Below are 70,403 nucleotides of genomic sequence, written 5' to 3'. Positions count from 1 at the left end.
GCTTTTTTGGAGCGCCAAATACTCAAGAAGAACCGGCGGCGGTGCTCTCTGGTCAGGTGCGGACGGTCCGCGGCCTGACGCTTTTTTGGAGCGCCAAATACTCAAGAAGAACCGGCGGCGGTGCTCTCTGGTCAGGTGCGGACGGTCCGCGGCCTGGGGCCGGACGGTCCGCGACCTGGCGCAGGGGCTAGGGTTTCCTGCCTAACGGCCGGACGGTCCGCGCCCTGGGGCCGGACGGTCCGCGCGTGTGCAGGGGCGGCGGAAGATCGCCGGCGGCGCCTGGATCTCGCTCCCGAGAGGGACCCCGTCGGGGAGGAGAGATCCTAGGGGTTGTCTAGGCTCGGGCCGGCCGACCTAGACTCCTCTAATCGGCGTAGAGTCGAAGAGAGACGAAGAATTTGGGGATCGGGAGGCTAAACTAGAACTAGACTAGAACTACTCCTAACTGTACTGGAAATAAATGCGAATAGAAGTTGTATTGATTCGATTGTTGATTATAAATCGACCGTATACCTCTCTATTTATAGAGGAGGGGGGCTGGACCCTTTACAAACTAATTTCCGAGCTTATCCCATGATTTTAGCTAACAACCGTAGCACAAAACTCGGAACCCTAATCTGTTCTGCGCACGTGCGGACCGTCCGGCCCACAGGCGCGGACCGTCCGGACCGCGGACCGTCCGGCCTCAGGGCCGAACCGTCCGCGCGCTCAAATTGGTGCTCAACATATGCCCCCCTGCCTTTTGGTGGAGCTGAGCGAACCAAAAGCAACTAACTCGATGTTATCACATCGGTTTTCTTAGGCATCTTGCCACTTACTAGGATGGTACGCAATGGTCTTGGTCTCGGACGTGACCCCTTTAGCTTTGATCGAACTGTCGGTCCCAACACCGTCGAGCGTCATACTGATCCTGACCAATCTGTCACCTAGCTTTTCCTAATCTTCCAAGTGTTCTGGCGTAGCTTCGTAGTCGACCAGGTCTTCTCCTTGCAGGTCATCTTCCTCCATGGGTGTCGGCACGTCGTTGCAGGTGTCATGGTTTATTGCGGATGAGTCGGCCTCAGGGGTCAGACGGTCCGCGCCCTGTACGGTTGGTCCGGTCTTTATAGCCAGACTGTCTGCTATACCTGCAAAGAGCTGCACAGTTGTTGTTTTATTTTCTGTCTTTATGGCTGTTTGATTTTCCTCAACGGCCTTTGGTCTCCATCTCTTTTGTGGTGGCGGATACTGCGGATGTGTGTCATTGAATATTTTTTCCGCCTCCTTCTCCTGATTCTCCTTTGCTCTAAGGCGTTGTAATTTTCGCTTTTGCGATCGTGTCAATCCCGATGGGCACCATCGGGGCATGGAGTATTTTGGATCAGCTATTTTATTGACAGTCGTACTTTCTTTTTTGTTTGTGTTGGCCGATTCACCAAAAATCTCGGCCCTTCGTTATTTTGTTGTACGACGAAATCTGTCGTTCCTATTTTAATGACGTCTCCCTTTTCCGTACTGTTAGAGGTTGTAGCTGTATGCCCCCCTGCCGGATTAGTCAGCCTTTGGGGCCGAATTGTTCGGCAATCTTGCTGGGCCTGTGCTCGTGGACCAGATTGAGGGGCTCTCAATCGGTCTTGTACTGGAGGTGTCAACCTATTGAATACAGATGTTTGGGGTGCCCCCCAAGCGGGGTACTGTGGCATCCCAAATGGGTATGGTGGCAATGCCCCACATTTGATTTGGGACGTATGGTGGAGGTATGTATGTGTATGAATATGGCATAGGTTGATATGGTGGTGGAGGTGTCCATGCAGGTACGTTAGGTCTTAATTGAACATTATGACCTCCCGTCCTTTCCGATTGGTGTGGTGGTCCAATCGGCCTAACCTGCCGTCGCACCTGGGTGGGTAAGCGAGGTCCCTTTGGTGGCCGGTCGCTGGGGCCAGCCTTCTTTTTCACATATTTAGACAATAATTGATCAAAGGTCGGGCTAGATTTTACCAACCGACCAGTTGCCTTGAACGTGTTAGTTTTCCACGTACCTATTTCTGGTCGTCGTGGTTTGAAGGTACGTGGTCGCCGCGGCTCTTCGGTGTTGCCGGACCGTCCGCTGGAACGCTCCGGACTGTCCGGTGATGTTACGGACCGTCCGCGCCTGGACACCGGACCGTCCGCGATGCGTAGTATGGGTTCTCGCGCATATCCCCTGGTCTGCGCTTGCCCCCCAGTGCCGGAGTTTGTGATGGTTACTTTCAGTGTCTCTCCTCCATCAGGAGTCTTCTCGGCCACCACTTTCCTGCAGGAAATTTTGTTGTCTCCATCGGCCTCCCGTGAGTTGCCGATGATGACTTCTTTGTCTTTGCCCTTATCGGCTGTGCTGGGCCGAATTAGGACCCTTTTGCCCTTGAAGTCGATCATATTCATTGAAAAGGGCTCCGTGTCCTCCTGAAATTTCAATCGTCCTTCGTTAATGGCCGATTGGATTTGTCGTCGGAACACATTACAATCATTAGTGGCATGGGAAAATGAGTTGTGCCACTTGCAGTATGCGCGACGCTTTAGTTCGTCGGCAGGTGGAACGATATAATCAATTTTAATGTTACCATTTTTTAGTAATTCATCGAATATCTTATCACATTTGCCGACATTAAATGTAAACTTAACCTCCTCCTGCCGTTCATTCCGAACTGACTGCAAGGAGGAGCAAGCCGAAGATTTGGCCTGCTCGGGCCAAACTATTTCGGCAGTGTAAACTTTCTTTGGTTCATCGTCCGAACTACTTTGATTGTGTTCTACTATATGGACATTATGATGAACCGTTTTGACTAGTTCTTTGCTTCGGCTTTCACAAGCCGAAGCTCTCTGATGTAATTGTGCTAGAGTAAAGAACTGGATGCCTTCTAATCTCTCTTTTAAATAATAGCGCAATCCATCAAAGGCTATTTCCGCCAGTTGTTTATCTGTTAAATGAATTTGAAAGCATCGGTTTCTCGTATCCCGGAATCTCCAGATATAATTACTAACCGATTCATCCTTTTCTTGTCGTAGAGCCACTAAGTCTACTAAATCTAGCTCATAATCGCTAGAGAAGAAATGTTCATGAATTTTTTGTTCTAAATCTCCCCATGACAAAATGGAATTAAGATGGAGCGCGGCATACCATGTGAATGCGGTCCCTGTTAAAGATAATGAAAATAAACGCACACGGAATGCTTCGGTGTCGGCCAATTCTCCTAACTGTGCTAAGAACTGGTCTATGTGCTCACGCGTGCTCTTTTCTTGGTCACCCGAAAACTTTACGAATTCGGGTATTTTGGTCCCCTGTGGGTATGGGAGTCGGTCAAACTTGCTATCATAAGGTCTCCGATATGACTGCCCCCCGGGGACTATACTAACTCCGAGCTTATCTCGGAACGCCCCACCTATTTCCTTCCTTACTATATCGATGGCAGCCGGTGGGAGACCACCGGCTCTTTGATCCAATATGGGTGAGTTTGTTTGGATGTTGGTATTTTGTTTTCCTCCCCATTGGTTTGGGTTTTGCGGCGCGTTAATGCATGCCCTATGAGGCTCATAGGACTGGCCATTCCTTTCTGGCCTTCTAGGGGCCGGAAAGTTCTCACTCTCACGGGTTTGATAGATTATATTATGATGCTGTTGTGTCGTATGGTGAGATGGGGAGTCTAGCTGGGACGGATACGGAGTTAGATATCCATCCTCCTTAAAAAACTCTGTGCCGGACCGTCCGGTTAAATACGCGGACCGTCCGACTCCGTGCGCGGACTGTCCGGCCATGTGGCCGGACCATCCGACATTATATTCGGGCTGTCTGGCGTCATACGCAGACGGTCCGAATGGGTTATCTAGGGTTTGTACGGCATGTGGCGGCTTGGGTGCAGGTCTCGGTAATTCGCTTCTAAAAATAGGATCAGCCGCCGCTGGCCCGGACGGTCCGCGCCCATGTGCAGACGGTTTGGACATCCGCAGATCGGCAAATTTATCGCCGATGTGCGTGGGAGGCTGTCGTTGCCTAGGGTACATGTCCATCGGCATCCCATAAAGGGGTTGTGACTGGTCGTGCCAACCTGTAGCCGATGAATTATGTGTGTATTCCCTCCATTCAACCTCGTGCGAAGAAAGATTTGTCGTAGTAGACTTATCAAGCGCACGCACTAGACGTTTATGATCATTTTGTATATCCCCTACGATACGTTGCAACTGTTCTCGCTGTTCGTCTATGTAAGCTTTAAGAGATTGGAGTTCGTTGGTGCTACTTACATTGGGGATATCTGGTGTGGGTCGGAACGAAGCCGGATCCGTCGCCCGATGTCGGACGACCTTGTTGTTCCTGTCCACTTTGAAGTTGGTCAAGAACTTTGCTTTTGCTTCTTGGATCAGCTGCTCCTGGCGCTCCTCGAACAGGAGCTGTTCTTCAGCCGACAAGGTCTCCCATGTCGGTGTGATGATATTGCTGGTGGAAACCTCAGAGCTATCTTTTGAACCGGCCATTGAGGGCCGATTTGATAGGTCTATATGTGTTTTCCCCAGCGGAGTCGCCAAAAAGTATGTTGACGCTTTTTTGGAGCGCCAAATACTCAAGAAGAACCGACGGCGGTGCTCTCTGGTCAGGTGCGGACGGTCCGCGGCCTGGGGCCGGACGGTCCGCGACCTGGCGCAGGGGCTAGGGTTTGCTGCCTAACGGTCGGACGGTCCGCGCCCTGGGGGTGGACGGTCCGCGCGTGTGCAGGGGCGGCGGAAGATCGCCGGCGGCGCCTGGATCTCGCTCCCGGGAGGGACCCCGTCGGGGAGGAGAGATCCTAGGGGTTGTCTAGGCTTGGGCCGGCCGACCTAGACTCCTCTAATCGGCGTAGAGTCGAAGAGAGGCGAAGAATTTGGGGATCGGGAGGCTAAACTAGAACTAGACTAGAACTACTCCTAATTGTAATGGAAATAAATGCGAATAGAAGTTGTATTGATTCGATTGTTGATTATAAATCGGCCGTATACCTCTCTATTTATAGAGGAGGGGGGCTGGACCCTTTACAAACTAATTTCCGAGCTTATCCCATGATTTTAGCTAACAACCGTAGCACAAAACTCGGAACCCTAATCTGTTCTGCGCACGTGCGGACCGTCCGGCCCACAGGCGCGGACCGTCCGCGCGCTCAAATTGGTGCTCAACAGCATGTTAGGGAATAAGTGATCACTACTTACTTGCAAAGAGGAACCAGACAACTGCTTCATTTCTGATACCATTTAAGCATGTTAAAATAGATTCCACAGGTATTTTCTTGGTTGAAGCGAAAGGACCTCTAGCCGAGTTGATTAGGTGGTCTGATTAGCACTCCTTAGGTCCTAAATTTGAATTACAATGGGAGCGAATTTCAAGCTGAGGTTAAAAAATGTCACTCGCTGGTTCCCTTGGTCGTGTTGCACGGGGGACCGGCTTTCGTGAACTTTCTCGGTCGAGGCTCCGATTGAGCTTCTTCTTAATATAATACTGTGGGACGGTCATTCCCCTACTGGACAAGTTTTCTTATTTCCTTGGTTGAACATCACAAATCATACAAACTTCTTACATCAGACATAATCAGAATAACATAAGACACAAAACGTATAAAGCCATGCTCAAATTTCCCTCAAGGTGTGCTGGTGCCTATACTTGCCACTTTTCCTTAAACCTCCGTCTCAATCACCTCAGAATATTATCATAAACAATTATGGAAAATCTATATGAACTGGAGTTACTATGGACACTATTCAAACATAATCAGTTAGTTTACAGAATAAGATAAGACATAAAAAGTACCAATCCATGCAGGCCTGCTCAAATTTCCCTCTTGTTTGCTGCAACTTTCTGCTATTTTAATCTGGCTGCGACTGCGGCTACTACAATATTTTGTCTCTATGGATTGCAGTTGCAGCAGTCTGAACAGGCTTATTTTTTTCTTAAACCTACATATCAATCCCCTTCAGTTGACCAGTTATTATCATAAATAATTATGAAAAATCTATATGAGCTTGAGTTACTTCACATATTGTTCTAATCCCATTTTCATTTAATATAATACAAACAAATGCACATAGTATCATTAGGAAAAGAAAAGAAGTACAAATCAAATTGCTCCGATGCATCAAGTCACACTATAATCAAGTTACTGTAACTATATGAGCCGAAAATGCGGGGACAGTGAATAAAGAGCACTGAGCACATTAATTGAAACAGGAGCATCCAACGGGACATTACCTCAAACACATGTTGTGCATCCAGAACAGAGCTCCACTCCTAGAGGAGAGACCCCACAAGCAAATCTTCTGTTCATAACCCCTCCTTCGTCGGGCTCCATGACAAGCCATAACCCTCCGCCTCGTGTCCCCTGAGCACAACAGCGGCGTCGCTCTTTCCGTTGTCGTAGCCATCGCCGAGATGGTACACGTGCACCTCGTCGACGCACATTTTGGTCGGCACCGTATAGGGACGCTGCGGCCTGCGGCATGCAGCGCGCGCGGTTGACCTCGCACGGTGTGGCGCCACGCTGGAGACGGACATGGACGGGAACAGGACGGCGCCGCCCGAGGCAGCGGCGGCTGCAGCGAGGCGAGGTGGGAGCGGAAGCACCGCGTCCAAGACCATTGGCCTCGTCGGAGGTGTGAGTGCCCACGACGAGCCGAGGACTTCGATGGGAGCGAGTGAGCCACTTCACGGTGAGCGACGGCCACTCGAGCGGGTGGGAGATGACGAGGTCGTAAAGCACAGCCGCATTCCTCTTCCAGTTCCGGTACTCCATCTCCGCCGCCGTAGGTGGGGTGCCCGCCGGTGTGGACGATCCGCCGTCCATGGTTACTTTGATTTGATGATTTGCACGAGAACCGGAGGCGGCATGCTGCTTGTCTCCCGCCAACAGGGATTTGGACGAAGCGGCGGGTGGGTAGGTAAGGAGAGAGCTTTTAACGCGGACTAGTTGGGTCTCAAGACATAAAAGGCCCAAACACATGCTAGTAACTACTAGAGCAAGCCCGCCCATTTTCGGCTCATGAGCCCACGAAGTAGAGGCTTGGCTTGAGCTTATCAAGCACTCTCTCGAACTCGCGTCCGTTTGCAGCACCCTCCGCCGTCGAGCCGCCGCGATGATGCAGTCGCACCTGCCCTCCCCGGCGAGGCTGGGGCTCACAACCTCGTCGCCGTCGCTCCCGCCCAATCCGGTCCCCTTGAATCCCACATCCTCGCCTTCACATGGTAGCCTGCCCTCGAGTGCAGCCGCCGGCACCAGCGCTGCCCCAACCCTAATCACCTCGCCGTCGCTGCTACCGCTCCTGCCGCCGCTTCCGCGCGCGCAATCGCTGCTCCAGCTTATATCGTCGCTCGCCACCAACCTCTTCGAGCTCTCGCCCAACCGCGCCGCGTGGATCTTATCGTACCGGGGGTCGCTCCCCACCTTCCTCCCATCGGCGTCCTCCTCCGCGCCGCCGCTCCCAACATCGATCTCCTCTACCAAGGACGCGCTCTCTCTTCTCACCACCCTGCAGACGCAGCTCTTCGAGGCCGTCGCCGAGCTGCAAGAGACCCTCGACCTGCAGGATGCGCGCGCTCGCCTTGTCCGTGAGGCGCGTGCCAAGGATGCTTCGCTGGTAACCTTTGCGAAGAAGCTGCACGAGGCTCACCAGGTACTTGACCGCCTCGTCGACGATTACGCTGACTACCGCCGCGATCCCAAACGCCCACGTGGCGCCGCTGCGGCTGACGATCCCGAGCCGGCGTCGGAAGGCGACTTCGGCACGTCCCTCCACTCCAGCCTTAAGCTGGATGACATCCTGACCTACGCGCACCGCATAAGTTACACAACCTTTGCTCCGCCGGAGCATGGGGCTGGGCTGCCTCTCCGTGTCAGCCTGCCACCTGTACCACAGGAAAATCAGATGAGGGCGTCGCAGCTGTATCTTTTTGCTGATTTGGATGTAGGTGTGCCCAAGAAGCCATTGGATGCGAAGGAGGGAATCGCACCAGAAGTGGAGGCTGCGCCGCTGTATGAGCCACCTCAGGAGGGGCCATCGAGGCTACCAAACACCTTGCCACCCATGTTCCCTAAGGAGCTAAAGCCGCCACCGGGATGGAAGCCTGGTGACCCGATCACGATACCACTTGATGAGATACTACCTGGTATCAAGGGTGCAGAGCCACAGCCCCCTGTGCCGCAGGCACCTGTTTCAGTGAGACCAGTGGCGCCAATGGGCCCAGAGCCAATACAGGTCAAGCCTGTGCAGCTTGATTTTGAGAGCAGTAGTAGTGATGAGTACAGTAGTGATGTTGGGAGCTCAGAAGAAGATGATGAGGATTAGTGCTCGGTAAGCTGCTCCTTCGCCTTCTATCATATGCTTGGGCTTTTCCAGTAGAATCCTCTATGCTAGTTATTTTACCTGCTCATGTCTTCCTGACTACTTATGAACTTTAAGGCTGATCTCAGATCATTGTAATGGTGCTGTATCCTTAACTTCTTAATCCAATGTATTATACCGATGATTTTACTTATTATATGCTTAGTATCAATTGTTTATCTTAGTACCTTGGGCAGACCCATTGCGGAAGGCTCCCACATGAGTGGGTCTAGAAAAAGGATAAACCATGGCAAGCCTTTCCCTAGCACCTGCGGAGAGGCTGCTTTGAACCGTGACCTGGTGACTCAGTGAGACAACCCTCATCACTGCACCAGGCTTGCCATTCTGTTTACCTTAACACCTTACTTCGTTAAATTGTTAACACCTTACTTCGTTAAATTGTTATATTCCTGCATTACAGTAGATTGTTACTACTTTCAAATTGTTTCATTGTTTGTGTTCTTACCAAATAATAATGATAGCTGAGAATGGTCTTTGCGCAAGTGATATGACAATTAAGTTACGAAGTGTTATGATTGTGAACTCCTAACTTTGCACTTGGGAACCATGTTTAAGTCGTTTATTTTAAATTCTTAGTGAGCCTTTGCTTTACAGGGGTTATGCCAGATCTTCTCAATCACTGGAAGCTTATCATTCACATTGTGAAGTAAGGATGAACTCGAGTACAATTGAATAACTTGGTGAATCATTTTTAATAGATATTCCAACTACCTTGTTATTGCATATACTTTGTTGATGAATAGTCTAGGCTAGTTGGATGATCCACGTGCGATTCACTATTCAGTAAATGATTTGTTGGCTCCGTTTGCATGTCTAACCTTGGGGATGTAGCTGTTTAAATGCAACCTGGAACTTTATTTAAGCTTTTGGTGTGATGTGCAAGGTATCATACGCAATTGCAACGATACTGCACGTCCACATTCCAGCATTTGCTTATTTTGACCCTTGAGTATATTGGGACAAGGGATAAATTGTCTTCAATTGGTATAATCTACCTTAGCTTCTTGACGATGTTAAGTGTGTGCATACTGTATACTTTGTCAATAACAACAAAGCATTCTAGTGCCAATCAAGTTGGGCTAGGCTAGAGGTGGAGGCGTGAAGCCCAGCACGAGCTACCAATAAAAAGGGAACAATGTTAAATATATGTTGGCTGGAGAAGGCACTAATGATGTCAGTATTGCTAGGAGATTTACATGTCTTACATTTAAATGTGTTTTTTAGAAATGGTCCTCCATGTTTTTCTTACATTTAAGCATTGCAAATCACAAAATTCACATCGGGTGTGTTTGGAACTTTGGATGGGCAGTTAAGGGGCTAGACAGGCTCTAGGAATGCAGCCTCGCTGTGTTTTGATGCCTAACGGAGGCCCTAAACCAGGCCATGGGATTGCAAATTTGCAATGGAGGGATCCTAGTCAGGCTTGGTGGGAATGCTCACGGCGAGCGTTTTCATGGAGCCAGTCTCGGGTGCTCATGCCCGTAGGGGTCATGACTCCGTTCACCTTCCTCTCACCATTTGCTATCCGTGTGATTGGTTGCCGCATGTTAGTAGCCTGGTTTGGCTTGGCCAGCATGTGAGGAGCCATGTTCATATGGCCAGGCTAGCTTCATACAGTAGACTATTGTTTGGTTGTTTGCAGGTTAGATATAACTCTTGTTTGGTTGGCCGCATCATAACAAAGATCTGATAAAATAAATAAATATTTAAAATTTATATGATAAGTGTACTCTAGTTTTGTTCGTAAAAATATCAAGAACATAGATCTGAAGTCAGTTTAGTTATTGAACATTTCAACTAAGATATATGATAAAAAAAACAAAATAAAATATATTTTAGGAACACGTATTTAGGCTCTCATATGCATGCATGCAGCCTGCATCCGCAGCGACGCTCGCGTACGATGCGAGCCTGGCTAGGAAGCAAATCTTGCATGTGTGGATCCTGGTTGATGCATACAAGGAACCAATCAAGTTATGCTTTGAGAATCCGCGGCTACAGGTGATCGATATATGCAAGGAACCAAACATACGGTATATCTCTCAATTCCCTTCCACTACACTCCTCACTAAGTATAGGGTCGGATATAACACTAAAAACGATATATGGACCTTTAGACACAAAAAACTAGCTCTTTCTACAACAGTCACAGCTAACCATACTAGTCGGTATATGGACCTTTAGAGGCTTATTCGGCACAAGAGCCCTACTGGCTAGAAGGAAGGTGTATGTAGTAGGTTTGGATGGCCGTGAACTGACTATTGTGCTGTTCAAGTGTTTCGGAGATTTGGGTCACTGGATGTCCTTGGTTGCTAAGAGGCTGGTTGCTTATCCAGATTTGGGTCATTGTGCTGTTCCAGTCTTACGAGATGTCGTGTTTGAAGAGAAGGTGGCCTAGGACCAGGAAAGTCCAGGCACATGGTAAGTCAGTGGAGTGCACGACGACACCTTCACACTGGCATAGATGGTGTGGTGAACAATCTGCCTCATCATCCTTCCAAAGAACCCAGTCCTCCATGACTGCAGCAAGCACATCAACATCTGAGAATCACTTCATCCGTGATTGTGTCGATGGCAGATAGATCGTCCTCGAGTTCGTCGACACAGTCAGCAGCCTGCGGACGTCCTCAAAACCTCTCAGGACCTGTTCGTTTCGCATGGTTCGTTGTTTCGCATGTTGTTTCGCATGGAATGAATGGGTGGAATAAATCTGGTTTGGATTCCTTCAATAATTACTATAAGTTTTGGAGAATTGAAATTAATCCTGGTCTGTTCCAGCAGAAACGAACGGGCCCTCAAGTGTCTTCGATTCTTGGGAACGATTGTAAGATAATTCAACATCTACCCTTCACTCATTGCATGATGATTATTCAACATCGGTCTCAGGAATTTCAGATGAATCATAAATCATATAGAAAATTGACAGGAATCAGTTCATTTTCACAGAAAAAAATACAGCAAACGGAATAATCCCCGGATTCCAAAGGGGACCACCTATATATATTGTGACGGTTACCTGAAACAACACGACATGGAAGGAAAGAGGGGGGAACACACATATTTTTCAGATCAGCATCTACCCTTCACTCATTTCATGTTAGTTCCCGATCAAGCACGTTCCAACCACATTTCAATTGCAATGGCAGACCAATGGGTCATAAGCATCAGTGCCAAACCGAAGGGACGAACAAACAAACGAGCTGAAACGTCAATTAGCAGCATCCGTCTTGTTCTCAGGCACCCTTCTTGCCGCCTCCGCATCTCACCTGCACCCCTAGCGTGGCAGTCGTTGATTGGCAGTTGATGTCCGCGCCGTACACTGTGTGATCCACCGGCAGCATGCAGGATGGCTTGCCGAGGCATTCCTGTCCATTTCCACATGTCAGTATCAACCAAGAGGCGAAAATGTGATTTGGGACTGTGAGTGTGATACGGTAGCTCAACTAACATCACAGATGGTAACATGCATCGTCAGGAAGAAGCGTGTACCTTCTCAACGATCTGCTTTGCATTGGGAGTGTGGCAAGTGCCTACAGTGAAGTTGCCGCACATGCCGTCCGGGTTGCCGAAGCTGGCAAAGACAACTTCCTGGATTGTCTTCTCAGGGGGGCACGTCAAGGTGCCCCGCCTGCTGTGATCCTCTGCAATGAGCTTGATCTTGTCACCATCCGTGTCCCACGTCTTTATCTGTCCCGGGTTGTGCTCCGAGATAAACAGGCATATGTCGTCTCTCGTCACGGTCTGCACGAGGATGCCGTCCGGCTTGCCCATCTCCTCCTCGAAGATAACCAAAAGGTTGTCCTTGGATTTCAAGAAAGGACGCGGGATATGGTACCTGAAGGGAGAGTGGGAGGGGCAAATGAAAAGACCTTTTGTTGTCAAGCTTGTTGGCCAAGAACAGTATACGACCTGCCTCAATAAGGTTAACTCCACAGACTTACACTGCTTGAGAAGGAGTTCCAGCAAGAGTTCGGTATGAGACCCAGTATCTACCCACTCCTTCGCCATTCACAAAAATCATTCCCTTGCTCATTGAGCTCATGTCAAGTACAACGGGATCATCTCCATCTGGCTCATCAAAGTATCTCTGGCATGGCAGTGAACATAGTGACACCGAGGGTGAGGGTTGCAACCAAAACTGAATAAAATCTATAGTGCTCGTATTCGTGGTTCAACTTACCTTATACCAAGTGGCTGCCCGGTCGTTCTCGGCCGGTTTCCACTGAACTTTGCCCAAACCTTTTTCTGAGTAGATCTCCTTGTACTCACCTTCTAGTGCAGCCTATTTGTAAAGAAGCGTAGAGGTGATCAGGTCCCACACGATGACATCCGTGCTTGCGAGGAAATGGCTTTATTTTTGGAGTTAAAGATAACAGCCTTACTTTATGGCCCCAGCCATTGACTTGTAAATCCAACGTCCCAGTGTTGAGACCTTGGATTAGGCACTCCTGAATGCCGCCCTTTACTTCAGCAAGTTCACCACCACTATCCTGCAGAAGATAGTGAAACATGCAAATTTAGAGCTGATGGGCAGGATTATTGCATTATCTGAGCGCATGGGCCACCCTTCTATTTATGATATAAACTATATATGTCTGCCTTTCAAAAATGAAGTGTTTGTATATTGCATTAATACGACCACAATTTTTTCACCTGGCTATCGGACAGGACAGTATTATCAGTCTTCTTACATTCCAAACACATTCCACAGTTCCGACAAATTTTTACCTTCATTCCCATAGTTGACGACAGCAATACGACATGGTTCACACCTACTTTCAGATCAACCGGTTTTTCAAACATGAAACCCTTCACCTGCTTGTTTCCGCGCGCGCATCCTACATGGAGAGGGATTTTGATTTGTACAATAGCTTTACTTGCATTCATGCAACAAGCGAGTGTCTTTGGAGGAACAAGATTGTTACAGAGTTGGTCCAAGTTACCTACGAAAGCATCATTAGCAAATCCCATCATTGCGTGTGCACTACTTTTGACCTGAAGCACAGGCCGGATGTCATTTCTAAAGGGCAAATCGTCCGACTCCAAGCGAAAGCTGAAGATGGTAACAAATAAAAATATAGTCAAGTGAATTTTATGATCGAGAAAGAATAAAGAGTGACATGGAGCTGAAACTGTAAGATGTGACAGATAAGAGTGATACCTTGTGGTGTACCATAAGTAGTCAGTATCGTCCTTGGTTTGGTTATATTGCTCCAGGGGTTCCTTTGTCCTGACTTTAGTATCACGATACTTTGGGATCGTTTCTGAGAACATCTCCCACTGGTTATTCTTGCTTGTTACATCTGAGGTATGGAATGACCTTTCACTGTGTTGTACAAACACCTGCCGTAACAAACAAAATAAAGATTAGGGCCCAATGCCTATGTTCCTAATTCAGTTGTCGTTAAGTGCAAACAAACGTACTCTCTTGGTATTGTAAACTACGTTCTTGCACCCAGCAAGAATGGAGACAGAACGGCTAGGCACATAGTGCTTATCCCCTCGGAAGATCACTGTTCCGTCTTCGCCCGTGTTATTGTTGGAAAGGAAAGAGAGGCATAGCTTTTCTTCAGGCAACTCAAAGATGTGTGCCTACAATATAGAAAAATAATCACAACACCAAAGAAGATTCATTTGAAGGTCGGAGAACACTGTCAAATAATAATATAAGTTTCCAGAAACCAAAATGATTGAAGAAGTTGTTCCCAACCTCATACCCATGACCCAATATCTCAGACGAATGTTGCCCCCAGAGGAATGCTTTTTGATATGACCTTATTACGTTGTGCAAGTCCCTGAGATGCCCAAATTTGGGCTCCTTGTACATACCTATGAAAATTCATGGACTACGTTAGGTGCTTCTTATGTCAATAGGAGCATACATGATTAAGATAAAAAAAACAGAAATATCATGGTCAACTGAGTCGATCTGACCATATTCATCCATGGGAGCTTCATCATAGTATCCAGTCAGCACATAAGAAGCGCCAGTCCTTCCAAAATTTGTTCCTCCGTGGTACTGTTGATAAGTTAAAGTGAAATTCCACAAATATCCACATTTCCCATGTAAATGTTTGCTGACATATTCATTGCAGGAACAAAAAGTAAATCCATACCATGTAGTAGTTAACCAATGACCCACCCTTTGCAAAAAATCGTAACACAGCATATGCAATGTCCTCAGCTGAACGCATAGCTACTTGATCGCCATATGCTCTGAATCTGTGTATGCCCAGGAAAATTAGACGACAAGATTAATCCTTTGTGTGTGTACCTTCCGTATTTGCAGGGGGTGAGCTCCAAATATTTACATAATGGAGAATTGCCTTTTGACATAGCGGTGGTACTTTAAAAGCACTTATTCAACCCTAATTTTGAATGCAGGTTTTAGTTAAGAGCATATTTTATGAATATTAACAAAATAAATAGTAAATATTGCCCAAAATAACTACATTATATAGCGAAGCAAATCCTTAGTTTCCAAATTACTGGTTTAGTTGGTGCGCAGCCAGATTGCTTTATTGTGTTTATGGGTCCATCTGCTAACTGATGAGATGTATGCTTTACTCTTCAACTCTATCTTTTTATATTCTACAATATGCAGCTATGAACATGTTTGCTCAATCAAACAGGGGGTGGAACCTCTGATTCCGACATAAAATACAAATTTCACTTCATAAAGGGCATAGAGAGATTGGTTCAAGGTTAAGACACTGCAAGAATCGATATATGCAGGGATCCAGGTAGGCACCCGATTGTGTTTTCTAGGTCAGCTGGTAGCCCCTAAATTAACTATGTGGCGACATATTTTACTTCGTTTTATAGAAGTTTTGGATCTACCCAATAACCCAAAAACAAGTGGAACTCGCATCCCTAAATGTAATGTAACCACACGTATGAATGTGCAACATGGTTCTTGGAATGGCCATAGCTCACCAGTTCATTAGAACATTAGATTTTCTTTCTATAAGCAGCGCTATATATTTCATCTCACTCAATTCTTCCCATTATGCACCTTCCATAAGTAGTAATGTTGTCTCGTAATATTTGTGTAATTGGTGAAAAAGACAAATGTTGAGTGTGAATTACTTGAACTTACTGTTGAGTCCAATTCTCAGTCCAAAGCATAGGCTTGTTTTTGTCGCGAAGTGTCCATGTGTCTCCACAATGCCTTCCATTGCATGTAGGGATCTAGGGAGAACGAGAAATTAATTAAAAGATTGAGATGCAGTAATTAGACATTTCAAATAGAAAGTAGATGGTCACTTCTAAGAGATTAAATGCCGTTCCTGTTCTGAATAGTATTTTGTTACTATTTTCAAGACGGAATTGCAATAAAAAAACTTGTGAACCATTATACAGATATTCACCACTGATCAGAAAGTTACCACTTCACCAGGAGCTGAAGACTGCTTGCACATTATCCATGGAACTCCTGTTTGTGTGCTGAGGGCCATTTGAGCTGCCCACTCGAGGTACTTGTCACCATCTGTTGCATGATCTTTTTTTATGTTCCCATACTCATTCTCAATCTGATCACAGCGTGCATTATGTAAATATGGTGACAATAAACAGGATTTAACATCAACGCGAGTAAATTGGGAAATGAAATGTCCGAACAAATGTATTTTGATTTATCAGGCTTCCAGGGACAATCTAAAATGAAATGAATCAGGTTGGGGGTCCTCTTCCCTTCGACTTATCAAAAAAAGATCGGGAAATTAAGGACCTGTGTTAGAATGATGGGTCCTCCTTGCGATGCAAATAACTCAGCATCCTTCAACTTCTGCACTATGAATCTCACGAATTTCTCCATTTCTTTCTGCATGAGAAGTCCCTAATACCATCAGTCCAGAACTCTACATGCATATCCTTGCTACAACCATAAAATTCCTTGATTACCTTGTACGGGTCATTGTTTGCCCGGAATATTATGTGGTCAATCTCTCTAAGCCAATACGGCAGACCACTGGAAGAAAATAGAGAAAATGGCATAGAAGAAGCACAGAACAATCAGATAGATATAAGCATACTAGACAGCAGAGTGGTAGTCAGTTGGACGCACTCACCCATGGTTCCATTCTGCCTGGATGAAGGGCCCGATGCGCACAATTGCATACATGTCATGCTCCTGGATCATCTTGAGGTACTTGATCAAGTCGAACCTGCCTTCAAAATTGTACTGCAACACATGCAACAAATGAGCTAGATTTGCATCTATTCGTCGGTCTAATATATTACACATCACAACGAAGGTTCAGGACGTCATGCTCCTTAATTTTGCTGCGGTTGATTACCAACGCGTCCAAATGAACATATGTCCTTTACCTTGCCAGGCTCAGGCTCGTGTGCATTCCAGAATATGTACGTCTCGATCGTGTTGAGGCCGCCCTCCTTGGCCCGCTCGATCAGCTTCGGCCACATCTGCATTGCAACAGCACAGTTTCAGGGACCAACCAACCAGCCGACCAGCAACAGCACGTTTCGACTGCATTTCGTTCGGTTCATCGGCTGGAAAGTCACGCGCGTGGGAGCGTAGGGTGGTAATGGATCGTGATCCAAATAGTTCTTCACAAAATGTCAAAGCCCTAAATAAATTATAGTTCAAAAATAACTATAAATAGAGCCCGATCCTAACCCGCTTCGATCCTTAAATCTTATAGTGAAAAATTTATAGCCCATTGTCAGCTGCGTACCTCAGGCGGGCTCCTAGGGTAGTGGATGGCGCCGGAGAAGAAGAGGTCCCGCTTGCCGTCGATCATGAGAGAGCGCCCATCGTAGGTGACGACGCTGCCTTTCTTCGTGAGGCTCCACTCCGCCGCCGCCCATCCCGGGAGCAGGAGCGCGAGCGCGGCGGTGGCCACCAGCACGGCCGCGGCCCGGACGGTCATGTGAGCCGGAATTGCGGGAACGACAGGGGGAGGGTGGACAGGAGGTGAAGGGCAGGCAGGAGATGGGAGGCGACGCCAGCGAGGGGTCGGGGGAGGAGGTGACCGCTTTGAAGGGAACGGGTTCGCGGAGCGTTGCGGTGGAGCGGACGCGCGGGAATGGAGGAGCTGCGAGTGGGACGTGGACGGCCTCGGGCCCGCGGCGCTGCTTGTTCGGGCTCGGGCATCGCGGCAAAAGCTTGCGAGCGGACGACCGGTTCGCGGAACTGCGAGCGGGGTGGGAAACGGTGTTCGTGCGCTGGTTTTGCGCAGGGGTCGGGCGGTGTGTCTACTCCAGTCCAGGCTAACCTTCCCGTTTTATAACTGGTTCTCGCCAACAGCCGAAAACTGGATTTTACTGAATTTTGCCTAGATTTTGAATTTCTCGCTCGATTTTAGTTTTCAAATTTGAATCTATCGAAATTCGCTATTTCTGAGCGAGTTTCGCTGCTTATTCACGGAGAAACATCGTCCAGTTTTAAAAATTGAAAAAAAACGACAGGATATATTTACAAATTGTTCAAATCTCGCTACACAATGAATAATCAAATATTCACAAATAATTTGATGCCTGAAAACATATATATGCAAATAGAAAACCGCAATTTGAATGCAATACACATCGATAAAAGGCTACAGTCGTGTCATACAAGTACATATAAAGTTTTTTAGAACACAATTCTTCACACTAGTCGAATGATAATGCATCCATATATTCAACCGGGGTCATAATATTCAGGCATGTTTGAAGCATTTAGGTGTGGCCCCATTCCATGTACATATTTCTATTCTTGTACAGTTATAAAATAAAATTAGTTAGATAATGTCGGCGTTTCGAGACCGGGGGGTCCCTGGGTCGACGAGTGAAATGTCGCCGCGTGCCCTAGCCCAGATGGGTCGGCGCGAGACGGAGCGCGAAGGAGGGAAACAGGCAGCCGGAGCGAGAGAGAGGTGGAAATCCCGCGGCCTTCGTGTTTGTCCCGCGCCCAGGTCGGGTGCGCTTGCAGTAGGGGGGTTACAAGCGTCCATGCGGGAGGGGAGCGAGCGGCCTCACGCGAGCGCCTGTCCCGTCCTCTTCCCTGCGCGGCCAACCCTCTCTAAGAGGGCCCTGGTCCTCCCTTTTATAGGCGCAAGGAAAGGATCCAGGTGTACAGTGGGGGGTGTAGCAGAGTGCTAACGTGTCTAGCGGAGGAGAGCTAGCGCCCTAAGTACATGCCATCGTGGCAGCCGGAGAGGTTTTGGCACCCGGTTCGTGTGGTGTCGTGGCCGTCGGAGGAGCGCTGGAGCCTGGCGGAAGGACAGCTGTCGGGGCTGTCGAGTCCTTGCTGACGTCCTCTTGCTTCCGTAAGGGGGCTGAGAGAAGCCGTCGTCATAGAGCGTGCGGGGCGCCATCATTACTTGTCTGGCGGAGCGAGCCAGATGGGACGCCGGTCTTGTTCCCCGTAGCCTGAGTCAGCTTGGGGTAGGGTAATGATGGCGCCTCCTGTTGACGTGGTCGGTCCGTGCCCTAGGTTGGGCGATGTGGAGGCTCCTCCGAGGTCGAGGTCGAGTCTGTCTTCCGAGGCCGAGGTCGAGTCCGAGCCCCTGGGTCGGGCGAGGCGGAGACCGTCGGCGGAGGCCAGGGCTGAGTCCGAGCCCTGGGGTCGGGCGGAGCGGAGTTCGTCGTCTTCTGGGGCTGAGCCCGAGTCCGAGCCCTGGGGTCGGGCGGAGCGGAGTTCGCCGTCTTCCGGGGCCGAGCCCGAGTCCGAGCCCTGGGGTCGGGCGGAGCAGAGTTCGCCGTCTTCCGGGGCTGAGCCCGAGTCCGAGCCCTGGGTCGAGCGGAGCGGAGTTCGCCGTCTTCCGGGACCGAGCCCGAGTCCGAGCCCTTGGTCGGGCGGAACGGAGTTCGCCGTCTTCCGGGGCCGAGCCCGAGTCCGAGCCCTGGGTCGGGCGGAGCGGAGTTCACCGTCTTCCGGGGCTGAGCCCGAGTCCGAGCCTTGGGTCGGGCGGAGCGGAGTTCGCCGTCTTCCGGGGCCGAGCCCGAGTCCGAGCCCTGGGTCGGGCGGAGCGGAGTTCGCCGTCTTCCGGGGTCGAGCCCGAGTCCGAGCCCTGGGTCGGGCGGAGCGGAGTTTCCTATGGTGCCTGAGGTCGGGCCTGGCTGCCTGTCAGCCTCACTCTGTCGAGTGGCACAGCAGTCGGAGCGGCGCAGGCGGCGCTGTCCTTCTGTCAGGCCGGTCAGTGGAGCGGCGAAGTGACTGCGGTCACTTCAGCTCTGTCGACTGGAGGACGTGCGTCAGGATAAAGGCGTCGGGCCACCTTTGCATTAAATGCCCCTGCAATTTGGTCGGTTGGCGTGGCGATTTGGCCAGGGTTGCTTCTTGGCGAAGACTGGGCCTCGGGCGAGCCGAAAGTATGTTCGTCGCTGGAGGGGGGCCTCGGGCGAGACGTAGATCCTCCGGGGTCGGCTGCTGAAAGGGAATTAGGCTTACACCTAGTTCCTAAATAATTTTGGTGGTTGAATTGCCCAACACAAATCTTTGGACTAACTAGTTTGCTCTAGTGTATAAGTTATACAGGTGTCAAAGGTTCACACTTAGCCAATAAAAAGACCAAGTGTTGGGTTCAACAAAAATGCAAAGGAGCAACCGAAGGCTACTCTGGTCTGGCGCACCGGACTGTCCGGTGCGCCACCGGACATGTCCGGTGCACCAGAGGACTCAGGTTTCAAACTCGTCACCTTCGGAAATTTCCAGAGGCCACTCCGCTATAATTCACCGGACTGTCCGGTGTGCACCGGACATGTCCGGTGCTCCAAGGAAGGGCGGCCCCAGGAACTCGCCAGCCTCGGGTTTTCATTCCAGCCGCTCCGCTATAATTCACCGGACTGTCCGGTGTGCACCGGACTGTCCGGTGCATCTGCGGAGCAACGGCTACTTCAGGCACCAACGGCTACCTGCAGCGCATTTATTGTGCGCCAGCACGCGCAGAGGTCAGGCACGCCCATGCTGGCGCACCGGACACTCTACAGTACATGTCTGGTGCGCCACCGGACATCAAGGCGGGCCCAGGAGTCAGAACTCCAACGGTCGATTTCCAACGGCACTGGTGACGTGGCGGGGGTGCCGGACTGTCCGGTGTGCACCGGACTGTCCGGTGCGCCATCGAACAGACAGCCCAGCCAACGGTCAAGTTTGGTGGTTGGGGCTATAAATACCTCAACCACCCCACCATTCATTGTATCCAAGTTCTCTACTTCCCAACTACTACAAGAGCTCTAGCATTCAATTCTAGACACACCAAAGAGATCAAATCCTCTCCATATTCCACACAACGCCCTAGTGACTAGAGAGAGAGATTTGCTTGTGTTCTTTCGAGCTCTTGCGCTTGGATTGCTTCCTTCTTTCTGGATTCTTTCTTGTGATCAAACACTCACTTGTAATTGAGGCAAGAGGCACCAATTGTGTGGTGGCCCTTGCGGGAAGTTTGATTCCCAAGTGATTTGAGAAGAGAAGCTCACTCGGTCCGAGGGACCGATTGAGAGAGGGAAGGGTTGAAAGAGACCCGGCCTTTGTGGCCTCCTCAACGGGGAGTAGGTTTGCAAGAACCGAACCTCGGTAAAACAAATCCGCGTGTCACACTCTTCATTTGCTTGCGATTTGTTTTGCTCCCTCTCTCGCGGACTCGTTTATATTTCTAACGCTAACCCGGCTTGTAGTTGTGATTATTTTTGAGAATTTCAGTTTCGCCCTATTCACCCCCCCTCTAGGCGACTTTCAATTGGTATCAAAGCCCGGTGCTTCATTAGAGCCTAACCGCTCGAAGTGATGTCGGGAGATCACACCAAGAAGGAGATGGAGACCGGCGAAAAGCCCACTACAAGCCACGGGAGCACTTCATCGGAAGAGTCCCGCACCAAGAGGAAGGAGAAGAAGAAGAGCTCCTCCAACAAATGGAAGGAGAAGAAATCTTCTTCTCACCACAAAGAGAAGGAGAGATCTTCCTCTCACAAGCCACATCGGAGTGGGGACAAGCACAAGAGGATGAGGAAAGTGGTCTACTACGAGACCGACACTTCATCAACATCGACCTCCGACTCCGATGCGCCCTTCGTAACTTCTAAACGCCAAGAGCGTAAGAAGTTTAGTAAGATCCCCTTACACTACCCTCGTACATCTAGACATACTCCATTACTTTCCGTTCCATTAGGCAAACCGCCAACTTTTGACGGTGAAGATTATGCTAGGTAGAGTGACTTAATGCGATTTCATCTAACCTCACTCCACAAAAGTATATGGGATGTTGTTGAGTTTGGTGCACAGGTACCATCCGTAGGGGACAAGAATTATGATGAGGATGAGGTGGCCCAAATCGAGCACTTCAACTCTCAAGCGACAACAATACTCCTCGCCTCTTTAAGTAGAGAGGAGTATAACAAAGTTCAAGGGTTGAAGAGCGCCAAGGAGGTTTGGGATGTGCTCAAAACCGCGCACGAAGGAGATGAGCTCACCAAGATCACCAAGCGGGAAACGATCGAGGGGGAGCTCGGTCGGTTCCGGCTTCGCAAAGGGGAGGAGCCACAACACATGTACAACCGGCTCAAGACTTTGGTGAACCAAGTGCGCAACCTCGGGAGCGTCAAGTGGGACGACCACGAAATGGTTAAGGTTATTCTAAGATCTCTCATTTTCCTTAACCCCACTCAAGTTCAATTAATTCGCGGTAATCCTAGATATACTAAAATGACCCCCGAGGAAGTTATCGGGCATTTTGTAAGTTTTGAGTGCATGATCGAAGGCTCGAGGAAGATCAACGAGCTTGATGATCCATCTACATCCGAAGCTCAACCCGTCGCATTCAAGGCGACGGAAGAAAAGAAGGAGGAGTCTACACCAAGTAGACAACCAATCGACGCCTCCAAGCTTGACAATGAGGAGATGGCGCTCGTCATCAAGAGCTTCCGCCAAATCCTCAAACAAAGGAGGGGGAAAGACTACAAGTCCCGCTCCAAGAAGGTTTGCTACAAATGTGGTAAGCCCGGTCATTTTATTGCTAAATGTCCTATATCAAGTGACAGTGACCGAGGCGACGACAAGAAGGGGAGAAGAAAGGAGAAAAAGAAGTACTACAAGAAGAAGGGCGGCGATGCCCATGTTTGTCGGGAGTGGGATTCCGATGAAAGCTCAAGCGACTCCTCCGACGACGAGGACGCCGCCAACATCGCCGTCACCAAGGGACTTCTCTTCCCCAACGTCGGCCACAAGTGCCTCATGGCAAAGGACGGCAAACGGAAGAAGGTTAAATCTAACTCCTCCACTAAATATGAGTCTTCTAGTGATGATAATAATAGTGATGAGGAGGATAATCTGCGTGTTCTCTTTGCCAATCTTAACATGGAGCAAAAAGAAAAATTAAATGAGTTGATTAGTGCTATTCATGAAAAGGGTGACCTTTTGGACTCCCAAGATGATTGTCTAATTAAAGAAAACAAGAAACATGTTAAGGTTAAAAAGGCTTATGCTCTAGAAGTAGAAAAATGTGAAAAATTATCTAGTGAGCTAAGCACTTGCCGTGAAATGATTGACAACCTTAGGAATGAAAATGCTAGTTTAAATGCTAAGGTTGATTCTCATGTTTGCATTGTTTCAACTTCCAATCCTAAAGATAATAATGATGATTTGCTTGCTAGGATTGAAGAATTGAATATTTCTCTTGCTAGCCTTAGAGTAGAAAATAAAAATTTAATTGCTAAGGCTAAAGATTATGATGTTTGCAAAGTTACAATTTCTGATCTTAGAGATAAAAATGATATTCTTCATGCTAAGATTGTTGAACTTAATTCTTGCAAACCCTCTACATCTATTGTTGAGCATGTATCTATTTGTACTAGATGTAGAGATGTTGATGTTAATGCTATTCATGATCATATGGCTTTAATTAAACAACAAAATGATCATATAGCAAAACTAGATGCTAAAATTGCCGAGCACAACTTAGAAAATGAGAAATTTAAATTTGCTCGTAGCATGCTTTATAATGGGAGACGCCCGGGCATCAAGGATGGCATTGGCTTCCAAAGGGGAGACAATGTCAAAATTAGTGCCCCTCCTAAAAGATTGTCTAATTTTGTTAAGGGCAAGGCTCCCATGCCTCAGGATAACGAGGGTTACATTTTATACCCTGCCGGTTATCCCGAGAGCAAAATTAGGAGAATTCATTCTAGGAAGTCTCACTCTGGCCCTAATCATGCTTTTATGTATAAGGGTGAGACATCTAGCTCTAGGCAACCAACCCATGCTAAGTTGCCTAGAAAGAAAACTCCTAGTGCATCAAATGATCATAACATTTCATTTAAAACTTTTGATGCATCTTATGTTTTGACTAACAAATCCGGCAAGATAGTTGCCAAATATGTTGGGGGCAAGCACAAGGGCTCCAAGACTTGTGTTTGGGTACCCAAAGTTCTTGTGTCTAATGCCAAAGGACCCAAAACCATTTGGGTACCTAAAGTCAAGAACTAAAATTGTTTTGTAGGTTTATGCATCCGGGGGCTCAAGTTGGATACTCGATAGCGGGTGCACAAACCACATGACTGGGGAGAATAAGATGTTCTCCTCATATGAGAAAAACCAAGATCCCCAACGAGCTATCACATTCGGGGATGGAAATCAAGGTTTGGTCAAAGGATTGGGTAAAATTGCTATATCACCTGACCATACTATTTCCAATGTTTTTCTTGTAGATTCTTTAGATTACAATTTGCTTTCCGTTTCACAATTATGTCAAATGGGCTACAACTGTCTATTTACTGATGTAGGTGTCACTGTCTTTAGAAGAAGTGATGATTCAATAGCATTTAAGGGTGTGTTGGAGGGTCAGCTATACTTGGTAGATTTTGATAGAGCTGAACTCGACACATGCTTAATTGCTAAGACCAACATGGGTTGGCTCTGGCACCGCCGACTAGCCCATGTTGGGATGAAGAATCTTCATAAGCTTCTAAAGGGGGAACACATTTTAGGATTAACCAATGTTCATTTTGAGAAAGACAGGATTTGTAGCGCATGCCAAGCCGGAAAGCAAGTTGGTACCCATCATCCACACAAAAACATCATGACGACCGACAGGCCACTGGAGCTCCTACACATGGACCTATTCGGCCCGATTGCTTACATAAGCATCGGCGGGAGTAAGTACTGTCTAGTTATTGTGGATGATTATTCTCGCTTCACTTGGGTATTCTTTTTGCAGGACAAATCTCATACCCAAGAGACCTTAAAGGGATTCTTGAGACGGGCTCAAAATGAGTTCGGCTTAAGGATCAAGAAAATTAGAAGCGACAATGGGACGGAGTTCAAGAACTCACAAATAGAAGGTTTCCTTGAGGAGGAGGGCATCAAGCATGAGTTCTCTTCTCCCTACACGCCACAACAAAATGGTGTAGTGGAGAGGAAGAATCGAACTCTTTTGGACATGGCTAGAACCATGCTTGATGAGTACAAGACACCGGATCGGTTTTGGGCCGAGGCGGTCAACACCGCTTGCTACGCCATCAACCGGTTATATCTACACTGAATCCTCAAGAAGACATCCTATGAACTCCTAACCGGTAAAAAGCCCAACATTTCCTATTTTAGAGTTTTTGGTAGCAAATGCTTTATTCTTGTTAAAAGAGGTAGAAAATCTAAATTTGCTCCTAAAACTGTAGAAGGCTTTTTACTAGGATATGACTCAAACACAAGGGCATATAGAGTCTTTAACAAGTCTTCAGGACTTGTTGAAGTTTCTTGTGACGTTGTGTTTGATGAAACTAACGGCTCTCAAGTAGAGCAAGTTGATATTGATGAGATAGGTGAAGAACAGGCTCCGTGCATCGCGCTAAGGAACATGTCCATTGGGGATGTGTGCCCTAAGGAATTCGAAGAGCCTCCAAATACACAAGATCAACCATCCTCCTCCACGCAAGCATCTCCACCAACCCATGATGAGGACGAGGCTCAAGTTGATGAAGGAGAGGATCAAAAGGATGAGCCACCTCAAGATGATGGCAACAATCAAGGGGGAGATGCAAATGATGAAGACAAGGAGGACGAACAACCAAGGCCGCCACACCCAAGAGTCCACCAAGCAATCCAACGAGATCACCCCGTCGACACCATTCTAGGCGACATTCATAAGGGGGTAACCACTCGATCTCGTGTTGCACATTTTTGTGAGCATTACTCTTTTGTTTCCTCTATTGAGCCACAAAGGGTAGAGGAAGCACTCCAAGATGCGGATTGGGTGATGGCGATGCAAGAGGAGCTCAACAATTTCACAAGGAACGAGGTATGGCGCTTAGTTCCACGTCCTAACCAAAATGTTGTAGGAACCAAATGGGTCTTCCGCAACAAGCAAGATGAGCATGGTGTGGTGACAAGGAACAAAGCTCGACTTGTGGCCAAAGGATACTCCCAAGTCGAAGGTTTGGATTTCGGTGAAACCTATGCACCCGTAGCTAGGCTTGAATCAATTCGCATATTATTAGCCTATGCTACTTACCATGGCTTCAAGCTTTATCAAATGGACGTGAAGAGTGCCTTCCTCAACGGACCAATCAAGGAAGAGGTCTATGTTGAGCAACCTCCCGGCTTTGAAGACAGTGAGTATCCTAACCATGTCTATAAGCTCTCTAAGGCGCTTTACGGGCTAAAGCAAGCCCCAAGAGCATGGTATGAATGCCTTAGAGATTTCCTTATTGCAAATGGCTTCAAAGTCGGCAAGGCCGATCCTACTCTATTCACTAAAACTCTTGACAATGATTTGTTTGTATGCCAAATTTATGTTGATGATATCATATTTGGGTCTACTAACGAATCTACTTGTGAGGAATTTAGTAGGATCAAGACACAGAAATTCGAGATGTCTATGATGGGGGAGTTGAAGTACTTCTTAGGGTTTCAAGTGAAGCAACTCCAAGAGGGCACCTTCCTTAGCCAAACGAAGTACACTCAAGATATTCTAAGCAAGTTTGGGATGAAGGATGCCAAGCCCATCAAGACACCCATGGGAACCAATGGGCATCTCGACCTCGACACGGGAGGTAAGTCCGTGGATCAAAAGGTATATCGGTCGATGATAGGTTCCTTACTCTATTTATGTGCTTCTCGACCGGACATTATGCTTTCCGTTTGCATGTGTGCAAGATTCCAATCCGACCCTAAGGAATCCCACCTTACGGCCGTAAAACGAATCTTGAGATATTTGGCTTATACTCCTAAGTTTGGGCTTTGGTACCCTCGGGGATCCACATTTGATTTGATTGGTTATTCGGATGCCGACTGGGCGGGATGTAAGATTAACAGGAAGAGCACATCAGGGACTTGCCAGTTCTTGGGGAGATCCTTGGTGTCTTGGGCTTCAAAGAAGCAAAATTCGGTCGCTCTTTCAACCGTCGAAGCCGAGTACATTGCCGCAGGTCATTGTTGCGCGCAATTACTTTGGATGAGGCAAACCCTGCGGGACTACGGTTACAAATTAACCAAAGTTCCTTTGCTATGTGATAATGAGAGTGCAATCAAAATGGCCGACAATCCCGTCGAGCATAGCCGCACTAAGCACATAGCCATTCGGTATCATTTTCTTAGGGATCACCAACAAAAGGGAGATATCGAGATTGCTTACATTAACACTAAAGATCAATTAGCCGATATCTTTACCAAGCCTCTTGATGAACAAACTTTTACCAAACTTAGGCATGAGCTCAATATTCTTGATTCCCGCAACTTCTTTTGTTAGATTGCACACATAGCTCATTTATATACTCTTGATCATATCTCTTTTATATGCTATGACTAATGTGTTTCCAAGTCTATTTCAAATCAAGTCATAGGTATATTGAAAGGGAATTGGAGTTTTAGGCGAAGACAAAGGCTTCCACTCCGCAACCCATCCTTCGCCGTCGCTCCAAGCCACTCTCCATCTTTGGGGGAGAGAACAAAAGGACTTCATCTTTGGTATAATCTTAACTCATTTGTTTATGACCAAAGAGGAAGACATTACTTCGAGGGCTCTAATAATTCCGTTTTTTGGCGATTCATGCCAAAGGGGGAGAGAGTATGAGCCCAAAGCAAAAGGACCGCACCACCACCAATTTCAAAAACTTAGTGTTTTCCAAGAATATTTATCAATTGGTATCCTATTGTGTTCAAAAGAGGGAGAAAGTAGTATTTCAAAAATGATATATCAAAACCCTCTTGAACACTAAGAGGAGGATCTCCTTTAGGGGGAGTTTTGTTTAGTCAAAGGAAAAGCATTTGAAATAGGGAGAGATAATTTCAAATCTTGAAAATGCTTTGCAAAATCCTATTCATTTACCTTTGACCATTTGCAAAAGAACTTTGAAAAGGATTTACAAAAGAGTTTGCAAAAACAAAACATGTGGTGCAAGCGTGGTCCAAAATGTTAAATAAGAAAGAAACAATCCATGCATATCTTGTAAGTAGTTATAGTGGCTCAATTCCAAGCAACCTTTACACTTACATTATGCAAACTAGTTCAATTATGCACTTCTATATTTGCTTTGGTTTGTGTTGGCATCAATCACCAAAAAGGGGGAGATTGAAAGGGAATTAGGCTTACACCTAGTTCCTAAATAATTTTGGTGGTTGAATTGCCCAACACAAATCTTTGGACTAACTAGTTTGCTCTAGTGTATAAGTTATACAGGTGTCAAAGGTTCACACTTAGCCAATAAAAAGACCAAGTGTTGGGTTCAACAAAAATGCAAAGGAGCAACCAAAGGCTACTCTGGTCTGGCGCACCGGACTGTCCGGTGCGCCACCGGACATGTCCGGTGCACCAGAGGACTCAGGTTTCAAACTCGTCACCTTCGGGAATTTCCAGAGGCCACTCCGCTATAATTCACCGGACTGTCCGGTGTGCACCGGACATGTCCGGTGCTCCAAGGAAGGGCGGCCCCAGGAACTCGCCAGCCTCGGGTTTTCATTCCAGCCGCTCCGCTATAATTCACCGGACTGTCCGGTGCATCTGCGGAGCAACGGCTACTTCAGGCGCCAACGGCTACCTGCAGCGCATTTATTGCGCGCCAGCACGCGCAGAGGTCAGGCACGCCCATGCTGGCGCACCGGACACTCTACAGTACATGTCCGGTGCGCCACCGGACATCAAGGCGGGCCCAGGAGTCAGAACTCCAACGGTCGATTTCCAACGGCACTGGTGACGTGGCGGGGGCACCGGACTGTCCGGTGTGCACCGGACTGTCCGGTGCGCCATCGAACAGACAGCCCAGCCAACGGTCAAGTTTGGTGGTTGGGGCTATAAATACCTCAACCACCCCACAATTCATTGTATCCAAGTTCTCTACTTCCCAACTACTACAAGAGCTCTAGCATTCAATTCTAGACACACCAAAGAGATCAAATCCTCTCCATATTCCACACAACGCCCTAGTGACTAGAGAGAGAGATTTGCTTGTGTTCTTTCGAGCTCTTGCGCTTGGATTGCTTCCTTCTTTCTGGATTCTTTCTTGTGATCAAACACTCACTTGTAATTGAGGCAAGAGGCACCAATTGTGTGGTGGCCCTTGCGGGAAGTTTGATTCCCAAGTGATTTGAGAAGAGAAGCTCACTCGGTCCGAGGGACCGATTGAGAGAGGGAAGGGTTGAAAGAGACCCGGCCTTTGTGGCCTCCTCAACGGGGAGTAGGTTTGCAAGAACCGAACCTCGGTAAAACAAATCCGCGTGTCACACTCTTCATTTGCTTGCGATTTGTTTTGCTCCCTCTCTCGCGGACTCGTTTATATTTCTAACGCTAACCCGGCTTGTAGTTGTGATTATTTTTGAGAATTTCAGTTTCGCCCTATTCACCCCCCCTCTAGGCGACTTTCAGCTGCCCTTGCCCGAGGCTGGGCTCGGGCGAGGCGTGATCGAGTCCCTTGAATGGACCGATCCCTGACTTAGTCGCACCCATCAGGCCTTTGCATCTTTGTGCTGATGGAGGTTACCAGCTGAGAATTAGGAGTCTTGAGGGTACCCCTAATTATGGTCCCCGACAGATAATATGCACAACAAACAGATATTTAATGATGAATGAAAAGTAACACACCTAGAAGACTGCAGAAGCATATGGATCCAAGTTTCTGACACCATAAAATGGTTGTCCATGTGTTGGATTGGGTGCATGATGCGAGTATACATATGCGGGTGGATGAGGTGGTTGTCCATACCCATACATGATCGATGGTGGTATTAGACCAGGTGGTGGTGCCCATACACCATATAAGTGTTGGTCACGTCAAGGCGGATAGTTGTAACTCGAGCTAACTGGGCTATGACTACCATCATCAACATGTCCGCAAACCGAATGACGTCATTATGAATGAAGTGATCCATACCTTGAATCTTATAGGCATGGCTACCCCCAACACCATATGCTCCAACGTCATATGTTCCAGAATGGCTACCCCAACACCATATGCTCCAGCGTCATATGTTCCAGCATTGCTACCCCCAGCATCATATGCTCTAACATCACCTCCACCATCCCTGTGGCTACCATCACTGTCATCTCCATCGTCTCCATGGGAATCGTTGCCACCATTATCTTCAGTACTACTTTCTTCAATGTCAAACTCTTCTTCCTCATCATCAAATTTAACTTTTTTCCTTTGCTTTCTGAGGGACCAAGTTTTTTATTTTTATGAGGTGGGTGTCACCAACTACTGTATCAGCTCATTCATGTATATCCTCTGTGTCTCCATATTTTTGGGCAATTGATGTAAACAGCTTGTTAGGTGTCACTATAAGATGAGTCATCATCCAATGTTGGATCCGTATTGGATCTCCCTCTTTCCATCCAATCACGAATGACTTCGTTATACCTATGTAACTATAGATCCATGAGGAGCGGGGTCAAAGTCACTAGACTTAAATTTTACTTTGTAAATAGTGTCAAACAATTTTATTTACAGTCGTGTCCCTATTTTATACTACATGTTGGATACAGTCTTACTGAGTGCCTTCTATTCTGAGTCGATATCATGCTTATAGGAAGTACAAGCGACAGCGTTAAACGTGGACATTGGAAGGTTGATATCGAAGACTCATGCTAAGGCCAGCTCCCTCATATCGTGTAGCGTGTAATATGGAGGAGCAACTACACTCTAATAACTCTCCCATGGCCAGAGAAAAGAAACTCCTCCATATATGGGATAAATTCTAATCTCTCTTATTTTTTTACTTCATTTCTTTTAGATATTAACTATTTTAAAGCATAGTAATCTGATAATAATATGTATTACGATAGTATAAATAGTCTACGATTTTTAAACAAAAAAACTGATGAAAAATATCATATAACTGAATTATAATATACAAGTGAATGGTTGGAAACGTTCTATATATGAAGGAATATCTTTTAGAACAATATAGTAAAATGTAATAGAAAGTACAGGTAAATGCGAGAAATATTGGAGAAAATGGTTGAAAATGGCCTAATGCTCCAGCCAGAGTTATAATTACAAGACTTTTTGTTGCGGTGCGTGAAGGCGGGTTGGTGAATGAGCTGAAGTCTCTAGTGTCTTCTAATTTATACAGTTCGAGTACGCATTTAAGGGAAGTGAGTGTAAGACTGTCGTCAGCCGTCAGTGTAAGATATGAGATGTAAAATTATAGATGATATTTGTCTGTAGAGTGGTGTTTGAAATAGAAATGAAATAGAGGAAGAGATAAGAGCTGGAGATAGCTAATATAGTTGCCCATGCTAGGTAGAACTAAGGTATTGTTTGGTTCACATATTTGTAACGTAACGGGTAACTGATAACGTTAAATCATGTTTGTTTAGTTCAACCGTAATCAGATACCACACTAAAATTTAATACCAGCCTATTCAAATTTGTTATCGCCAGTAATCAAGCGTAAACCATTATCATTACTATTTACGTTACATTTCTTAAACCAAACAGAAGCTAGGTTACGAGTGCGTTGAGGTAATCACCAATTCCGTATAGTAACGTCGACGAAATTGTTAGTTTGTTACCGCATGTTCTTTCTTTCTTTTTTTTTTAACTCATAGGCTCCACTTCCTGTCAGTGTCACACAGAGCCGCCGTCGGTAAACCGGCACCGCCGCCAGCCATCCCGCCGCCCCCACCATCCCCCTAGGTCCCTACCAACCGCAGTACCATCTCAGCCGTCGATTCATAATGCCAACTGCCCAGATCGACCCGTCCCACTTATCACCGTGCTCCTCACCCACCTACCGCGCCACAGCCCGCCTCAAATCCCCGGCTCGGAAACAACCACCGATCACACCACCACATTGCCGTCACCGTCACCGCCGGCCCGCCGCCACCGCTTCCCAAGCTATCTCATGGCGGCCTCCGCGTCCTCCCTGCTTGCAGACGCCGCATCCTCATCCTGCGGGGCCATCTCTCCGCGTCCCCGGTTGCTTCGTGGAGCTCCGGCCGCCGCCTTCGTCCCCTCGCCGTCGCGTCACTCCTGCTGTTCCCTCCGCGCTTCCCCCGCGAGGCGCCATCGGAGCCGCTTTGTAGCCAGCGCCGTTCCCACGATGCAGCCTCCGGCGGAGTCCAGGGTCTCCACGGTAGTCGATGTCGACCTCGGCGATCGTAGCTACCCGATCTACATCGGCGCAGGCCTCCTCGACGAGCCGGACCTGCTGCAGAGGTAGTCAAATTATACGTTTTTTCCCTCGACTGTCAGGCTGGAGTGGTCAGTCCGTGATCCCTTTCTCTGTTTGCGCAGGCATGTTCATGGTAAGAGGGTTCTGGTGGTGACCAACACGACCGTCGCGCCGCTTTACCTGGAGAAGGTGGCATGGGCACTCACCCACAACAATCCCAATGTGTCAGTGGAGAGTGTGATCCTGCCTGACGGCGAAAAGTACAAAGATATGGTGAGCTCGCTTGTGTTTCCCAGCGTCCTGTGTGAATGCGTTTGTTTTGCAGTCTGTATAACCTGACTTGGCTGTGGTCGGCAGGACACGCTGATGAAGGTGTTTGACAAGGCAGTCGAGTCCCGGTTTGACCGCCGGTGCACATTTGTAGCACTGGGTGGTGGTGTCATCGGGGACATGTGTGGATTTGCAGCTGCTGCATTCCTCCGGGGCGTCAATTTCATACAGATACCAACTACTCTGATGGCCCAGGTCATATGCTTGATTTGTGGTTCACTAAAGTTGGGTTACATATATATAGGTCTGGTTCTGATGTTGCTCGGATGACTGCTTTAGGTGGATTCATCTGTTGGCGGGAAAACTGGGATTAACCACCCACTAGGGAAGAACTTGATTGGAGCATTCTACCAGCCACAATGTGTTCTAATTGACACAGATACACTGAACACATTGCCTGACAGGGAGCTAGCCTCAGGCATTGCCGAGGTAGTGAAGTATGGGCTCATAAGGGATGCACCATTCTTTGAGTGGCAAGAGAAAAACATGCCTGAATTGTTAGCAAGGTACTCAACTTGTTCCTGTGTGCATTAATGCTATCATATTTTTATTCTACGAATTGTAGACACTAGATACAGTTTATAACTGTATTAGACTTGTGGTCCTTGTAGACACTGGTCGTAGAGTGCAAGGAATGTGTAGTCACCTCAAGATCCAACTGTCTGTTCTACCTAATCTTGTTTGCAACTCTAGCCTTGTTATCACTTCCTACTAAAATATTCAGAGGATAACCATTTCTGTGTATTTATATTTCCTGAAATGGCTAATTCGCGAGTGGTATGACCAAATGAAACAACATGGTTATCTGTTTTTTTGGGAAGTTCCCCAACTTCTGAATAGCCGTTGTCTGAAAAGTATGTAGTTTTGTTTGGGTAAAGTGCATTTTCAACCCTCAACTTGTACATGAGTTTGATTTTCAACCTTAAACTACAAAACCAGGTACAGGACACCATCGAACTATTGAAACCGAACAAATTTGGTTCTTCAACTGGTTTCAAAGGTGGCATGTTTTGTTTTACTTTCTCCATGCTACTTATATTGGCATTTTTCTCTGTTACTCCTAGTAGTTGTGAAAGATGTTTAGTGAACTGTAGTTAGGAAGAAAGTTTAGAAGGCAGGCCTAGTGCAGTGGTGAGAGTTGTCTCACTGAGTCACCATGCCATGGGTTTGAAGTAGCCTCTCATTTGCGGGGGACGACTTTCCTCGGTTTATCACTTCCCTAGACCCCCATTTATGTGGGAGCCTCTGGCACTGGATATCAGGATATGTCCAATTAGGAAGAAAGTTTGCACTCTAGTTTAGCCCTTAGAATAGCATTACATATAGCATATTGCTGAACTTTCGCTTGTTGAGAAAATGCAGAATAGTTTTCTGGCATAAATTGAATGTAGTAACTAATTTTTATCTTGCTGTTAATGTTGAGCTTGAAATGTATTTTTGTAGAGAACCAAATGCTTTGGCCTATGCTATCAAGAGATCTTGTGAAAACAAAGCTGAGGTGGTCGCACAAGATGAGAAGGAAAGTGGCCTACGAGCAACACTAAACCTGGGTCACACATTTGGCCATGTATGTGTTATCATGTTTGGATTTTTATGTCTGATTATTTTTTACTGTCATTGATAAGGTTCGGGAGCAAGAACCTTAACCACCTTTATCACATCAGGATTTATCAGAATTTTGGCAACCTTATGTTATTGTAATGCACCAACCATATACTGATCCTCACAGTCGTTTGTCAGGCTATCGAGACTGGGACTGGATATGGAGCATGGCTCCATGGGGAGGCTGTCGCAACTGGAATAGTTAATCACTTGCAAATGCTTATACAGCCTCTTGTTATTTTGTAGTGTTGTTTTCTTATCTTTTTCTTATGTTCCGGTGTGGAACTACCCTAGGTTATGGCAGCTGATATGTCTCATCGCCTGGGGTGGATAGATGACTCCATAAAAGAACGTGTGTTTGCCATACTAAAGCAAGCCAAACTTCCCATTGCACCTCCAGAGACCATGACCGTGGAGAAGTTTAAAAACATCATTGCTGTAAGCACCTTGTGATTTCCCAGCATCATTTTTTAAGTAGCACTGAGTCAGTTTTTTTGTGCAATTGCACAAATTAACATGTTCTTGCAGGACTTACAAATTGTTAGCATGTGCTTCCGTTGCATTATTGTAGCATACTGATATCTCAAGTTTGCAACTCTTCTATAAAGAAAACACTCTTACTGGATTCCTGTATGACACGTCAGGTTGACAAGAAGGTTGCTGATGGTCTGTTGAGACTCATCCTTCTGAAAGGACCACTAGGGCGCTGTGTCTTTACCGGGGATTATGACCGGAATGCGCTCGATGAAACCCTTCACGCATTCTGCAACAACTGACCCATCTCAGTTTTGGACTTCACTTCTGTATGCTAATACTAGGCCATGTATATCCATCAAAGAAAAGATTGCGATGTACATTATCTTCATTGTCTCATTGGTATATTTTTGTCAGAAATAATGGTATAATCGTTTATGTGTTGGTTTGAGTTTGTAGAGAACCATGTCTAATCAACTGTGATTGTTCTCTACTGATAAAGAAGCTCTGTCAGGTGACAATACTTTCGTAGCGGTTTAAACCTGTTTTGTGTCAATCAAATTATTGCCCCATCCCTTCTGAATTACAATAGTTTATGTTGGCTTTGTCCTTAGTCAAACCTCTCTGACTTTAGCCAAGTTCTAGAAAAATGCATTAACATCTATAAGTTTAAATGGATGTACTTCTAAAATATAATATATCATAGATAATTTAATAAAAAACAGATTTGTTATTTTATGTGCTTGTGCATTTTTTTATTAATTTGATCAAATTTAAAATAGATTTGACGATAAAACAAAACAAAATATTATTTGGAACGGAGAAAGGACAGTGTACCTTCATGTTGCTGCATTTTATTAGAATTCAGAAGTTCACTGCTATGCTAACCTGCGCTTCTCATCATATGAGCTTTCATAGTATCACATGTTGCCTGTTGCATTTTTTACCTTTTAAGAAAATTCCAGTTGCTTGTTGCAGTTTTTTTTTTAAAAAAAATTAATAAAAAAACTGGCTAGAGATTTGCAGATATGATGCGTTTCATGTCTAGTCATTCATTCACTGTCTGTGAACTGCTCAGATTGTACGAAGGAAATCCGGGAACAACTGCTGGCCGGGGCGAGAAAACACTGTGGGAGTGGGACTAAGATTTTATAAGCCTTTTGTTTAGCTGGATTCTAATCTGCTCTAATCCATATGTAAAAATGGAAAAAGTTTTTTTTATCCTTATCCATTCAGTATATCCTGAAGCCAATTCTATTGAGAAAATATATTGAATATGAAAACCTAGTTAATTTAATTTTCATCTCAATAGGAGTGCAACTAAACGAGCCTGAGATGAAAAGGGAAATCAAGGGCCTAACACACCTCATACTGGAATGCTTGGTTAATAACACAATACATTGGAACAAATTCGATTACTAGAACACAGCTTGGGGACGAACGACGCAGCATGCTTGTATCATCATTGGTGACTGAAACTATTGAGTATCTAAATGGATTCGTAAATATTTAAATTGGCTGCGTTTAAACTCGTACTTGATCATGAGAATGTACTCGGACTGTGAAGTGTTCACTCTGCTATTTTGACTTATTATGTGGCTATGCATAAGATACAACTAAGATGTGGCATTAGAGTTTGTTGTTAAGCAAAGAACTAGAGAATGTGGTATGCCAATATGTCAAAGTCAATCAGACTTTCAGAGGGCCTTTAGTTTCTTTCTTATTTCGGACCAACAAGAAAAGGTATAAAGTAATTCACGTCAAAGATGATAGGACTCCAGTTCCATATATCAATATATCAGCGGGCTACATGGAAAGTTTTCATGACGATGCGAGTGTGTGCAATGGACCATACCCATACCTATATGTGACGTGACCATACTCATGAGTCGTGCCACTGAATTTGATGGACTAAAATCTCTACTAATCCTTAAGTGCCAACGGAGGGCGTCCACCATCGAATCCATGCCCCCGCCCGCGATGTTTTAGCCACCGCGCGCGTCTTCCCCCACACCCGCGCGCCGTCCGCGCGCAATCCCGTCCCCCAGCTCCCGCGCGCAGTGATGACCGCCGCCAGCGTCGCTCGCGTCTTCATCACGCGCGCGTCGCTCGCGCCGCGCGCAATCCCGCCCGCGCGCCGTGATGCCCGCCCCACCACCCCGCCCACCATCCCGGCGAGGAGAACTTCCCGCGCGCGGCGCCCGCTCCAGGTACCCTGCCCCACCACCCCGCCCGCGCGCCGTGATGCCCGCCCCACCACCCCGCCCACCATCCCGGCGAGGAGAACATCCCGCGCGCGGCGCCCGCGCCAGGCACCCTGCCCCACCACCCCGCCCGCGCGAGCCCCCCCACCCGCCATCCCCGGCCACCACGCCCTGGCCCGCCATCCCCGGCGAGGACAGCATCCCGCGCGCGTCGCCCGCGCCAGGCACCCCGCCTCCCACCCCCCTCCCCCGGCGCGCCGTGATGACCGCTGTGGGGTATCCCGCCCACATCAAACCGCGACGTGAAATGGAAGGCGAGATTCGCGTACTAATCTGACAGCGACGACATTTCCACAGCTATTAAAAGGATGGACAGAGGTACCGTCTGCAACCCATCCCCACTCTCCTCAGATTCACCGATTCAATCACCCTCATCCATCTTATTGTGTTTTAATTCGTGCCGGTATTGCAGTATGTAGATTTTGGTTGCATCTGTTTATTGGCTAGGTATTTCACCCTCATCCTTGCATCTGCTTCAAGGTTGCATCTGTTTATTTCAGGTACACTCTCGCATGAACTTGTGTACAACATTCTTGGAGTGACTGAGCAAGCTTGGCGAACTTCCCTGACCAATCAAAGGTACAATTTTTCCACTTCCTAGACACTGAATTTTAGAGTGCCTAATAATATTGCCTTCACTGAATTTTAGTGTAGAAGCAATTTCAGTGTCTATGTTAATTCAGTTTTGTGTTGAGAGTGTTCATGTTATTTGTACTTCAAATTTCAAGTCAGTTTTAATGTTTAATGTAGTGTTGAGTGACTGTTACCTTATATATGTGCGAGATGTTTTACATTTTTTTGCACGTACATCTATACACGTACACCTATTGTGGATTCATGTTTCTGGAAGCATGGGAAATGGATACTGACAATACCTCAATGGTGTACTTAACACTACAAATTTCACTCAATACCTTTGAAGGCCGAGTTTGGCTTCTTTCGCATTGCTGACGAACTGTCTTGTGGCCTGGTACTTTGGTGGAAGCCCCTTCACCAGATGCTTGCCACTGCTATGACTTTCGTTAGTGCTGACAATAGTTTCATCAGAACTTACTAATTTGTCAGTGTTTGCATTCATCTCTTCTGGACTCTGCCCAGCAGCTTCTTTTTGAAGTGTTGCAGGTGAGAGAGTTCCTCCTCTCAATCCTCTTCTTCTTAACCTCGAGCCTCTTCAGGCTCTGTGCTTCCTTTCGTTTCAGTGAATATACTTGGTAGGAGAAACATTCACTATACATGGTTTTGATTTATTTCATGATTAAGAAAGCATATTTCATGTTATAAACCTCAAATCTATGTTTTTTTGGTTTATTTTTCTACTTTGTTTCATACTTCCTTCAAATGTGGAGATTTACATGGCTTTTTTTATGTTTTGATTTATTTCAAACATATTTGTAACTATGATCAATACTATAAGATCAATGGCACCATCTACACTTAACCAACATAGGTCGGTTGCAGCCCTACATCACGTCCCTACAAAGTTTCCGTAAGTACACAGTTCACTTGTCGCATATATATATATATATATATATATATATATATATATATATATATATATATATATATATATATATATATATATATATATATATATATATATATATATATATATATATATGCGTGGACAAAAGAATCTAAACTCACTTTTAATGTAGTTTCGTGTTATTTGATGACGTTGAGAGCGATGACTTACCAAAATTTAAGAGTATCGTAGCCAGAATCGTTGTTAAGTTCCCTAGACGTCATGACAGCCAACATTTTATTCTACAAGACATCACTGTAAGTCACTGGGTCAAACATTAAAACATAAATAAATGAAGTCAACGTATTTCTCTTACTCATACGACGTGCATTCTGAAATGACTAGGGGTCAAAAATAGAAGCGATTTCATACCGCGCTAATGTCCAAAGATTTGACACCTTACTCCAACAAGGATCTACATATACATTATATGGAGTGGCGTTCTATGTAAGCTGGGGGCCGTATCTATTTCGGAATTTTGGACATAGGCTAGAATTGACCTTGGCATCTCGGACTGTTGTGGAACCATTCCACTTGCCAATTCAGTTCCCGCCTTATCCAAAACATCTTATGCCATTTCATGAGGTCCTCCAACAACCTCATAAGAGGTTTATAGGTATGTGCCCGTCTTTCTATATGGAGTATACTTATACCGCACTAAACCATAAAAAAATTTAATCCCTCATATATGAATGTCTCAGATGTAATAGGAATTGTCATTCATTTGGCGCCGTTAGAGCACATCGGTGGAAGGCCGTACAGAGAGGCCATACTAATGGATTCCAGGTCATTAATTTATAATACAATCTTTTTTAAACTGCAGACATGTTATATTTTATTCAAACAATACAAGCTTTGTTTATAGGTGGGATATAATCGTCGTGGGTATATGGCCTGAACTGTTGCAAAGAAATGCTCTACGGTGGGTGTTAGCTAGAGAAAACAAGAGCATAATTATCGGAACTATGCTGCGTCGTAACAAGCTACACAGTAAATTATATTATCCTTGAACATCTTTGTTGGAGTAAACGCAATGACCTTCTTTAGTAACTAAGTCTACTACTATAACAATAGGATGCTTGCAAACCTCGGACCATAGCACTGTTGAATTCGATCCAGATCATCACACCACACAACGGTTGCAGAGTGAGTGTTTCTTGCAATAATTTAGAAACTATAATTAAGTAATCATGTTATTACATATCATTTACTAAATTGCAGCAATTCGGCGCTCCATGATCCAAAATCCGAGGAGTGCTTTAATCAACAATTATCTAGAGAGGAGACGCGCTTATCTGGCGACAGTGGTTCCGGATGTGTAGTGTGATAGCTTGTTATCAACTAAAGATGGTCACAATTATTTGTATTTCGTCGTTTATGTATTAAAAACTGGCTCTTTGTTGTGTTGAATTCGATACGTATAATGTTATCGAACCCTCGCAGTCAGAAATAAATTATGTTATCATTCCTTGTAAGATCTCAAAAACAGCAATAAGAATGAGTATGACCAGGCAACTTTCACTATACATGTCATATTTTGACAGATTAAGAACACACGAGACATGTAGGTCTGAAGGAGATGTTGTATTTCCAGTCTTCTAGGTAGCCACAGCTTCATCCTGAGCCATGACAATATCTGCTGGTCTGTCATGTAAAGTTCAGACTATCACAAAATACAATCTGCCAGCCAATTTACACACGGTTGCAGAGTGAGTGTCTCTGACAATGAGCACAGATTGTCTGCTAATTTAAGCTAATTTAAGCTATCTTGGAGAGTGAGTCTTTTAAGCCATTGTCTGCTAATTTAATCTAGGCACAGATTGTGCCAGTAAGCACATAATCAACCAACTTCAGTTTATAGCTAGGACACCAATCATCAATGTGGGGTGACTACTGTAGTTATTCAGTCACCCCAACAACCTACATACTGTAGTATCGCAGTCAGAAAAGCATGCTAACCTTTTCGACAGTAAGATCAGTGATCTCCCCATGAACTATCTTGGAGTGCCTGTAAGTCCTAGCAGGCTTCGTGTGAATGACTGGGTTAAGCTGGTGGAAAAGGTTGATAAAAGGACTTCAAAGTTGTAAAATCAGTGTTCTGACTATAGTTGGTAGAATTACACATATTAATGCTTGCCTATCTAATACTCATATATACCACATGTCCATGTACCTGATGCCAAAAACTGCAATTAAAAAGCTCGATATGAAAAGGAGACGTTTCCTTTAACATGGGGGAGATACATAACGATACTATAAGTAACAATTGTCATTTCGAGTTCTTCAGATTTTATTACAACAACGCATGACAATGCCCGACACATATCTCTATCAACTGTAGCTATGGACCCTTCTTTATATATGACAACTTTTGTTATTGCTTGGTTCTAATATTATAGTGTTTATCTAAGGCTTAGTATCTCGTAATGAAAGGTAGTTTTAGCTATATTGAAATTCTAGGGAAAAAACTTGTTCAATAGCACATAAAGCAGAGTTAAGGAACTGTGAAAAAAGAAAATACTCACTGAGCATCATTAGTTTTGCCATAGCTGAAATAAACACCAGTCAGAATTCAACATGGAAAACCACCAGTGGATTCTTCATGTTTGGCCTGCATCATGTGTGTTTTCATCCTATCCTTCCAGCAGGATCCTCAATTACTCATCCTTGCTGGGCTGGTAAAGTGGTAAGGATTAATAGTCAGTCAAGTGTTAATAGACAACGTAATAGTCAGTCAAGTGTTACTGAATACGATAACACAATAATAAATAGTATACAGTACTCAAAGAATCGCTAAATGTGCGACGAAATTTCAAGAGCAGAAATAAATCCCAGTCAAACTGATTGAGGGCCTCTCTAAACAGGTTTCAAGTTCATGAAATCTGTTCAATCAGACGTTATGAGGCTAAAAATCTTTTGGTCTACCATGTGTTGGGTGTTTCTAGCATGTCACTTGGCTGGTATGAGGCTAAAAATAATTTGTTAGCTCCTATGAATCTGGGCACTGCTTCACCATCTTGTTATGTTCCTATGTTATTTTCTATGTTCCAATCACTGCTCTTAGTTAATTTTGATACTTGCAGTCTGTAGATCTTGTTTCCTGTTGATTCACTTGTAATTAAACTGTTTGGTTCACTAGACTTGTAATTTCCTGTTGATTCGACTGCTCATTTGGTTTAAATCTTTGCTTCTCAGCTACATTTGTTGGTCAATGAGTTCTTTTCTTTCTTTAGTACTCTCCTGGTCCTTTGACAGACTGCACTTCTGAACTACATTTTAGATTGGTCCTGTGGACATGTTTGTTTGAAATGGTCTGTGAACCTTGACGGACTTGAAAATTATTTAAAAAGTCCATTGCCCCTATCAGGTTTTCTTTATGGAGAACAGAGAACAAACACAAACAAATCAGATGGCACATAATGTTGCTCGCACACCATGTGCAGACATCTCAAACACCATTAATACAGGTAAAGCTTAGTACATGCGTGTAGATTAATGAATGCAACGTAGTATGTAATAGAACACTAATATACAAAGTTACATTGTAGGTGATCAAAATGGATCAAACTCGTTACGACCAATTGTTGATGCTAAGGAACGTAAGAGGCAAAGAGATAAGGAAAGATATGCCACGATGTCTGATGAACAGAAAAACGAGAAAAACAAAAAGCGTCGAGAAGCACGTCTACGGAATAAAGAGTTGAATAAGAAGCGTCCTGAAGCAAGTCAACAAAATGATTGCCAAAATATGATGCCCAACGCGCCAAGAGGTGATGAAATTCGTCAACTTTAGAGTAATGTTTCTGTGCATAAACCTACTACTGAAAGTAATGTGTTCATATTTTGTAGGTGGAGACGAAAAAGTAAATGTTGATCCAGATAATGATTCCGACTGGTTGCATATCAATTATACATTACAGTCAAACGACATTGATGCAACGACAGAAGTTCTAACACCAGGTACATGACTGTTCATTAGACTAAACATGCAAAAAAAATATAAAGTTTCATACGGTTTAACGTAGTATGCCTTATTACAGGCAGTGTGCACGAAAATGTTGGCCACACACCTAAGCATACTAGACAGAGGACCACCTACTTTAGCGAGCGGTACAAAAACTTAACTCCCGTCGAGAGGGAGTTTAGGCGTGAACGCCTTAGGTTGTATAATAGAACACCAAGGCGAAAAGAGGCAAAGGTAGACCACAACAGGAGACGTAGAGTTATGCAAGCCGACACTTTGAATCCCACATCCATCGCCATGGAGGACCCAACATATACCCCTGAGTTGGTACACCCTACAACAGATGTAAAGGGATCTGATGGATCCATATTAACTGTCTGCGACTGGGTTATCCCTGAATTCGTCAACGCACCTTTCTTGCCATCTCCAACCCAGACCGAGGATGTCGCTTCGCCCGATATGTCTACCAATACACTAAAGCGTAAACATCATGTTCCTCGTGGGGAAAGACAAGCTATATTAGCTCGTCGAAACCAGCAATTTGAATCAGCCATATCAAGGAAGGTGGGTACTTCGATTGAGGATACTAGCGGTGACGCTGTTGAAGGGGACGATTGGACACAGCGCCATACGCCTATGAAGATCACCAACAATGGTAATTACTATCCAAGTTTATATGGATCTTGCAAGACATCGATAGTATGTAGTCTGACTAAACATGTGCTTACATCATCTTGGATCCATTTAGGTGATGACGATGAGGGTGTCATATTTGAAGACGACGATGATGAGAACGAGGGATACCTATTCGCTGCGCAATGTACTATTTTCGATTATTATTATCCTAGCAAGGCTTATGTAAATATTCATGTCTTACTCATTGTTTTCAAAAAAATATCAGATGAGGATACCGATGAGGATATCGAGATCGATGGTACTCAAGAAGAATCTACTGCCACTTATGTTTCTGACCCGTACGACAAGGTGTACAGCAACATCCCTGAAGAAACACATATGCTCAAGCTTGTTCCCAACTGCGGTTATTGCACCGCGAAGAAGTTTGAGTATGAGCCACCTGGGTTTTGTTGTCGTGGTGGGAAGGTTGAGCTAGCTCCAGTGGAGACCCCTCCCCAACTCAAGAGGTTGTGGGATAGTGCAGACTCTGATGCTAGGCACTTTCGTGATAACATTAGGTTTTTCAATGGCCATTTCTCTTTCACTTCCCTATACTGTTGCCTCGATAGTATGACAACTAATGTAAGGGGTTCTGGTATATACACGTTTCGAGCACAGGGCATGATGTACCACAATATCAAGTCATTTGGTAGGGAAGGTGGGGCAGAGCATAAACACCTTGAGCTTTACTTTTATGATGACGATCCCAGCCTCGAGCATCGGTACCGTAAGTGCCGTGAAGAGCATCAACAGAAAGACAAGGAGGTTATCAAACAGATAGTCGACATACTACGTGGAAACCCGTACTCCGAGCACCTTAGGACCATGGGCCACGTTGACAACCTTGATGACTATCGTATCGCGTTGAACCTTGACCAGACGTTGAACCAGAAGACATATAACACACCTCTCACTTCGGAGGTGGCCGCTGTCTGGATCGAAGGGAGCGAAGGGCGAGGCCAATTCAGCAAGAGTGTTATGCTCCATGGGAAGGACAGTTCAAGCCACTGCATCCGCTCATACCATGGATGCTACGATGCACTATCATATCCATTGTTCTTCCCTAGAGGCGAACTTGGATGGCATTCAAATATCCCAAAGGTTGGAGTATCCATGGACGAAGTGGATGCATACCGCGCGACACATAGGGCAAGTAATGCAAATGATGAAGATGCGGGTTAGTTGTTAATTTGATATTTGAGATATTTGCACATTATTAACTATGCTTTCGACATCACTCACTTTTCAATCCTTGCATATGCAGAAGCTCCTAGCCATTTATGTGTGTCTGTACGTGACTACTACTGCTACAAATTCCAGATTCGTCCCGGGGTATTCAATCCAATACTTCATGGAAAGCGGCTTTTCCAGCAGTTCGCGGTCAACACATACATAAAGATTGAGAGCTCTCGTTTAGATTTCATACGTAAGAACCAAGATCGATTAAGGGCAGACCTATATCAGGGCTTGGTGGATAGCATGCTAGATGGAGATATTAGAGCAGAGAAGATTGGCAAGCGAACTGTGCTGTCGACATCGTTTATTGGCGGTCCTCGTGACATGAGACGTCGGTATATGGATGTTATGGCTCTGGTGCGCAAGTTTGGTAAACCAGACATCTTTCTTACCATGACATGTAACCCAAACTGGGATGAGATAAGGAGGGAGCTTCTCCCTGGGCAAACACCGCAAGATCGTTCGGATCTTGTAGTGCGTGTCTTTCATGCAAAGCTACAGGAGTTAAAGCATAGGCTGACTAAACAGGATATTCTTGGTAAGGTCCGAGCCTACGTCTATGTCGTGGAGTTTCAGAAGCGGGGTTTGCCGCATGCCCATTTTCTACTCATAATGCAGAGGAAGTACAAGCTCACATGCCCTGAGCAGTATGACCTTTTGATCTCAGCTGAGATCCCAAGCAACAAGTACCCTGAACTACGAAAGATGGTTATCAAGCATATGATGCATGGCCCGTGTGGGTCGCTAAACCCTAACTGCCCATGCACTAAGGGTCGTAAATCGTGCAAGAATCATTACCCTCGGAATTTCAGTGACACAACCTTGCAAGGGAAGGATTCGTACCCTGTTTACAGACGTCGTGACGATGGTCGTACCGAAAAGGTTCGAGGGTGCGAATTGGACAATAGATGGGTTGTCCCTTACAACCCATACCTCCTTCGTCTCTTCAACTGTCACATCAATGTTGAGGCATGTGGGAGCATCAAGGCTGTTAAATACCTGTTCAAGTACATATACAAAGGCCATGATCGTGCTTCTGTTGTTATGAGAGATGCGAGCAAGGCAGATGATGATGTAGATGAGATCAAGCAGTACAGAGATGCAAGGTGGGTGACTCCTCCAGAAGCCTTATGGAGGATATACGGCTTTGAGCTTAGTCAGATATCTCCATCTGTGATGCAGTTGCAACTCCATCTTCCAAACATGCACATGGTGTCGTTTCACGAGCGGCAAATGGTCGAGCGAGTCGTCAACCGTCCAGGTGTTGATAGGTCAATGCTCACAGCATATTTTGAGGCGAATAGTCTACACAAGGAGGCTCGTGGCATCCTGTATCGTGACTTCCCTGAATGGTACACTTGGCAGAGTGGTAAGGGAAAAGTATGGCAACAGAGGAAACGAGATACGGGTGGACAAGTCGGTAGAATAGTCTCTGCTCATCCGGCCGAGGGGGAGCGCTACTATCTTCGTGTTCTCCTAAACCATGTGACTGGCGCCACTTCCTATGTGGATCTAAGGACAGTAGATGGTGTCACGCTACCGACTTTTCGTGAGGCAGCAGAGAGAAGGGGACTGCTTGAGTCGGACAACACACTGGATGAGTGTCTCACTGAACGTGCTCTTTTCCAGATGCCATCGGCGCTGCGCCGACTTTTTGCCACAATACTTGTGTACTGTGAGCCAAGCGATGTGGTTGTACTCTGGCAGAAACACCTAGATTCTATGTCCGAGGACTATCAACACAGGAATCCGTGCAAAACTCATGTTGAGCAGATGGTATTGATTGACATTAGGAACATGCTGCAGTCAATGGGAAAGGACATAAAGACATTCCCTCTTCCTCCTATCATGGATGCGTATGACGATGCTATTGGTACTGCTAGGGAGGTTTACGAGGAGGAAATTATCGAACCGGCAGCAGGAGATGTGGCTCTCAAAGACTGTCTTAACAAGGAACAGAGGGCCGCCTATGATAAGATTCTGTCTGCCGTTGACACTGATCAGGGCGGATTATTCTTTGTGGATGGACCTGGTGGCACCGGAAAGACTTACCTATATAGAGTGCTTCTCGCGACGCTACGCAGCCAGGGCAAGATTGCAGTGGCAACAGCTACATCTGGCGTTGCTGCTTCCATAATGCCTGGAGGAAGAACCGCCCATTCACGCTTCAAGATACCTCTCACTATTGACGATGGCGCTGTATGTAGCTTCACGAAGCAGAGTGGAACCGCAGAGTTGCTACGGAAAGCATCTCTCATTATCTGGGACGAGGCTTCTATGACTAAGAGACAAGCCGTGGAGGCACTGGACAATAGCATGCGCGATATAATGGGTCGACCCGGATTGCCATTCGGTGGTAAAACCATTGTCTTCGGTGGGGATTTCAGACAGGTCTTGCCTGTTGTTCGTAAAGGGTCAAGGGCTCAAGTGGTCGCTTCTTCGCTACGAATGTCTTACCTATGGGAGTCCATGTCCCACTTAAAGCTTGTTACCAATATGAGGGCAAAAAACGACCCTTGGTTTGCGGAGTATTTGCTGCGTGTAGGCGGTGGAACTGAGGACACAAATACTGACGGCGACATCCGTCTTCCTGACGAGGTATGTGTGCCTTACAGTGGGAGTGACAACGATCTTGACAACCTAATAGACTTCGTTTTCCCAAATCTCAACAAAAATATGTCTGATTCGACCTACATCACTTCAAGGGCGATACTGTCAACACGGAACGAATGGGTAGATATGATAAATGTTAAGATGATTGATCGTTTTCAAGGGGAGCATATGGTGTACCATAGTTTCGATAGCGCCATGGATGATCCCCATAACTACTACCCACCCGAGTTCCTAAACACACTGACGCCTAATGGGCTGCCACCACATGTTTTGAAGCTCAAGATTGGATGCCCTGTTATATTGCTTCGGAATATAGACCCTGCGAATGGACTTTGCAATGGCACCAGGCTGGTCGTTCGTGGTTTCCAAAGAAATAGCATTGACGCAGAAATTGTACTGGGTCAACACGCTGGAAAACGCATTTTCCTACCGCGTATACCTCTGTGTCCCTCCGATGAAGAGATGTTCCCTTTCCAGTTCAAAAGAAAGCAGTTTCCTGTACGGCTTAGCTTTGCAATGACGGTTAACAAAGCACAGGGTCAGACCATTCCCAATGTTGGTGTATACTTGCCCGAACCAGTGTTCTCTCATGGCCAACTATATGTTGCTCTATCTAGAGCGACTGCCCGATCAAACATAAAGATTCTTGCAATCCCACCCGTTGATGGGAAAAAAACGTCGAGGAAGGGTGTAAGAAAGAACCCCACAGTAGATTGTGGGACATATACTAAGAACATCGTCTACAAGGAGGTCCTAACAAACTAGACCTACGGTAAGTCTGTCAAAACTCAATTGTTTGTTTCAATAAAAATACACCGACACAAGACTAACACTCAAATGTAATTGTGACGTTTTGATGAGATGTTAATGAGCTTTATAAAATAATATTGATTTGTTTGTAACTGTTCTGTTTGATAGGTTGGGGTATTCATGCTTCACTTCTTGAGCTTGGTATATATTGCTTCCAGATGCTACGATCTCCTGTGCTTGGTATGTTGCTTCCAGACACTACCGCAAGCGTAATCTAACCCATTTTAACTAAAATACTCTTGCGTGGACCTGAAGATGATAGCTAGCTGAACACTTTTTACGATAATTTTTAGATTCATCAGTAGAACTGCTCTATGATAAATCTAGATCTAGATTCAGTTTCTAAGCGGTGATAGGTTCATGTTTATGCTTGTGCATTCAAAGGACATATGCTGTTACTCTGAAACTTATGTCTGCCTTCCTGCCCATGTGCCCATCGGAACTGGGACCCTTCTATTGTTCTTGCCTTTTTTATTATCTTTTTACTTGCCCTCTCTGCATGTTTGTTCCTTTTACTACTGCTTCAGTCGTAGTTCAGTTCATCACTCTCCCGCTGTTCACTTTCAGACTTGACACAAGCACGGATCGGAACACTCCAGTGTTTTTGCGCTTGTGCAGCACATATCTTTTTGAGCAAATATGACAGAAGAAAGTTGTATATAGGAATGGTAATGATATAGAACATTGATGTATAAACTAATGTAGCCATATGTGGAACTTACCAAGATTCGTTGGGCATGCCTGGCATACTATAGAACCACAGTTTTCTTATGAAGACTATCACAAGTGATATTTTGAGTTATACTGATGCTTAACCATAAATCTCAGTAAGTCCAGAGCAGCACTGGTATCTGACATGTCTGGCATATACACATGCGCCTGTGTCTAGGATAAATCTCAGTACTTCTGTGTCATTTATTGGTGTCACTCATTTATTGGCGCCTGAGATTGTTGGTGTCACTTATTACTATGTTGGTGTATTGTGTTTCTGTGCCGATTTCAGGATAACTGTCCGGATAGGAACTCCTTGCAACATATCACTGTCCCCGTCCCCATGGAGAGGAGCGAGAGGAGCAGGAGGGCGAGGCAGGACAACAAGTGGCGCTCTCGACGGGGATGAAGTCGGTCATGTACACGCAGGAGTTGCTGGACACGGATGACGCTGACGGCGCCCCAGACTCAGCGGCTCAACTGGATAGACTTCCTAGAGCGGCTGCACGGCAAGCGGATGCTGCTCATGGACAACTCGATGAACTGGAACCAGTTCGAGTCCATGCTCTATGCGAGGCTTTACGGAACAAGGCCAGATGTTCGAGATGCACTAGCATTGTCAGGTTCCATTTTTTTTACATATAATGCTGTAATAGAAGTCATGTCCTTGACCAGCAGAACTATTGAATCAATGATTATGGATTCATGTGATTTTGGCATAATGACGCCACGTGATCTTCATGAAGCTGTGGCCTGTGAGTGTCCCACACTGAAGGTGATCAGAATGGAGCACTGTGAGAGAACTATCTTGTAATGGGTCAACATAGTGTGTCGAGGGCTTAAGGAGCTTAGGCTTGTTGGCTTTCCAAAATCTGTTCAGGCTTATCACATGGAACACATTTTATGTGACATATGTGACATCCTGTACTACAATGGGATCAGAAAGGTTGAGCTGCAATCCTACCATTTTACAGACACGCATGTTTGCACTGTAGCTTGTTCATGCCAGGGAGCTCTGCAGGAACTTATATTGGATGAGTGCCCGAACGTCCTGGGCAACTTTGTGGTGTGCCTCAGAGAGTCTTGGCCCAACCTAACCAAGTTGACCTTGAATCGTATTGGAATCAGTGATGTCCAAATCAGGATCCTTATGCTTGTAGGATTTGACCAACTTGAGGAGTTTAATTTAACGTGGTGCTGGTGCCCCTTGATCACTGACAGGTTACTGGCTATCTTACATGCATCAACATTGCCTAATGTCACCCAGGAGTCTGTTGACTACTACCAGCATCGCTGTGAAGTCGAGTACTAAGCGAGAGCTGAACCTCAAGAAGGAAAATAAACTTGGCTGCGTGCTTCTGTTTGCTTGCAGGTAATATATTGTAGGGCCATCGTAAAGTTAAGATTTCACCTTTGAAGTTTTGTCGCCTTTTGGAACCAAAGCATGTGGTATATAATACTTGACAATGTCGGTCCTGTTGCTTCTTATGTTCATCTTAGATGCTGTGCTGCTTGCTTCTGTTTCCGGAGTGGTGCGGTGCTGGACTGCTTAAATCAGACAATTAGCTGAGGATGGAGCTTAGCTTAGGTCCTAGGCCTGTTGATGAGTTGATCTGACTGAACGTTTCGCGTTACAGCGATGCGGTTGCCTGGTCCGGTCAGTCACTCTCTCCTTCCTTAACGCAGTGGTCGAAGATTATTCTTCTTTAGCGAAAAGCCATAACCTTTTGGCAATTCAGCTTACTCAAATACTCAATTGAAACCAACTACAAAAAATGATCCGTCTTCTCTACCAATCCACCCCATTTTGATTACAAACACATCAACATATGGAGAAAATAGTAAACAACTGCAATTTGCAAATCTCAACAGTGATTACGAATTAAAAGTTCTCTGACCAAACTATAGAGTAACGGCCAATGATACTACATAACTACGAATAGCACGAGTAGCAGTTTTAGTAAGATTTACATGGAGAAGTACATGTGAGTACCCATAGCACGAGTAGCATTTATATACTACAAAATGAAAAATGAAAATGTACGTAGAGCCGCCCACTGGCCTCCTGAGGCCTGAGCACTATTGTGTTGGACGGTAGGCCTAATTTCTGACAGGTAGGCTCGCACACTTCTGAAAATGCTGCTCCCACCGTGCGCTTAAGGCCGAAGAGCCGCCCACTGGCCTCCTGAGGCCTGAGCACTGCTCGACTGAGGCTTGACCACCGCCCATCGCGCCGCCGAGCACCAGCTTCTGAAAATGCTGCTCCCACCGTGCGCTTGAGGCCGAAGAGCCGCCCACTGGCCTCCTGAGGCCTGAGCACTGCTCGACTCAGGCTTGACCACCGCCCATCGCGCTGCCGAGCACCAGCTTGACCAAACAAACTCAATTCACTAAGTAAAAAATGGGACAGGCACGGGTGGGGCCTTACCTTAGAGTCATGAATCCTAGCAGGCGATTTAGTGGTGGTGGTTGCCGGAGGGGCGCTTAAGGATCACCAATAAATGAGTAGGTGAGCATCTTCGCTATCCTCTCATTGAGCGTTTTTCATTCAAATAGATGATGTGTGATCTCTTTTAGTTCAGTTTCTGTTTGTGCTCCCACCTGTCAAGCAACACTATACATGAATTATGGTTATCCACCATACCTGCAACATTGAATGATGAAAAGAACATTGAACAAATAACACATTGCGATCCCTGGACTTCACATTACCTGAATGACAGCAACACCACCAGCAAGCTTCACTATCCTCTCATTGAGCTTTTCCTTTTCGTATTCTTGTTCTGCAGCCTGCAAATTTAGGTTCAGAAAAACAGAGCTTCAGACTTTCACCTGAGCAGTAAAGTCAAGTGAGCAAATAGAACAGGAAAAGGTCAGACCTCAATGAGATTTTTAATCTGTGCAACCCTCTTAGTAACTTCTTCCTGGGTGCTGCCATCACCAACAATTGTTGTCGACTCTTTCGTAAGGACAACCTTTGCAGCTGTTCCAAGAACTGATTTGTCGGCCTTGTCAAGTGACAGCCCAACTTCATCTCTGATTACAGTTGCTGCAGAAACAAAGTATGTTTATGGATAAGGTGCATACATGATCAAAATGAAGCTTTAGAATGGAAGTTTAGCTGACCTCCAGTAAGGATGGCAATATCATCCAAGTACTGAGTCTTGCGCTCTCCAAAACCAGGGGCTTTGATGGCAGCGATCTTCAGTGATCCTCTGAGCTTGCAACGTCCAAATGGAGGTCACTGAAGATCGCTGCCATAACTAAATGATGTGTGACCAAATTATTAGAGCGAAGATATCATGATATAAATAATTCGGTTCAGTTGAAAATGCTGCTCCCACCGTGTGCTTAAGGCCGAAGAGCCGCCCACTGGCCTCAGGGTCCTGAGCACTGCTCGACTGAGGCTTGACCACCGCCCATCGCGCTGCCGAGTACCAGCTTGACCAAACAAACTCAATTCACTAAGTAAACAATGGGACAGGCACGGGTGGGGCCTTACCTTAGTGGTCAATACAATCGCCTTTTCAGATTTTTGATAATTCAGTTATAGTTTGATTATTCTCAATTGTTTTAGTTCAGTATAGATACATTTTCCCAAAAAGTCTAAAACCCATCAAAACATGCAATTTACTCACGTCCCAACCATGGAAGGAAATCCACCAAACCGCATTGACATCACGATTCGCGACATTGCTCATTTACTTACAGTGATTATACTCGATAACGAACTGCCCACTGTCCTCCAACTAACCACATAGTGCTAACACATGTTACATCCTTGAAAATTAAGCTAACTCAAATTTGCTACTATTTCATATCGCCTCCCAATCCACCTATTCAAAACAAGCAGTGAAAGAGCATCATATATAAATGACGCATTGCTGAATCCTATACAAAAATGAACAAAGAGATAGATGGAGAGCACAATTAATAAGCAGGGATGCAACAAGCAAGCACATAGACACAATTGTGCAGAAAACTAATCTTATCAATCTCTTGTGTTGATTTTTTCTTCCAAGCAACAATCTCTTGGTCTAACTTTCTCCATATGGTCTCTAGAAAAGATACTAAGGATAGCTCACTTGAAACTGAAGATGCCAGCAAAGTACTATCTCCAGAAAGTAAGAACACTTTGCTAAACTACTTAAGCAAGCAGACACTTGTAATTGCTGCACAGGAGAGTGCAAAAACTTGCATATTGATTATATCAAAATGCTTTTGCCTTGTTAGGAAGAGATGTGGCTCAAGGATCTCCAGGTGCAGCGGCAACTTCTACACCACCAGCAGCACACATCATACCTGTTGTCATGTCTCGTCTGAGAGCTTTCTTAGTTGTCTCTGTCCAAAACTTGAACCTAGGGATCCGTAGGGGATCAAACCAGCTCCTATAAAAATTGAAGAAAACATGTTATCGAAGACTTAAACTAACACAAATTGTGTTTGTGGTTCATTATCCCGTTTCCCAAAGCCAATTGTGGCTAGGACAATACAAGGCTACCAGCTCAGACTCTATGTAGGCAAGTTGTCTAAACATGAAGGCTGAAACTTAGATAGGATTCTGTGGAAGTGGAACCGAATAGTTTTGGATGGCCCCTAAAAAATGGCAAGATATGGTATTTTACTCTTTTTATATTTTCTCCAATACTATTAATATAGTGTACTTATGTGCAAAAATAACACAATCATGTCCAAATTAATTGTACCATTCTAGAAAGGATACTGAAGCAAGATTATCACATGAGAATTTCGAGCACATTTCGGAAGGTGGTCGACCTCTAATGTATTGATCAATGTATTATGTCGAGCCCGGGTGTGGTGTGGCGCAGTGGGTTTCCCACCATCGGGTGCCTCCTCCACTCGTCCCTCCGCGGACTGCTGGTGTGTGCGCGGAGGTGGTTGAGCGACAGTCGCGGAGGATGCGGACGGGTGGATGACGCTGAGATGGCGCGAGCAGCGGAGCGGAGGATGCGAGCGGGCGGGCAGGAAGCGTGGGGCGAGGATGGTAGGGCACGACCATGGAGGATCCCTGGGATGCGCCTTCCGTCGAAGGTCAGCGAGGCGGGGGCGAGAGGATCCCTGGGATGCGCCTTCCATCGACCGAGCGTCGACGCGGGGCGAGAATGGCGGAGAGACCAAGAGTGGATTTCCCTTGCTGGATTTAGAGCTCAGCTACCTATGTTAAGTCAAAAAAAAGGAAACCCAAGTCAATCTCGTCATGTCTCTGCCGCACCTCAGTCTCCGCCGCACAGATCGGCATGCCACCGTGCGCCCTGGACTGCAGCCCCTGCACCTCCCTCCATCGCCCTCGTCAATCCCGTCATGGAAGGCCCGTCCTCGCCTCCCCGCGCGTGGCGCCTCCCTGGATCTTCCCCACCATCCTCGCCTCTCGGCGCGCGGCGATTCCCTGGATCTTCCTCACTTCCCGTCAACAAAACAAAAGGAAACACAACGGCCTCTTACCATCTTTTTCCTCGCCTCCCGTTCCTCCTCCTACCTTGTACGGCGACTCCAAACAGCAAAAGTGAGGAGGAAGATAGTGGCACTGCATGTAATAAGCGCTCGTGGAAGAAGAAGCGGTGAAGCAGGCAGAGGGGTTCGAGGCTGTGGAGGCAAGGGCAAAGAACGACGACAAGTTTGGTCTCAGCTACCTTGACAACAAGTCTTCTTTTGGTCTGTCCGCGACATCTTCAACAGGGATCTCCTCAATAAAAAAAGGTGCTCATTGCCTTGCGCCTTTATTTTTTCTTGTATTCAGATTCCATTTTGACTTGCCAAGGTGTCGTGTTTTCCTTGCGTTTGGTTAGTTCTGTTTCAGCATGTGTGTGGTCCTCTGCTGCATGAAGCCAGCAACTTGTCTAGTTTTGAGCTCATGCTTCAAAATCGTTGGGTGTTTTTTGTGTGATACCCCCGGATTATATACGAAATTCGAGAATATATGTGTTCATATGTTATAGCCAAATCAAGCAGACTCAAAGAATATACTTATCACTTAGGTACGAAGTCACCTTCTAAACTGCAGCTAACAATTTAGAAACTAGGTGATTTATTTATTACTAGGTGATATGAAACAACTAAAGGGGGTTTCCATTTCCCGAGTAGGCCTGTACGTATATGAAACTAGGTGATTTATATTTATTAGTTTATTATGCATCTAACAATTTGATATGCATGTTGGCTTACTATCCTAAATCGTCATTTATTTTTTCCACTAATATGGCAAAGCATGGACACTGGCCTACCTTACCTTATAAAATGTAGGTTTTTGTCCCGCGAGAATGGAATTTCTATCTGTAGGCTTGTGTCATAACAAGCCAAAAAAATCGGTGGCAACCGCAATAGTTCCGGAAGGTATTATAATTTCCGTAGTTCTGTATGGATTAATTTGTATTTTATTGTAATAACTAATTTTAGTTGTATCTCACGATTGTTTGCTCTAGACTATATTTGCACGCAGGGCGACCTTGCACTCATCGATTTTATTAAGGAAATCCCTTGTGCACCAAGGGTGGAAGTCGTGCTTATTGATGATGCCTTTGTTGAAAGAAAGTCGATGGAATGTTTATTTCAGCCGAATGCATATCTAGGTGACGAGGTAATCCATGCTTAGTTTTTAAATTTGGCGACCTTGTTATGTATAGATTTTTTTACTCATCTTGGTATTTTTAACCACAACTTACACACTTACAGGTTATAGACTGTTATATAAATTTGATAAAATCTCAAAAGCATCTAAAGTGCCGATCTGGAGGTCGCGTTCACATAGAAAATGCTTTCCAGTTTAATTTCTTGAAGCGAGATGGCGATGTTGACATTAAAACAGAGGAGCTATATCCAATTGAAGACATGACACAAATATGTAGCGCTGAACGAAGGGTGTTACTTTACCTAGACCATGACATGGTACATATGAGTTTAAATCTAAACAAAACAGTTAGTGTTTACATGTATTTTATTCTTATGCAAGTATTTATAACTATTTTGTAGGTGTTTATTCCGATAAACATCCGAGAGACGCACTGGTATCTTGCCGTGATCCATGCAAGAAATATGGAGATACAAGTGCTCGATTCACTTGGTACTTTACAAGATCGTAAAGACCTCGCTGACTCTGTGAGTATGCACAAACTAAACAATTATAAATTCACTATTAACTTATCCCAATCTCTAATTTTGTTTTACAATATATAAAGATTAAAGGACTCCAAAGACAAATTGATATGATATCTCAACGTAAGGAGTTAAAAGACCACAGGTGGCCAAACCTCCAAGTTGCTTCTTGGCCTCTCAGAGAAATAGACATGGGATATGCAAAGCAGACAGATAGGTACGTCCTAAAATCTTCTTTACCTATTTTTTCATTCATACTAATCTTTATGTTGATATTAATGTATATGTAGCTCTTCATGTGGCCTCTTTCTTTTGAACTATATCGAATACTGGACAGGGGATGAACTGTCTGACAGTTTTACCCAGGTATATTATTACTACTACGACATATATGCACATCTACAGTCAGTGTTACATATATAATGCTAATATATAATAATTATTTCTTATTTGTAGGATGACATGTCACACTTTAGAAAGAAAATGGCTGCTATATTACTATCTTCAGAACTGAATAAGAGAAGGAGGTGTCTGTTATACAAAAATGATAAAGAAGTTGACTCTGGAAGCCCATCGGATGTTGAGATATTAGAAAACCCAACAGATTCTAAGAAGAGGAAGCTACTCCACGTGCTTGATGATAACGAAGTAGTGTATGAAGATGAGGAAGGCCCTATTACTCAAGCAGACTTGCAAAAGTGGTTTGTTGATGATTGGGATAAAAGAACTCCTGTAAAAGTATCTAACGATGGGTGCACCAATGACTTTTTAATGGTTGGTCTTTCCACAAAGGACATGCCAGTGACCAAAGCCGATTCAATAGATGTTTTATGTGATTATATCATGACAATAGAAGACGATACGACACTAGAGTAAGTGCTCATTGATTTATCTATTTTATGTATATCAACTACTTAGATTCTTGATATAGACTTTCGTCATGCTACATTACAGGATGACATGGGTGCGAAGTTTCAATCCTTTTAAGATAGAAATATCTGTTAAAGACCTACAAAACATATTAACGATAAATAAAGATATGACTCTAAGATGTTTTGACATGGCTGTTCGGCTGCTTGCCAATAAAGAGTCATGTAGGCCGAAAGGAGAAATCATAAATAATAGAAAGCATTATATGGACATGCGTTTCTGGGTAAGTTTGTTTCCAATCATTAATCTATTAATATATAGTATCTACATCTAATCCTCATGTGGACATGTATATATACTCTCCAGAGAATGGTTGGTTTTGGTAAACTTCCAAAGTACCATCAGGATCCTACAGCAGAAGAGTTAGCCAAAACACTCGATTGTTGGCCATCAATGAATTATTATATCACGGGTTGTAGATATGTAAGTATGTGTTCATTTAGAATGTATTTATAAAGGACACTTCTTTGCAATCCTAATGACTGATATTTTGCAGGTTCTTATGCCGTGGAAATTCAACGGATGTCACGCCCTTTTCGTAATAGATCATGTTAAAAAGCATGTGACTTTTATCGACTTTACACCGACTCAAGATTGGTGTAAACACATGCCATACAAGAGGTTTGCGGAAGCGATTATCATGGCCTCAAAGAAATATAAGATTGCTTACAGCAAAAAACGTTCTGGATGGGCGGAGGATATCTTTAAGTGGGAACATACAATTCAGACTGGTGTTCCAATTGACTTAAGAGGGTATTTTCTTCGTACCACCTTCTCAGCAGTTTAAATTTTTTCTATGATAATCATTGTATAAAACATAGTTGCCTAAACATTATATATATATATTATAGGTTTAATACCAGCTACCTCGTTCTACAAGCTATGGCCATGTGGGGGAATGACAGACGAATGAAATTTGTTGGGGTAAGTGTAGTATGTTCGTTCTATGTTCAAAACATATATTCCAGTTATCTCTTTTTACAATATAATATGTTTTGTTCTCTTATGTCTTTGTCTGTAGGATGCAAAGATTGTTCGAAGGAGCTTTGTGATTGATCTGTTAAGTTATGAGGATAATTCGTGCCGATATGCCATCCCTGCAAACATACAACAGAGACTTATCGATATCGCTAAAAAGGATTAGCTGATTAGTGTGATATTGATAATGTTTTCCACACGGATTTTGCATGTTATAGTGATGTTTGTCGTTCCGTATTAATGTTTCATACAAATCTTTTACTTCTGTCGCAACGCACGGACACATATCTATAACATACAACAGAGACATGTAAGTTATCGTGTTATAATTCGGTTCCGTTGCAACGCACGGGCACCCTACTAGTACTACTCTAAAAAATTAGTATGTGACATTTTTATAATTAAAGCAATAGTGTTTTTTGTCTGAAATAAAATTAAACTAAGTAAACTCTTTGTTACCCCTCGTGTTTAGATAGGTATAGTAGTTCTTAACTGGCTAGTAATTGCCCCCTCCTCATTAAACAGATCCTTTATCCTGAATTTCTATTGGGTGGTTCAGATCCGACGTCATTTTCCAAGACACGCCCAGCCATGCCTGCCTGACACTGGACGAATGGCACGAACGTACTGTAGTCTGCATGATTAAGGGAGGTAGACAGCGAGGCCCAGTTTTTTTTTTTTTTGTCTCGCGCGTGAAGCGATGCGGGCACGCTAAGCATCCGATGCGGACCGGACCACGCAGCGGGGAAGCTCAATGAGATCGTTAAATCCCGTTGGGAAAACCTTATTAGATTTAGATAGGACTCTTCTCAGCTCTGAAGTGTCCACGACCAAGTTTTTGGTGATGTATATTAATTTATCAATAATGTATTACACAAAATAGCGTTAGAGCACTAATTTCTTTATTTTTTTGAATTTTTGAATACCCAAACTCAAACGTCTCAACCCGCTTCTGCTCTTTGTCTGCTTCGCGAGGCAAGGCAACACGTTAGCCATGCGTTGCCAGCGTACTGTGTGCAGGGCACTAGGGCAGACTGGCAGTGGCGACGGAGTAACGCCTTGATTTGACTGGCAAATGAACGACGGACGCGTCATGACTCATGACTGCCAGTGCCATATGAACGATGAGCCATGCAATTGCAAATGCAAGCAGTGGGCCAGTGACAGCAACAGCCAGGTTTGGGGCATCCGCGTCCAACGGTCCAGGAAATGGGAAATCATGCATGCCACGGGTATCCTGTCCTGCCCCGCACGTTAGCGTCAGAGGACCCACGCGTGAACTCCACCACAGGGCAGGGCAAATAACATCTAGTATTACAGTTTTAGCGTGTATTTGAATACACTAAAAACTAATAGTTAGAGACTTATAAAACGCAAAGGAAATCCATAGAACTCCGAGACCGGCCTTATTTTACAGACGGGATCGCACCCGCGCGACCACGCTAGTTGAGTGACATTAATTATTAAAATAATTGGATCTGTACGAATAAAAAAATTGTAATTTTAGTTATATATACTATAGACTATACATGTCATTGAGTTATGTCAATCCTAGATAACAATAGTATATATTTAAAGTTGTAATTTTTTTAACGATACAGATCCAAATTTGCCTTAATTATTGCATTTGCTCCCTCACGGATTATTATTGATAACCCCCCACCTTGGATCTCGGCCGCCGTGTTCTGTGCGTGTCTGCGTGAGCAGCGACGTGCCGACAGCCGAAGCGCCCGAGCCATCCCATCCTCCCCTCCCCCCAAAGGCCAAACCCATTCGATTCCTCCGCCCCGCCGGCCGAAACCAAGTTTCTCCGCGGCCGCCCGGATCCCCGACCCCCGGCCCCGAGCGTTCCATGGGCTCGCCTTCCGCATCGAGGCATTAGCAAGCCTCGCGCCGCACTGCCGAGCCCCCGACGCCTGCCTTTGCCTCACTGGTTCGTCTCGGCTCCCCACTCCCCCTCAGCGTTTCGTATCATCCGGGTTTCTCCGTCGTCGTCCGGGTCTCGACCTCGATTCTATCGTAGATCCGCGGTCCGAACTCGTGGGGGATATTGCTCTGGAAGTCGCTTGCGTAGGTTTCACTTGGTTTTCTCGCGCTGGTGATTTCGATCCGCGTCGCCTCTCGAGAACAAAGCATAGGAGAGACAGTCGATGAACCTTGTAATTTGTTGGGTATATCACCTTGCGTTTCCTGTTTTCAAATTTTGATGGGTGGATGGGATGGGATTACCAAGGTTTTTTCAGAGGCGCTATAACTTAATTCTTAGCTCACTGGATCAACATATTTAAGGGCTGTTTTGAATGCACTAGAACTAATAGTTAATAGTTAGTTGCTAAAAGTAGCTCTAATAGTTTAGCTATTAGCTATTTTTAGCAAATTAGTTAATAATTAGCTAATTCTAATATTAATTTTTAGCCAACTAACTATTATCTTTTTTTTTTTTTGCATTCAAACACCCCTTAGCCAGAATAAGAATGGTCAAATGTATGGACGAGCACTGTTTCGTTGTCCATCCAAACGATTTTCCCCTCCCTAGTTTGAGGAGTGGATGACCTGTAATTCCTGAATTCGCAACCCGATTCATATTTCCTTTTACTTCAGCTGGACTTTAGCTTTTTTTTTTTCTGTAACCTACTCGCATTTTGTTTGAGCCTAAAAATACTTGTTTTGGTTATATTGATTTCTCGCCTAAACACACACTCATATGTTCCCCATATCTTTATTCCAACAGATCAACACTCTTGATTTGATACCATCTAAAATCTCGCACAAATGCAAAGATTAAAGCACCAACCTGACCCGCAAGCAAGAGCAATTATTAAAGATGCCGTGTGACCCTTATTTTCTTTTCATCCACTATTCGTATCCACTTTTTGTCTACTCAACCAATATTTAATAGCATACAGTAACGTGGTTCCACTTCACATTATTCTAAAACCTATCATTATCGGCTTGAAAGTTACAAGTATTATCCTTGCCCCAAGGCCCTGTTATTGAACTAATTGGCATTAGTTGTGCACTTGTGGTATCTCTGGTATTATCATTTTGTTATCAGCTACCTGCCTGTCGCTTTTACTAAATCTCTAAACACTTTAGATACTATTCTTTTGTGATGTGGTCAAAAGCATTACTTTTGTAGACAGTGAGAACCTTGACTGATGGGTCGCTCGATGTGGGAAATTGTTTTTTTCTTCTGAGGATAATTCATATAAATATTTTTTATTAAGGATTTATGATTTTGGTGTTGATTTATTGTTGTGCAGTAAATTGAATAGGAGTTTTGTGGTTTGTGCTAGGCCTGGAAGGTCAGGCCACTCTAGTTGCTTCCTCGCAATTTAGCAGAGCGAAATATTTTTGGTGTATATTTTTTCGCGAGTGCAATTTTGATTGATTATACCCTTTTTTATGTTTATTTTGCATTTTTTGGTTGAAACCTGGCATTTGATCTGAAGGTTTTGGAAGGAATCCAAGATGGGTGTAATCAGCACAGTGCTGGGTTTCTCTGGTTTTGGCTTTGGGTTCTCGGCTGGCATTGTTATTGGTTACTTCCTCTTCATCTACGTCCAGCCAACTGATGTCAAGGTGTGTACATTCCTTTTGCTCTTCTGCCTTTCTTACTGTATATGTTTATCTTGGCTGCTGTATAATGAATAGTTGGATTGTTGACAACTGTTTTTTCTAATATGTTTCCGATTATTTTTGAGTGGCCTGTAGACAATTTGAGATCCTGAAGTAAAGACAACACAAACGATATCTGGCCATTGTTGAATACATTTACTTTTTTCTGTTGTGTATCACATTATTATTACAGTCTGATCAGCATCCTTGACATAAGCCACAAGTATTATGTTGTTTAGTTGCGATGTATGATACAGACCTCTACATATGCATTAGAGTGATATAGACCTCTACATATCACATTATTATTACAGTCTGATCAGCATCTTTGCACAGTGTTTAGTTTAGAGTGTTTCCGTTATATTTTGCAGTTTGTTTTGTGTAATGCTTGCAAGGATTTGAGTCAAGTGGTTTTAATATGCTGAATGCAATATGCCATCTTTTTTTTTCCAATTGCCTCCATAATATATGGATTTATGGGATGATTTTATTTCTCCCTACTTTTCTGTCAGGATGTCAAGGTTCGCCCGCTTGTAGAATATGATTCAAAATCCTTGGAGGGCATCCTTCCTGAAATTCCTTTATGGGTCAAGAATCCTGACTATGATAGAGTATGCTCCTTCGTTGAACTAGCAGGAAACTATGTTAATCTTATTAGTGCTTTTAGATTCTCATTTTCTTCCTTGTCTCTAGATTGATTGGCTGAATAGGTTCTTGGAGTTGATGTGGCCTTATCTTAACAAGGTACTCTTATCTTGTCATTTGCTCTGAGAACACTAGATCATTATCTCCGGTTGACACTGAATTTTCCATGCTTTGTGTTTTGTTTTTGCCTTGTAGGCTATCTGCAGAACTGCACAGGATATCGCGAAGCCAATTATTGCTGAGAACACTGCAAAGTATAAGATAGACTCTGTTGAGTTTGAATCACTTACTTTGGGTAGCTTACCACCCACCTTTCAAGGTCAGCAGTGTTGCATTCTTATGTTTCCCTTATAAGCATGCACATGTATTACACATGGTTTTTAAGCCTTACTTTGAACTATAGTATTTGTTTGATGCCCACATATTGTGTATGACTTCACTGCAAGCAGCCGTACATCCTTTATGTTGCTTTCTTCTTTTTTCCTGGTATCTTGAATTAACATCTATAGGTTCGTGAGTAGTCAACTTGATTCTACGATTATGTAAGCAACCCTGATTGGTAAAAATAGCTGTGGCTATAGTTATTAAAATCGTGATTCTATGGCAATATGGCATGATTTTATGACTTTGCGATATTAGTTTATCAACTTGATTCTACGATTATGTAAGTAGAATCTACGATCTTACAGTTCTTATAGTTATGGTCTTATGATTTGCAATCCTACCAATGGAATTCCAATCTGACTTAAGATTACGATTTTAACAATCTTGATTGTAGCTCAAAACTTTTTATTACTGATGATATGAGATGTGGTCATGTGGAGACACTGCTACAGCTGTATTCCAGATGAGCTGCTATATATTGAGTTGGATTGAATATTTCATTCCTTAGTGATAGATCATAATCACCAGTTTACCACGCTTTTTGCTTGGCTTTGTACAACTGGTGAAGTTTATACATCAACTTTCCCATGTTTAGCATAGCAAACTCTGTACACAAGCCTGTGTTAGGTTTTTCTATATGTGATGCTAATTTTTACAACTGCTGTTGTAAATAACTAAATATGTATTTTGAAACCATTTATGCCTTTTCCTCCCAGGGATGAAAGTCTATGTCACAGAGGAGCAAGAGCTGATAATGGAACCATCTCTTAAATGGGCTGCAAACCCAAATATTACTGTTGCTGTAAAAGCCTATGGTTTGAAAGCTACTATCCAGGTATGAAATATTCAGTTGTAAACTGGATTTGTAATCGATATTCACTTAATCATTTGTCGAGTTGAATCGAGCCAACTGAAATATGCTTTTTTGAGATATTTCAGATTGTGGATCTACAAGTCTTTGCATCACCTCGCATTACTCTGAAGCCATTGGTGCCTACATTTCCTTGCTTTGCAAAAATCCTTGTCTCACTCATGGAGAAGGTATGGTTACTGATTATTCGTTTGAATTATTCTGGTGTCTGTGTTTGAATAATCCCGTTCAATCATTTCTTTGCTAATTGTGATTGGTTTTGCAGCCACATGTTGACTTTGGGCTAAAACTTCTTGGAGCAGATGTAATGGCTATTCCTGGTCTTTACAGATTTGTTCAGGTATTTGTGACTATTGTTTCAAATATTCTCATGTGAGCTAAATGTTAAAGTTCCATTAAGCTTGTTGAACATATTAATGGTTTCTGTTGCACTGTCATTAATGGTTTTGTTGATAAAAGAAATTATGAATATATTATTATTTCCCTCATGTTGTTCATTTTTCTGACTCCTGTTTCAAACATTCTCATGTGGAAGTTTGTTCATATTTTATACTCCTACTTTGTTGTGAGCAATATTGAAGTTTCATCATGTTTTCTGAACATAGTAATGGTTTTTGTGGACTGTCATGAATGGTTTTATATTAAAAAGAAATTATGAATAGATTATTATTTCCCTTTTAATGGTTACATCATACTTTTAATACGATTATCTGGCCTGTACCGGTTATTGTCCTGCATTTCTTTTGTTGAAGTGTACAAGTGGATTGGCTACCTTCTCCCACCGGCTTAAGTTTTTGGGTTGAATTGGTTAGTGCGTCCACTCTAGCACTAACCAGTTCAACCCAAAAGCTTAAACTGATGGGAGAAGATAGTCAATCCACTTATACACTTCAACACCCCCACTCACGTGCAGCAAAAGAGAAACGAGCAAACGCAGCCAGAGAGAGAGAGACGCAAACGTGGACATAAATGGTTGGAGGCATAAATAAAACCTCTGCCAGGATTCGAATACGAGACCTCTAGCTTTGATACCATGTTAGAGTGGACACACTAACCAGTTTAACCGAAAAGCTAGTTTGGCAACCCCATTTTTCTAAGGGATTTTTATTGTCCCAAGTGAAATTAGTTCATTTTCTTTGGGAAAATGGGAATCCCTTGGTAAAATAAAGTTGCCAAACTAGCCCTAAGTGTTATTCTTTTGTAGCGTATAGTTTGCTCTTTACAATGGATGTGATGTGTGGTATCTAATTCACTCCTTTCAGTACGGTTAACTCATTTTTGTAGTGATACATTTCCTGCATTTACAGGAGACCATCAAGAAACAAGTAGCAAGCATGTATTTGTGGCCGAAGACACTAGAAGTACCTATAATGGATCCCTCAAAGTAAAATTTTAGAACCTCTTCTATTTTCGTTATGTACATCAAAACCTGTATCTGATGAGAAAGGACTAAATGGTTTTCATATTCCCAGAGCATCAAAAAGGCCTGTTGGAATTCTACTTGTGAAGGTTGTGAGAGCCCAAAATCTGCGGAAGAAGGATCTGCTGGGTAAATCTGACCCATACGTGAAACTTAAGATGTCAGATGATAAACTTCCATCCAAGAAGACAACTGTAAAGCGCAGCAATCTCAATCCAGAGTGGGGTGAAGACTTCAAGTTTGTTGTGACAGATCCAGAAAACCAGGCTCTTGAAGTTAATGTCTTCGACTGGGAACAGGCATGGTTTCCGTTCCTATTTAAATTCTGCTGTAGTTTTTCTGCCAACATAGTTACCAAATAATATGCAGTTTTTTGTTGTTGTTTATAGGTTGGGAAACATGAAAAGATGGGAATGAACATGATCCCACTTAGAGAACTCCTACCAGAGGGGACTAAAGTTACTACCCTCAACTTGCTTAAGACCATGGACCCAAACGATGTACAAAATGAGAAGTCTCGTGGTGAGCTTACTCTAGAGCTCACATACAAGCCTTTCAAGGAAGAAGATATAGAGAAAGAAGATACACAGGGTGCTGATGTGATAGAGAAAGCTCCAGATGGCACTCCAGCTGGTGGTGGCTTGCTTTATGTTGTTGTTCATGAAGCCCAAGATCTTGAGGGGAAGCACCATACAAACCCATATGCAAAAATAATTTTCAAAGGCGAGGAGAAGAAAACTAAGGTATTGTGTAAACAAATTATGTTTTATATCTTCATGGAATGGCCATGACATATCCATCTCTTTATTTACTCTTCATCCTAGGTCATCAAGAAGAATAGGGATCCAAGATGGGAGGATGAGTTTGAGTTCGTGTGTGAGGAGCCTCCTGTGAATGATAAACTGCATGTTGAAGTCATAAGTAAAGCCCCGAAGGCAGGGCTGATACATGGCAAGGTAGAACAGAATTCTTGCCCTCCATTTAATTTACTAATCTACTGCATCAGAATGGTTGATATTTACGCCCGGCATTACGACATCACTAGTTGCATTTTTTTTGTTATCTCCGCTAGCCTGTAGCATGTATAGAAACAGAATCCGAAGAGGTAAATATCAAACGTCTTGTATCCTGATACCTGTATTTCTTGGTTCAGGAAACTTTGGGCTATATTGATATTAGCCTTGCAGACGTGATCAGCAACAAGCGGATTAATGAAAAGTACCATCTCATAGACTCGAAAAATGGTCAGATCCAGATCGAGTTGCAGTGGAGAACTTCCTAGACAGGAAGGAGCCAGAATGCCTTGATGTTCCTCTATTCAGTTTGCGTATATCTGTGATTGAGATTGAGGTCATGTAGATATTTCTTTTTTTTATAGACATCTGTTGTTCGGATCTTCTCTTAATCGATCAAGTTTCCGACAAGAACTATGCAGACATGTTACAGACCCTGAGAATGGAACTGAACAAATGACACGTCATACAATTACACTCGGCATTCTGGCATACTGAGAATTTACACCATGCTCCAAATATATTTCACTGCTATCTTCTAAGAGCATTTAGCGTGTGCCGTGTGGCATGCGTACCGAAATGGTTCGATGAACTTGCAAAGTTGTATATTACCAAAAATGTAATTTTGGCGTGTGAAAACAATCGCGACAAGGGCGGCCCATTTCAGACCTTTTCGAACCTCCATCCGAGCATGTCTACCAAAAAGGAAAAGAAGGCCTCAAGTTCAATTACTTGGCGTAAATGAACTTGACAACTATAGTGCAAACTGAATAACGGTAAGTTCACAGAAAGGTTGCAGGGTACTAGAAAAACCTAGGACTGTACATTTTATACAGTGAGGCAACACTGTTTCAGGTCAGCATCCTCTTCACGTGGAGGACCCGGTCCGACCGTCCGAGCAAGCTGGCCCCTATGAAGACTAGTCAAGGTCTTAAACTTTGTTCCATTCCACGTCATTGTCCCAACACCACGTCTTCTCGGAAGACACGATGTGGCCTTCTGGTCCCTACTGAAGACTACGAGTTTATCACTCCTCCAGGAGACAGGGATCGTGTTCTGGTAGGGATGGCAGTTGGACCCGTGGGTATGGATACCCGCGGGTTTCGTACCCGGTGGATATATATACGGGTAGAAAAACTCAACCGCGGGTTCTATCGGGTCGGATACCCGAAATATATCGGGTCGAGTATGAGTAAAATACTTATCCGCGGGTATCCAGTGGATATCCGAGATATCAATATACCTTTTTAAATGTGCTACATCCACTAAAAATTAAGGACCATAATAGAATGAAGCCAAAAAAATACACAACAATCCTGGTTTTTGAAAGGGAAATGTGCCCTTGGACCATTTCTAAGTATTTTGGTGATTAAGTGACCAACACAAATGGTTGTGTTAAACTATGCCAAATGGTGGACAAAGTGCAAATCAATATAAATGTATGATTCTAGACTTAGTACATTGGTTTTTGTGTACTAACATATTTGTCTAAGTGCTAGAATCATAGAAAAGACAAATGGAAAAGACTTGGCTTGAGCAGCCAAGACTCTGCTCAGTCTGGGTGCACCGGACTGTCCGGTGCGCCAGGCTGGCTCTGGTGAAAAGGCCGCTCTCGTGAATTGAACGGCGGCGTACGGCTATAAATCACCGGACTGTCCGGTGGTGCACCGGACTGTCCGGTGAGCCAACGGTCGGCTGGGCCAACGGTCGGTCGCGCAATCCGCGCGTGACGCGTGGCCGAGCCAACGGTCTGATGGGGGCACCGGTCTGTCCGGTGCGCCAACGGCTCCAAATCTTCAACGGTCGGCTGCGCCAGAATAGGAAAGAGATCTGCATCGGACAGTGTCCGGTGCACCAGTCGACAGAAGGCAAGATTTGCCTTCCTGGATTGCTCTCAACGACTCCTAGCTGCCTTGGGCTATAAAAGGGACCTTTAGGCGCATGAAGGAAAACATCAAGCACACTCTAAGCTTTCTTGATCATTCACACTCCGTCTTTGCGCACTCGATTGTCATTCTTAGTGATTTGAGCTCCATGTTAGTGGTGAACCTTGTGTTATTCATTTGAGCTCAAGTCTTGGCTGTGTGTGTGCGTATTGCTGTGGACTTGTGTGTGTTGCTTTTCCCACTCTTACATTTGTGCTTCTTTGTGATCATCTCATTGTAAGGGCGAGAGGCTCCAAGTTGTGGAGATTTCTCGCAAACGGGAAAGAGTAAAGAAAAAAGAACACCGTGGTATTCAAGTTGATCATTGGATCACTTGAAAGGAGTTGAGTGCAACTCTTGTCCATTGGGACGCCACAACGTGGACTAGGCAAGTGTTGTACTTGTCCGAACCACGGGATAAATCTCTGTGTCTCTTGTGTTTGTTCTCACTGTGTTAATTGTGGTTCACAAGAGCTCTCATTAGCCACTTGATTTAATTGTGCTAACACTTAATCAAGTTTGTGGCTTTAAGTTTCAAGTTTTACAGGATCACCTATTCACCCCTCCTCTAGGTGCTCTCAATTGGTATCGGAGCCGTTCTCTTCAAGAAAGGGACTAATCGCCCGAAGAGATGGATCCTAAGGGAAAGGGGATGGTGGTCAACGACAATGAGAAGGAGTCCATCTTCAACGAGCCAAGGGACGACAAAGTCAATGACTCCGGCTCAAGTCAAAAGAGGAAAGACAGAAAGAAGAAGAGGCGCATCAGGAAGGTTGTCTACTACGACAGCGACAGATCTTCCTCTTCTCAAAAGGACGACAAATACGAGGAGAAAAAGAAAACGGTTAACTCGAACTTTTCTTTTGATTATTCTCATATTCCGCATAATTCAAATGCTCATTTGCTTTTCATTCCACTTGGTAAACCCCCACACTTTGATGGAGAGGACTACGGATTTTGGAGTCACAAAATGTGTAGCCACTTGTTTTCTCTTCATCCAAGTATATGGGAGATCGTAGAAAATGGGATGCAATTTGATAGTTCAGATAACTCCATATTTATCAATGAACAAATCCATAAAAATGCACAAGCTACTACTATTCTTTTAGCATCTTTGTGCAGGGAAGAGTACAATAAGGTGAGCGGCTTGGACAACGCCAAGCAGATCTGGGACACCCTCAAGATCTCGCATGAGGGAAACGACGTCACCATGCTCACCAAGATGGAGTTGGTGGAAGGCGAACTAGGAAGGTTCGCAATGATCAGGGGAGAGGAGCCAACTCAAACATACAATAGGCTCAAGACCCTGGTCAACAAGATAAAAAGCTATGGAAGCACGAGATGGACGGACCACGACGTCGTCCGACTTATGCTAAGGTCTTTCACTGTCCTTGATCCTCATCTTGTAAACTCTATTCGTGAGAATCCTAGGTACATCAAGATGACGCCCGAGGAAATACTCGGAAAGTTTGTAAGCGGGCGAATGATGATCAAGGAGGCGAGATACGTTGATGAGGCGTTGAATGGCCCAATCTACGAGCCTCAAACCGTTGCTCTCAAAGCAACAAGTAGCAGGGAGGCGCTACCTAGCAAAGTGGCACAAGTTGAGGCGGCCGGGCTAAATGAAGATGAAATGGCCCTCATCATCAAGCGCTTCAAGACGGCGCTCAAAGGTCGCAAGGAGCACCCCAACAAGAGCAAGACGAAGGGGAAGCGCTCCGGCTTCAAGTGTGGTAAGATTGGTCACTTTATTACTAACTGTCCCGATAATGATAGTGACCAGGAACAAGGAAAGAGCGGAAAGTGGGAAAATAAGAAGACCTACAAAAAGGTGAAGGGCGAGGCACACCTTGGAAAGGAGTGGGATTCGGATTGCTCCTCGTCCGACTCCGACAACGAAGGACTCGCCGCCTCAGCCTTCAACAAGTCGGCTCTCTTCCCCAACGAGCATCACACATGCGTCATGGCAAAGGAGAAGAAGGTAAATACTAGAAGTACTATTACATATGCTTCTTCAAGTGATGATGAGTCTAGTGATGATGAAGTAGACTATGCTAGTTTATTTAAAGGTTTAGATAGAACCAGAATTGATAAGATCAATGAATTAATTGATGCATTGAATGAGAAAAATAGATTGTTAGAAAAACAAGAGGATCTTTTATATGAAGAGCATGATAAATTTGTTAGTGCACAAAATTCTCTTGTTCTAGAAGTTAAAAGAAATGAAATGCTTTCATGTGAACTATCTACATGCCATGAATCTATTTCTAACTTAAAGAGTATTAATGATGACTTGAATGCTAAGTTAGAAGTATCTAATAAATCTAGCTCATGTATTGATCACGTAGTAATTTGTAATAGGTGTAAGGATTTTAATGTTGATACTTGTAATGAACACTTAATTTCCATTTCCAAATTAAATGATGAAGTGGCTAGTCTTAATGCCCAACTTAAGACTAGCAAGAATGACTTTGATAAACTAAAATTTGCAAGGGATGCCTACACTATTGGTAGACACCCCTCAATTAAGGATGGACTTGGCTTTAAGAGAGAAGCCAAGAACTTAACAAGTCATAAGACTCCCATTCCTGCCAAGGAGAAAGGGAAGGCTCCTATGACTAATAGTGCTCAAAAGAACCATGCTTTCATATACCATGATAGGAGATATTCTAGGAATGTTCATTACAATAGAAGTTATAATGCTTTTGAATCACATGCCATGATTGCTTCAAGTTCTTCTATTATGCATGATAGAAATCTGGCTAGGAAAAATGTTATTCATCATATGCCTAGAAGAAATATTGTTCATGCACCTAGGAAAGTAAGTAATGAACCTTCTACAATTTACAATGCTTGCAATGTTTCCTTTGCAATTTGTATAAAAGATAAGAAAGTGATTGCTAGGAAATTAGGGGCAAAATGCAAGGGAGATAAAACCTGCATTTGGGTCCCTAAGACCATTGTTACTAACCTTGTAGGACCCAACACAAGTTGGGTACCTAAGACCCAAGCCTAAATTTGCCTTGCAGGTTTATGCATCTGGGGGCTCAAGCTGGATTATCGACAGCGGATGCACAAACCACATGACGGGAGAGAAGAAGATGTTCACCTCCTACGTCAAGAACAAGGATTCCCAAGATTCAATCATATTCGGTGATGGGAACCAAGGCAAGGTTAAAGGACTAGGAAAGATTGCTATTTCATCCGAGCACTCTATTTCTAATGTGTTTTTAGTTGAGTCGCCCGGGTATAACCTGTTGTCCGTTAGTCAACTTTGTAATATGGGTTATAATTGCTTATTCACAAATGTAGATGTGTCTGTCTTTAGAAGAAGCGATGGTTCATTAGCTTTTAAGGGTGTACTAGACGACAAACTTTATTTAGTTGATTTTG

General features: G+C 44.6%; 6 protein-coding genes, 1 long non-coding RNA gene and 1 pseudogene across 8 annotated transcripts; 6 read left to right on the top strand and 2 right to left on the bottom strand.

Moving 5' to 3' along the window:
* The first annotated feature begins 7,017 nt into the window (after positions 1-7,017).
* Positions 7,018-9,235, top strand: LOC100277397 (Mediator of RNA polymerase II transcription subunit 4). The gene is made up of 2 exons (NM_001150964.1): positions 7,018-8,322; positions 8,968-9,235. Exon 1 carries the CDS (start codon positions 7,108-7,110, stop codon positions 8,314-8,316), a length of 1,209 nt encoding a protein of 402 aa, NP_001144436.1. The 5' UTR covers positions 7,018-7,107; the 3' UTR covers positions 8,317-8,322; positions 8,968-9,235.
* Positions 9,236-11,251: 2,016 nt separating this feature from the next.
* Positions 11,252-17,556, bottom strand: LOC100383352 (Beta-galactosidase 11). The gene is made up of 19 exons (XM_008670186.4): positions 17,070-17,556; positions 16,702-16,797; positions 16,443-16,555; positions 16,276-16,342; positions 16,103-16,195; positions 15,762-15,905; positions 15,473-15,564; positions 14,490-14,595; positions 14,308-14,392; positions 14,084-14,202; positions 13,798-13,965; positions 13,535-13,716; positions 13,317-13,426; positions 13,102-13,211; positions 12,756-12,863; positions 12,554-12,655; positions 12,315-12,460; positions 11,863-12,208; positions 11,252-11,738 (listed from the first exon to the last, which is right to left on the bottom strand). The coding sequence occupies exons 1-19, from the start codon at positions 17,262-17,264 to the stop codon at positions 11,607-11,609; spliced, it is 2,514 nt and encodes an 837-aa protein (XP_008668408.1). The 5' UTR covers positions 17,265-17,556; the 3' UTR covers positions 11,252-11,606.
* A 14,049-nt stretch (positions 17,557-31,605) lies between these two features.
* LOC100272979 (3-dehydroquinate synthase) lies at positions 31,606-34,859 on the top strand. The gene is given in 8 exon segments (NM_001147430.1): positions 31,606-31,959; positions 32,038-32,188; positions 32,273-32,440; positions 32,525-32,751; positions 33,689-33,812; positions 33,986-34,048; positions 34,142-34,285; positions 34,492-34,859. Coding segments are annotated over 8 exon segments (1,323 nt in total). The 5' UTR covers positions 31,606-31,645; the 3' UTR covers positions 34,624-34,859.
* Positions 34,860-37,828: 2,969 nt separating this feature from the next.
* On the top strand, positions 37,829-39,515 carry LOC103637027 (uncharacterized). The gene is made up of 6 exons (XM_020549376.1): positions 37,829-38,071; positions 38,241-38,723; positions 38,809-38,893; positions 38,973-39,097; positions 39,182-39,253; positions 39,329-39,515. Exons 2-6 carry the CDS (start codon positions 38,678-38,680, stop codon positions 39,427-39,429), a joined length of 429 nt encoding a protein of 142 aa, XP_020404965.1. The 5' UTR covers positions 37,829-38,071; positions 38,241-38,677; the 3' UTR covers positions 39,430-39,515.
* Positions 39,516-50,688: 11,173 nt separating this feature from the next.
* On the bottom strand, positions 50,689-51,336 carry LOC103647626 (uncharacterized). The gene is made up of 4 exons (XR_562936.3): positions 51,243-51,336; positions 50,996-51,165; positions 50,829-50,906; positions 50,689-50,717 (listed from the first exon to the last, which is right to left on the bottom strand). It is a non-coding gene; the product is annotated as an uncharacterized lncRNA (long non-coding RNA).
* Positions 51,337-55,280: 3,944 nt separating this feature from the next.
* LOC103649222 (uncharacterized) lies at positions 55,281-56,182 on the top strand. Its single transcript, XM_020549375.2, has 3 exons — positions 55,281-55,443; positions 55,517-55,592; positions 55,683-56,182. Exons 1-3 carry the CDS (start codon positions 55,337-55,339, stop codon positions 56,100-56,102), a joined length of 603 nt encoding a protein of 200 aa, XP_020404964.2. The 5' UTR covers positions 55,281-55,336; the 3' UTR covers positions 56,103-56,182.
* Positions 56,183-56,875: 693 nt separating this feature from the next.
* LOC103647625 (uncharacterized) lies at positions 56,876-57,324 on the top strand (annotated as a pseudogene). The gene is made up of 3 exons (XR_562935.2): positions 56,876-56,909; positions 57,008-57,080; positions 57,178-57,324. The product of XR_562935.2 is annotated as an uncharacterized protein (transcript).
* Positions 57,325-58,814: 1,490 nt separating this feature from the next.
* On the top strand, positions 58,815-65,510 carry LOC100285684 (calcium lipid binding protein-like). The gene is given in 13 exon segments (NM_001158575.1): positions 58,815-59,067; positions 60,587-60,716; positions 61,265-61,363; positions 61,446-61,496; positions 61,593-61,716; positions 62,498-62,616; positions 62,721-62,822; positions 62,918-62,992; positions 63,960-64,036; positions 64,125-64,371; positions 64,462-64,815; positions 64,897-65,028; positions 65,226-65,510. Coding segments are annotated over 12 exon segments (1,620 nt in total). The 5' UTR covers positions 58,815-59,067; positions 60,587-60,605; the 3' UTR covers positions 65,355-65,510.
* The last annotated feature ends 4,893 nt before the right edge of the window (positions 65,511-70,403 follow it).

The sequence above is a fragment of the Zea mays genome, chromosome 2, assembly GCF_902167145.1.
Source record: "Zea mays cultivar B73 chromosome 2, Zm-B73-REFERENCE-NAM-5.0, whole genome shotgun sequence".
NCBI classification, from domain to species: domain Eukaryota; kingdom Viridiplantae; phylum Streptophyta; class Magnoliopsida; order Poales; family Poaceae; genus Zea; species Zea mays.
Note: the sequence above shows the minus strand (reverse complement) of the source record. Positions and strands in the feature narration are given on the sequence as shown.

What these genes read in the sequence shown, in the direction of transcription:
- LOC100277397 (NM_001150964.1), top strand. Translation starts at nt 7,108, where the DNA reads ATGATGCAGTCGCACCTGCCCTCCCCGGCGAGGCTGGGGCTCACAACC.
- LOC100383352 (XM_008670186.4), bottom strand. Translation starts at nt 17,264, where the DNA reads ATGACCGTCCGGGCCGCGGCCGTGCTGGTGGCCACCGCCGCGCTCGCG. An exon ending in GGGCAGCCACTTGGTATAAG is followed by an intron (nt 12,461 to 12,553) that starts GTAAGTTGAACC and finishes CTGCCATGCCAG; the next exon opens with AGATACTTTGATGAGCCAGA. An exon ending in GGAACTCCTTCTCAAGCAGT is followed by an intron (nt 12,209 to 12,314) that starts GTAAGTCTGTGG and finishes CTCTCCCTTCAG; the next exon opens with GTACCATATCCCGCGTCCTT.
- LOC103637027 (XM_020549376.1), top strand. Translation starts at nt 38,678, where the DNA reads ATGCCATTTCATGAGGTCCTCCAACAACCTCATAAGAGGTTTATAG. An exon ending in ACCTCATAAGAGGTTTATAG is followed by an intron (nt 38,724 to 38,808) that starts GTATGTGCCCGT and finishes TGAATGTCTCAG; the next exon opens with ATGTAATAGGAATTGTCATT. An exon ending in GCGTCGTAACAAGCTACACA is followed by an intron (nt 39,098 to 39,181) that starts GTAAATTATATT and finishes CTATAACAATAG; the next exon opens with GATGCTTGCAAACCTCGGAC.
- LOC103649222 (XM_020549375.2), top strand. Translation starts at nt 55,337, where the DNA reads ATGATATCTCAACGTAAGGAGTTAAAAGACCACAGGTGGCCAAACCTC. An exon ending in TATGCAAAGCAGACAGATAG is followed by an intron (nt 55,444 to 55,516) that starts GTACGTCCTAAA and finishes ATGTATATGTAG; the next exon opens with CTCTTCATGTGGCCTCTTTC. An exon ending in TGTCTGACAGTTTTACCCAG is followed by an intron (nt 55,593 to 55,682) that starts GTATATTATTAC and finishes TCTTATTTGTAG; the next exon opens with GATGACATGTCACACTTTAG.